The sequence below is a fragment of the Lactuca saligna genome, chromosome 7, assembly GCF_052625555.1.
Source record: "Lactuca saligna cultivar CGN05327 chromosome 7, ASM5262555v1, whole genome shotgun sequence".
In the NCBI taxonomy this organism is placed as follows: Eukaryota; Viridiplantae; Streptophyta; class Magnoliopsida; order Asterales; family Asteraceae; genus Lactuca; species Lactuca saligna.
Window position 1 is genome coordinate 172,909,262 of NC_136423.1, and position 72,089 is coordinate 172,981,350.

Sequence of the window (72,089 nt, forward strand, 5' to 3'; positions counted from 1 at the left end):
GCTTCGATCTATGGGCTAATGGGACCTCCTTTTGTCTATATCTGGAGTCTCAACTCCTTGATAAGCTCCATTGACTCTGGAACCACAAGATAAGGGGGAAAAGCCCTAAAACCCTTTAGAAATATATCTATCAAAAGATATACAAAACGTGGTTGCTTTTTACCTCCAAACTGAATCTAACGTATAGAAATATTTGATCCAAAAGCCTCTTCTCGTTCCAAAGCTTGATACTCTTCACTCTTCTTCCAATTGTGCACTAAAACAACCAAAGTTAGCTCCCCCCCTCTCTCTCTCATAAATGAATACACACGATTAGGGTTTCTCACAGTGGGTTAGAATGATAAGGGTGGCAGAAATGACGGATTAATGTCCTTTAAATAGGACACAAACCCTGAAAATTAGGATTTTCTCACCCAACTCCTACTCGTCGAGTCAGGGTCCTCCGACTCGTTGAGTAAACTCTAAAATCCTGCGGCCATTACAGTCTCTTCTTGGCAAGTTGGTGCCCCCAACTCGTCGAGTTTACCTACCAAAATGAATGAATAATAATTAAATAATATACCTCTCTTGGGATGTTACATTATCGCCACAACTTAGAACTTACATTTTGAAGTAATGTGGAATAGCAATGACTATGATTTAGGAGGTGTACTTGGTCAAAGTGTTGATAAGCTTTTTCAACCCATCTACTACGCAAGCAAGACATTAAACCCGACCCAAGAAAATTACACTACTACTGAAAACGATGTTTTGGCCATGGTGTATACCTTTGACAAGGATGAGAAGGGGATGGAAAATATAACAACCGACCATCTGTCAAGATTGGAAAATCCAGAGAGGGAGGAGATAGACAACAAGGGCATTGTGGATAACTTTTCTGAACAGTATTTGATGATGATTGCAGGGGAAGAACCTTGGTATGCCGACATTGCAAACTTCGTTGCAAACAAATTTCTTCTAAAAGGGTTCACTCACCAGCATAGGAAAAGGCTCTTCTGAGAAATCAAATAATATTTCTAGGATGAGCCATATCTTTTTAGAAGTTGTGTAGACGGGATTATTAGAATATGCATGTTTAGAAGGGTTGTTCATGACATATTAGAGCATTGTCACAATGGTCCAGCAGGAGGACATCATGGGGATCAGTACACAACTAAGAAGGTGTTCTACATAGGTTTTTATTGGTCAACAATCTTCAAGGTTGCTACCACCTATGTGAGAGAGTGTGACTCCTGCCAAAGGTTATGGAACATATACAAAGCAACATCCAAGCATGTGAGGTGTTTGATTTGTGGGGAATAGATTTTATAGGACCATTCCCATCATTTGGAGGGTATAAGTATATCCTTGTGGTAGTTGATTAAGCTTCCAGGTGGTTAGAAGCGCATGTATTACCCACCAATGATCACGGGTAGTTGTAAAGCTCTTGGAGAGCCTAAAGCATTGATAAGTGATAGAGGAACCCATTTTGATAATGATCAACTAGTAAAAATGCTACAAAACATTGTGTACACCGTAGGTTTGCAACACCATATCATCCTCAAATGAATAGGCAAACCGAAATCACGAATAGGGATTTCAAGAAAATTTTGGAAATGTTGGTGGGTAGTAATAGAAAATATTTGGCGGACAAAATGTATAATGCACTTTGGGCATTCCATACCTCAATCAAGACACCCATTAGGACTACGCCTCATAGGTTATTTAATAGGAAGAACCAAGTGAATTGCTCGCCATTCAGGTCTTGTAAATGAATGCCATGGAGGAATTAAGAAACGTGTTATACACAACCTCGTTGATTTACATGTATAAGGCAAACAATGGGCATGATGTAAGGCTGAAAGGAAACAAAGAATTTGAAGTCAGTCAAATATTTCTCCTTTATAACTCAAGGTTGAAACTTTTTCCTAGAAAGTGGCTCACACGATGGTTCGGGCCATTTCAAAATCAAGCAAGTGTAACCTTATGAAGTGATTGAGCTATGTAACAAAGATGGGTTAAGGTTTAAGGTCAATGGACACCGAGTAAAGCATTGTGATGAAGGAATGCCAAATGAAAATAGGATTGAATAAGGCATGGATTTGGACGAAATCGGTACACGTAGAGTGGGAAGGAATCTGGCCTAATACTCTTAAAAAAGAAGCGCGTGCAGGAGGCAACCCGTCATTTGAGTTTGCTTTTCTTTTCTTTTTCCTTTCTTTCCATTTTTGTAATTTATTTTCTTTATTTGATAGTGTCTTGTTAAGGATTTTTAATCATAGTCTTCAAATAATTCAAATGTTGTTTGAGGGAAAGAAAGGATTAAGTGTGGGGTGTGGTAAAACCTTTGGTGAGAAACATAAAAAAATGTTCTGAATACCCAACAAGGCTTGTATGAGCTATTCACACGTCGTGTTTTGGTAAGTTTTTACGATTTTTCTCTGAAACCTATTGCAACATGGCATGCTGGCTCCCCAACATGGTGTTTTGACTTTTCAGTTACCGAAAATATAACAACTTTAAACTCAATCAAAAAGGGATTCTAACCCTAAAAGGGAAAAATCGTTCATTTTTCACCCACCACCACAAGAACACGCCGAATGTTCCCATAAGAACATCAATCTCTACTCCTTTGTTCCTATTTTGATTTCCACACAAAAAGGTAAGATTTTTAATCACTAAAATCTATTAAAGTTAAGGTTTTTTTGGGTTTTGTGTTTGATTTGGATGATAAACCAGATATTTTTTAACTTTGAATAAATTTATAGGGTTCCAAGTTTTTTTATAATGAGTTGTTTCAATCGGGTATTCTTGTGATAAGTGCATATTATATTGTTCTAAACAAACCCCTGAACTTGTTTGATGATTATTTGGTCGTACGGGTTCAATCCAAAACCTTTTTCTTGATGTGTTCTTGATGTGTTCTTTTGTGTGGTTTGTTTTTTTAGAAAAAGATGAGTAGGGGACAAGGATATTTTCCTTGGTATAACTTTTTGGAGGTTGTCTCTATAAGTGTTCTAACATAATGGAGAAGTAAACTCGATAAGCTGAAGAAGAAGTAATTCAACATCGCCAATGAAGTAAACTAGGTTTTGCTTGAAGAGGTTGGGTTGGGTGAGGCTATGAACCTGTATCTCACCAAGATTGTTATGAATAAGGGGGTGAGAATAACATGCACCTGTTGGAGGAGGAGTTTTTTAATTGCAAGAACTGGTTTATAAAGAGCTTTGCTTGGAATTTTATTCCACTGTTCAGTTCAGTGGGGGTGATGGTGCCTTTGATACAAATAGTCGAACTTTTTTTTTTCTGGGAGGAGAGCGTATTGTTTTTCAACATTCCATATTCTTTGGCTAAATTCTTGGCGGAGGATAGAAACGGGTCACCTATTTGTGGTGATCAAAAAACTTGATTAGTATACTTAATGCACTATATTTTTATTTATAATTCCTACTTTATCGCATTACAGGCAATGATTCTGATCAAGTATAGTATAGTTTTAATAAGCAAGGGTGTCGAACACAAGAGAACGATGGTGAATTAATTTAGAATGATTGACTAAAAGGTTATAAAAACATATAAGCACTAAGAAGAGTTTTATTCAAAATACTTTAAATACCACATAACATCAATCATCGATAAACTGCCTAGAAGACTAATCTCTTTAGGTACTTTGGTTTAGACAAATTACATCTTAAAATAATAGATAATTACACACATAGACTTATTTATTCATGTTCACCGATTTCTAATATTATTATCTTCATTTTCACTAATGCTAATCATTTGATTTCAACACAACTATTAATTTATTGATCAGGTGAACAAACAATTATGAAAATCAGTATTTAGTTCATATTAACCAATATTTGATCTTATTTAACCCTAACGGTCATAGGAATTAAATCATGCAGAGAATGGTCATTCTACTCATGCACATACATTAAAGTTCAGTACTTAACTCCTAACCCTAGGTTTTGGTCAAAACAATAGTGGACAACTTTGATTCAAATCAACACAGTGAGATGGTAATCTAAACTCTATCAATTCAGCAATAAGGAATAAGTAACAATCTCTAACACATATGGATCTTGCAATAAAATGTGACAAAAGAAATTAAACACGAATAACCAATCAAAGCTAATCCATAAAATCAAGGTTTCATTCAATCATAAACACAAAGCAAAGGGTTTTAACACCCAAATCAAAAAAGCAAATGCATATAGAATCACATTTGAACACTAATATTGATTAGAACAATGAGCAACACGATTACCGACATGAATATGCTCTCCAATCCTTCATATGTTCGCTCCTGTCAGCTTAACGGTCTTTTAGCCGCCTTCTAGACCCTAAAAACAACTCCTTAAGGGTTTATAATCGAAGGAATCGATATAGATTTTGAGATATTTCATTTGGGATGATTTTTGGCTCTATTTGTAGGCTGCAGCGTCAACACGACATGTTTGGACACCAAAATAGCGTGTTCTTCATTAAAATCTCATATTCTCCAAGTTAGCGTCAATATTTGCGAAACTTTTATTCAACACGTTGTGTTTGTGATAAACATGGTGTGTTCGTTTGGAATCAACATTTTATTAAAACACAAAAGTCACCCAAAATTATGACTATCTTTCAGAACATTTTGGATCTCATCAATCAGAGTTATGAATCATGAGATATGTTGAATACACTTACGATGGGTCAAGTTGTCCAACGACATCCTTCTTTGTCTTCTTTTTGCTTTATCTCCCATTTTCTTGCTTCCAACACCTCGTATGCTTCCTTTTTGTCCCAAGCATGTCTTTACTACTACAAAACGTATTTCAAACATAATAAGTACCTTTTTTCTAGAATTGAACAAACTAATAATAAAAAACTCACTAAAATAACTAAAAAATAGCAAACCAAAATAACTAAAAAGGATATAACGATCTTTCGTCTTCGTCGAATCAAGCAACGAATGTTTACTAAACCCCTTACATGCAAGATGCGGTTTGTAAAAAAAAACTTCCAGGACTCGTCAGACTATTTCCTCTGTTTTCTTTTCATCATTAACTAATAAGTAGAACAAGAGTTGACCCAACTAGTGAAGAGTAGCAAGAGCCCGGTCTTCCACTTAACCACCAGGATATGTCTTACTATACTATGCCTTTTGGATTGAGTTGGAAAAATCACCAAAGTAGTAAAATAAACAAGTAAGGAGTTCCCTAATCACTTGCAATCTCGAAACCCATGCAAAAGTAAAACCAAACAATGCACATGATCATGAATTCCTGCACATATTAACATAAACCTTCTCGACAAGTGACATGATATCAACCAAAAAAATAAAACTAAAAAAATAAAAACAAATAACGAATAATCAAATAAACTAAATTAAATGAAAACCGTTCCTCAACAACGATAGCAAAAAACTTGATGTGTATATTTAATTCACTAGTTTTTTTATTTATAATTCCTAGTTTATTGCATATAAATCACACCTTCCATCCAGTGAACTCGATCGAGTATAGTATAGTTTTGATAAGCAAGGGTGTCGAATACATGGGGAACAGTGGTGAATTAATATAGAATGTTTCATTATATGTTACACAAAACACATAAGCTATAATAAGAGTTTTATTAAATGCTTTAAATACAATATAACATCAAGCATCGATAAACTGATTGTAAAACAAATCTGTTTAAGTACTTTGGATTAGAAAAATTACATCTTAAAATCATAGATAATTGTGCACACATCCTTATTTATTCATGTTCACCGATTTATAATATGATTAGGTTCATGTTTACTAATACTAATCCTTTGATTTCAACACAACTATTAATTTATTGATCAGGTCAACAAACAACCATGCAAATTAGTATTTTGTTCGTATTAAGCAAGATCTCAACTAATTCACTGATCAACAACTTCCCAACCTAGATTATAAAAATCAATCTATACAGCAAGTTGACAAATCCCTCAACAATAGATACTCGACCTGAGAGACCTAAACATCTCTTAACCTGTTCCTCAACGTTCCCAAAAGGAACCCGTGTCTACAACATGATCCTTTTCCAATAACTTCCTACCATGAAGATGACTCTTGCATTCTTGAACACAAACATTTGATGACAACTAGGTTTCAACCCCCGTGTTGACAAAGTGCTGAACCAAATTTTTTCATACCCTAACTATAAATCCCTATGATCCGTTCTTCTGAAACCCTAACATGAATAGATCGATGATCCTCTAAGCATAATATATCCAGCTCTCCCCACTTAGGGTTTGAACCATCACCAACTGACATTGAGAAAAGACTAAAACTCAAACTAAATCGCCCAGATGCATAACATCCCTAACCTTGGGGATATTTAACATAATGCAAGATGATATTCTAGACAAGGACCAAGTAAACTAAAAGAGTCTCTGAATTCCAGATGGACACCTTGGGAACTGAAGAATCATGGATGCTTCTAACATCAATAATACCAAGTAGATGCAGAAGCATAAACACAAACTTCCTATCTAGAAATAAATGGACTACTATACTCCTTGCCTACAAATCTCAACCGACAGTTAATCGCAAGAATCATTCATAAATATAAAACGCATCATTCTGAAAGTCGGGACACATCAGAGAAAACTAAATTTATCATTCCGTGTTCACTTCCTAGTCTCCTGAATTCATCCGCTATATATCCTAAGAAAGCAGACCCTTGATCTCATCTCAAAGCATGAATACCACAAGGACCCACTTGTGTGTTCCCATACTTCTATACTATCATTGAAAACTACATCAACATAGTTGGATACTAGGCCTACATCCCAACTATGAGAATCACATTTCTACTCTCTTTCTCTCTCTCTCTCTCTCTCTCTCTCTCTCTCTCTCCCTCTCCCCTTTGGATACAGAAGTTGAAAGAACATAGCCTCTACTGTAGAGGGTGACATTCTAATCCATCTTCCAATGACTTAGTCTTTGACTGTAGTCCTGGAGCTGATCATAAAAATCACATCTTTCTTGAGTCCCAAGACTCAACTAGCACTACAATCGAGCAAGGGCCTCGAGACCTGAAAATCTACTAACTCACCTAGGTTTTCACCATTTAAAGCCAAACTAGCATGGCTACTAAATCCCACAACAATTACCGGACTCATCCACGTCCTAAACAACCATAACAAAAAATCGACATATACAAAAACACTATCACGAATAATGGTACCAACCATAACATCTACCCTCAAACAGCTTCTTAAAATCCTTGTAACATCCCTCAATTCAAGTACAAATCATGTGCTTCCAATAGTACATCTCCAATACTACCTTCCACACCTATCTATACTTTCCTCAATAGTCATCCCAAATCCCCAAAGTTGCCTTCTCATAATGATACTACCAAAATCTGCTAAATAGCATACCATGCATACAATAAGACTTCCTAATCTATCCTAAGTTCCCTACCACACCTTGACATGAGCTACTAAAAAGCCACTATTAATCTCACTAACTACTTCACGAATACAAATACATGCAACAAAAATTAAATAATCTTTCGACTAAAAGACCTAACCCTACAACGGTTAGACTCAAATGACAACTGCGCAAGAACTGAATCAATTATTATAAAATTATTTAACCATTGTAGCATGTAACTTCACATATTCATTTAATAGCTAAGTCACATCAGTATAGATCCTACAAAACACAATGCGTGCACCATTCGGGCAATGAAACTGACTAGCAGTAATACACCAAAAAAATTTAGGTAGAACTCTACACATAATTCCTAATTATTAGGCCCAAGCATCTAGGACATACATATACATCCCGTATCTACTCTCTTAAAATGAATAATCCTTCCTCACACTGTCCCGCTATGAATTGTACTCACTCATGAAACTTCCACTAACCTTGCAGCCACTCGTGTATAGTAATCGTACACAACGTTGGATCCCATTGACATTTGAATACTTGATTCTTCACTAAGCCCTTCACAAAAAAGAACATGAAATATGGCTAAAGTAAATATTCTTAGGCTATAAAATCTTAGTTATGAACAACTTTGATGCACACACTAAGCAACTATAGTAATGATGTCAATTTTATCTAGAATACAACAGATTCTCCTAGGCTATCAGGTGTTTCACATAAGACAATTCTATTATGCAATTCCTTAGAAACCCCAGGATACAAAATAGCATGCAATTTTATCAAAATCGTCATAATCAAATAATAGTATGGGTATCTTGGGGTACAACTTCCTACTTAGGCTTGTCGTACAGATGTCATCCTTCTTTTGTTACCTTTGTAAAGACTTTTTGAAAACAATTTTAACTCATTTTGGGTTGAATACCTGCATGAGACATACATGTCTACAAAACATGAACTTTTATGTTAGTTTTGGTGTATGAAACCCTTCCGGAATTAAGGGTGTAAAATCCAAAAAATCAAGGTAAATACTTTCATTTTTGAAACAAATTCAAAATCTTGAGTGTTTAGATAACATAGTTTGTTAAAGTATTTAACATGAATCAGGGTATCCCACAATCATAATCTCATAAAAATATAGGATAATATAAAAAATGAAACCTTCGCCTTACCCCAGACCCAATCAGTCATCAGACTAGAATCCCTAGGCACAATAATTCATCAGACTAGAATGCCAATATGCAGTGGGTCCAACTAGTCATCAAAATGTAATACCCTCTGGTCTACAACCATCGGGATGTGTTACCTCTAGCTCAATCAGTAAGTAGAATGGAATGCCTCAGTTCAATTAGTCATCGGACTGGACTGCTAATATGCAACGGGTCCAATCAGACATTGTATTAGAATACTAATGCCCAATCAGTCATTGTAACGGAATGCCTCAGTTTGTTAGCTTACATACCTAACACTAAAGTCTCAATCAACAACCACTCTATGTCAACATAAGTAATAGATAAATATAAACATATAACTAGCAAGTATATGTAATCATAAAGATAAACCAATATTACAGATCGCTACCAGATAGAAACATACTCTACACAAGGATACATAACCTAATCTAGTGGCTCGACATTGGTGCCTTCGACCCTCAAGTACAATAAAGAAAACTCTCCTTACAGTTCAAAATATATTTGAATAGATTACTGCTCGAAATCCAACTCTATAGGTCACCAATAAAAAATGGACCCAAATCTCAAACTAATATTCAAATTACACAAAAAACTCAGAGTTCAAAATTGGTCAAAGGTCAAAGTAAAAAAGTCAAAGGTTCAACACAAGCTGAGTACGCCTAGCATACTCAGTTACTATGCTTAGCATAGTAGATCCTTGACTAGATTATGGGGCCTTTACCCAGCACGCTCAACGCATAACCTGGTACACCCAACATACTCAACCTGATTCATATTTTTTTCCTTAATTGTTCATTCCATTAAGACATTACTTCCAAATTTCATATGTAGTACCAAATATGAATCTAAGTCATAAAGTTTCCAGCATTATGACATTCCATGGCTAGAAAAGGTCCAAAAGCTAAAATCCTCACTTAATAATCCATTAAGACATCATAACTCTTGAATGGAGGAGATAAAAGGACCAAGATCACATATTTATGGTTTTTAATAGCTCCATAAGGGATAAAACTTTCCAAATTTATTCATTAGGATGGTTTAAATAACGAAGATCTAGTCTTCAAGTCTCAAAGGGACCAAAAATTCATCTTTCCTAACTTAATACATTATGTCCAAGTTTCAAACCTTTAATTCTTAATCAATATGATGTTTAGATGGATAATGTTTCCAACTTTATCCATAATAAGGTCACCAACTTTCAAGACCCAAACTTTATGCCCTAGTGTGACCAAAAAGTGACAAATATCAAAATTAACAAGTTATAAGAAATTATGAGCAAGTTTGAAGCTTTTTACTCACAATGTTTTAGAAATGAAGTAATCTTATTAGATATATGCTTTAATCCTTCTTTGATACACTTTTCCATAACCTTGTTCTTCTAGATCCCTCCTTCTAATGGAGAAATAAGCTCATAAATGATGCCAATGCTCAAAATAGGTGATAGGAGGCTAGGGTTTCGAGTTAGAGGCTCAAGAGGGTCGAGGATCATGATTGGATGGAATCATAATGGGTTAGAGACCTTAAACACGGCTTAAACCAAGAAAATAGGGCTTTTACTCTATATCGGTACGCTCAATGTAGCAAAATTTATACCTAGCATAACGCCTTAAAAACACGACTTACTCAGCTCAGTGCGCCCAACATACTCATAGTGTACATCCAACATATTTCCATACTCCCTTTGCCTAACTTCAAACATACATAACTTATTTATTTAAAATCCATTTTTGGCGTTCTTTATATGTAAAGAATGGTATTGAAGACCCCCAACAATCCGATCTAATTACTTCTAACTTAAAGCATACCAAACTAAAATCGATTATCTAAAAAATAAGTCTGAAACATCACATTATCTGTCTTACTCTTTGATACTAAAACATAAAACAAGGTATTGGATCACATAACTAATATTATAAACATTTAATAGGGTTTAAACCCTATTTCCTTGAAGCCTAAGGCCTTTAATTGATCCACTTATTTTCTACAATACCGAAATAAGAATTTTTTCTTGAAACAGGATGTTGCAAATGGGCTAAGGACTTTTTGGAATAAGTGTTTAATTGGTTAATCCATGTCTTGTTAAGCCTTTTTCAACATAAGGTTTTAGATTTTGACCATTTGGCTGGCCTTAGTTGATAAAGGTTGAAACATTATCATTATAGACCATGTTTCAAAACAAATTTGAGCTTTGAAGTTATTAGGATCGAAGAAAAAAACTTAACCCATTATGTTGCTTGAATCCCAACACCTATGACATGACCTTTGATAGTCACGGCATGATGAATGGTTAAAACCCGACTTTCTCGATGAATAAGGGCCATGGCATGGCCATGGATGGCAACTGTGTGGCGATCGACTAAAGTTAACGTTCGTTATTGACTTTTGACATGGGTTTACTTTTGGCTAACTCCTAGTTTTTGAAGAAGAGCTAAGGGATTATCTGGTATACTATCTTGAAATAAAACTTATGGATTGACCCCCAAGTATGCTTGGGTTGAAAGAAACCCTAGTGCTGAGCCCATTAATCCATGTTCGGTTTGAAACACACCCATGGCTAGGCACAAGGAGAGGCCCATATTTATATGTTTCCTGAAAGTACACCGGCCTAATTATATGTATGGTATGTGGTAATTTGAGGAACTCACTAAGCATAGTGCTTCTAATTTTACATTTTAGGTTTCAAGTACTTCCGACACAAAAGGGAAGGGCCCAACATCCCCCTCATGATTCTGAATTTATGATTATATTTGCATTGATAATATTTGATATTGAGTATCCTGGTTGATTTTGAGACATCCGATGTATGGTAGTAATGATTTATAAAATGACAAAATTTTCACTGTTTTTGGGATGTTACAGGTTTCTATAAGACCCTTGGTTTGTGGGATTCAATCAAACTTTCAAGTGTGCCAGAACTCAAATTGAGGAATTGATAATCCATTCAAAATAAAACTGAATTTCCTAAAAAGATTTTTACAAAGGAGAAAATGGGTGCGATGCGTGCAATAAACGGAGCTCAAGTAAGTGGTTCCTAAAGTATTCGTACCCATGTGTGACGATTATTAGGCCTGGTATGATAATTGCATGCTAGAGTAGCGCTAAGGATACCTTTAGGAATCAGATGTTAGAATTTCTTGAATTGTCTGATGCCTGATAGCCTAAGAGGACTGTATTTTATGTGTTCAATAAGATTGATGTCGGCTCAGTTAATTGCTAAGTGTATGCTTTAAAACATGAATATGATTAGGCTCATATAGCCCTAGAATGATTGATTTAGCCTTATTTCTTGTTCCTTGTTTTCTTGTGCACTAATGTTAGAATAATTTATAGCTTACATGTTGTAACAACGTAAATTTTCAAAACAATTTTTCATTTTTAAAACATACATTTACTAATAAAATAATGTTAAAACATAATGTATCAAATGTGATCATCACAAAACATATCCCGGAATCTCAAAACATAAACTCCACGAGTGTGTACAGATCATGCCAACGCCTTCCCGCGATCATTACTAGAACCTGAAACAAATAACACAACAACTTTAAGAATAAATGCTTAGTGAGTTCCCCAAAATACCACATACAACACATACGCCACTCAAGGCCACAGTACGACCCTCCGGTCGATGTGTCTCAGCGGGACCGTCCAGTCCCGTAGCTCGTTGGACCCTCTGGTCCGGTCATAGCTCGTTGGCCCTTCGGTCCGGTCTATATCGTTGGACCCTCCGGTCCGGTCTACACAATTCATAGCATACATATATCAAAGCACATAATCTCAAACATACACATGGCGCACAAGACCCTCCGTTGTACACTTAGATACCAATCTAGGTAATGTATAGTGAGAAGAATCACCTCGGATATCTCAGATAACCTCGCACACGTATACACTAATCTAGCCTCCACCTAAACACATAAACAATTATCTCAAATCAATAAAGGCTCTCCCGGCTAGACTAGCCTCTTCAGTGTTCTCTAAAAAGGCTAAAAGACCATTTTACCCTTCAAATGGTCCACAAGTCCAACTGTTGACCAATCCATAAAATTCAACAAAAGTCAACGGTCAAACTTTGACCAAACTCGTCGAGTGCACTCATGCGACTCGGCAAGTCCATGCATGTCTTCTTCACCCCTGATCCTCACTCGACTAGCTGTGTCAACCCTTCACTCAACAGGTTATCACAGGTCACGAATCGCAGGGCAACCCGACTCGACTCATCGAGTCCACTTACGGACTCAACGAGTTCCTCCCATGATAAAACTCAAACAACCTTCTGAGGTCAGATCTGCTTCTCCAACTAGAAGATCTAACCTTCTAGCAATCGAAAGTCACATATAGGTGCAAATTTTACGTTCGTGCAACGCATATAAGACAAAAAATGGAAAATGGAAATCTACTCTCAAGACTCACATGAAATAACATAAAGCTGGAAGTTTGGGAGCTTTTGGACTTCTCAAGGTCCAAATCTATCAGCTACACCCATTGGGACATCATATGCTTCAAGATCTAACTCAAAATGGTGCAAAGGAAACCCTAGATCCAAGGAATCTATCAAATACACGAAATAGGAAGGAACTTGTACCTCAAAACGTGAATCTTAGTGTGAGCAGCACATATCCAAGCTCCACAATCGATCTAGCTTGGATTTTCCCACTCCTTCTTGCAAGGTCACACCAAAGGATGAAGAATTAGCCTCCAAATTGCTCTTTAAGCTCACTTTGCTCTCTAGGGTTTCCATAGGGCAGTAGTGGTCGCAAATGAAGGCCATCGGGGCCTTTAAATTGGGCTCAGGCACTGAGATTTAGGGTTTCACTTTATAGCACGGACTCGACGAGTCCACGCATCGACTCGTGAAGTCCGATCATTAATCCAATCAAGAATTTGCGATCCTACTTGGCGAGTCTGAGCGTCAACTCACCAAGTCCCTCCACAAAACTCAAAATATATAATTAAAACAAGATACCTGGAAATACGAATGTTACAATTCTCCCCCACTAGAATCAGACTTCACGCTCGAAGTCTCATTTTACAAACAGCTCTGGATGTTGCTTCCGCATCTTCGCCTCCGGCTCCCAATTCAGCTCGGACCCTTGTCGATGATGCCACTGAACCTGAACTAGTGGCACTTCCTTGTTTCTCATAACCTTGATCTTCCGATCCACCACCGCGAGTGGCCTCTCAACATAATTCAGGCTCGCGCCCACCTGAATATCCTCCAATGGTACCACCGCTGACTCGTCGGCTATACACTTTCTCAACTGGGACACGTGGAAGGTATCATGAATCTGGCTCAACTCCGCAGGTAGCTCTAAGAAATATGCTACCCTGCCCACCTTAGCGGTCACCCTGAATAGACCCATCCACCAAGGCCCCAGCTTGCCCCTCGTCCTGAATCGGATCACTCCTTTCCAAGGAGATACCTTCAGGAGTACGAAATCCCACACTTGAAACTCAAGCTCAGATCGCCCCCTATCCACATAACTTTTCTGACGACTCTATGCTATCAACAACCTCTGCCTGACATGTTGTATCTACTCCGATGTCTAAAGTACTATCTCAGTGCTGCCCATCACTCGTTGTCCTACCTCTCTCTAGCAAATGGGAATCTAACACCTCCTCCCATATAACAACTCGAAGGGAGGCATACCAATACTCGAATGGTGGCTGTTGTTATAGAAAAACTTAGCCAATGGAAAGTATGTGTCCCAACTTACTCCGAAGTCCAATACACATGCTCAAAGCATGTCGTCGATCGTTTGAATCGTCTGCTCACTTTGCCCGTCAGTATGTGGGTAGTAGGCTGTACTGAGATGTAGTCTCGTACCCAACTCCTTATGGAACTTCTTCCAAAACCTGAAAGTGAAACGTACATCTTGATTTGACACAATGGAGATCGGTTCACCATACCGCGATACCACCTCCGTCACATACACCTCTGCCAACCTCTCTGCGGAAGAGCTCTCACTGATAGCAAGGAAGTGAGTGCTCTTCGTCAACCGGTCAACGATCACCCAATTTTTGTCAACACCACTCGCGGTCCTCGACAATTTGGTGATAAAATCCATAGAAACTTGTTCCCACTTCCACTGGGGAACCTCAAGTGGTTGCAACTTGCCATTCGGATGCTGGTGCTCAGCCTTAACCCTACGACAGGTCAAGCACCTCTCAACGAACCACACCACATCCCTCTTCATACAGGGCCACCAGTACTCTCTCTTCGTGTCCAAATACATCTTAGTGGCCTTGGGATGAATCGAAAACCTCGATCTATTCGCCTCCTCCATCAGAATGGTACGCGCTCCACCCGTAAAACGGTACCCAAATCCAACCCTGAAAGGTCAAAAGCCCTCGGCTATTGGTAACAAACTCAGATACCTGCCCAATCACCCACTCTCTCTTGCGGTTCTCCGCTACCACGGCCTCTGCCTGAGCATCCTGAATGGTGTCCAACACCAACGTCATAACTGTCAACCGCATACAAATATCTCGAAGCGGGGCACTCTCTACCCTATGACTCAGAGCATCAGCTATAACATTAGCTTTGATCGGGTGGTACAGGATCTCATAATCGTAATCCTTTACCACATTCAAACATCTCCTTTGGCGCATATTCAGGTTGGGCTGATCCATCAAATACTTCAAACTCTTGTGGTCCGTGTATATGGTACACCGAACCCCATACAGGTAGTGATGCCAGATCATGAGAGCAAACACCACTACCCCCAACTCCAGATCGTGGGTGGGATACCTCGTCTCATGAGGCTTCAGTTGCATCGATGCATATCCTATCACTACACCTAAACCCGATATCGATGTGTCACAGTATACCACAAAATCTTTCATTCCATCTGGGAAGCCTAACACCGAGGCTTCGCATAATCTCTAGCGAATCATCCCGAATGAGGCCTGCTGTTCTTGACCCCAATTAAAATTCATGCCTTTCCGGGTTAACCTGGTGAGAGGAAACTCAATCTTGAAGAAATCCTTGATAAATCTCCGATAATGGCCGACCAATCCCAGAAAGGTCCTGCTCTCGGTGGGGGATCTCGGCACCCCCAGCTCATCACCGCCTCAATCATGGCCGGGTCGACCAATATCCCTTTCTGGTTAACGAGGTATCCCAAGAACTGGACCTCTCACAACCAGAAATCACACTTGGAGAATTTGGAGAAAAGCCTCTCCGTCTTCAATACCCCAAAAATCTCTTTCAGATGCTCCTCATGCTGCTCTCTAGATATCGAATACACCAATATGTCATCGATGAACACAATGACTGAATGATCCAACATCGGCCTGCACACCCTGTTCATGAGATCCATGAACGTTGCCGGTGCATCGGTGAGCCCAAAAAGCATCACCACGAACTTGTAATGCCCATAACAAGTTCTGAACGCCATTTTCTGGATATCCTTATCCCGCACTCTCATCTGATGATACCCAGACCTCAAATCAATCTTGGAGAACCAAGATGCTCCCTGCAATTGATCGAATAGATCATCGATCCTAGGTAAGGGATAACGGTTCTTGACCGTCAACTTGTTCAACTCCCGGTAATCAATGGACATCCGGTGTGAACCATCCTTCTTCTTAACAAAAAGGATCGGCGCTCCCCAAGACGAGCTACTCGGTCTTATAAATCCCTTCCCCAGCAGCTCCTGAAGCTGTGAGGATAACGCCTATATCTCTGGCGGCGCAAGCCGATAGGTGCTTTGGCAATAGGCGCTGCTACCGGAACTAAATCATTGCGAAACTCCACTTACCTCTCGGGAGGCACACCCGGAAACTCATCGGGGAAAACGTCCGGAAACTATTGGTACCTCATCAACAAATCTTGACCTCTCCGCTACCACTCGTGTTTCCATCACGTAAGCCACAAACCCACTACAACACTGCTGCAGACTTTGCCTTGCCCTAGCAGCCGAACAGAATGCTGACTCAGAACGGGTACCCTCACCGTACACCGTAAGTACTCCCCCACTAGGGTCTCGTATCGTCACAAACTGTCTCGCGCAGTTTATAACATCCCTAAAATGGCTCAACCAATCACATTCCCACTATAACACAAACGTCCCCCATTGCAATCAGGACCAGATCAATCGGGAACTCAAACCGAAGATCTCAAGTACACAACCCCGAATCACCTGAACAGCATAAACCGCTCGCTCGTCAGCTATGGAAACCCGAAAATGTCGACTTAACGCCTCTCGACAAATACTGATGTGATGACTAAAAGCTAATGACACAAAGGATCGACTCGCACCCGAGTCAAATAACACCAAGGCAGGTACAGAATTCACAAGAAAAGTACCTACACATATCATAATATAAGAACAATATCTCAAACTTTAAATAAATAGAGGAAAGAATACATACCAGCAAAAATATTGGGCACTGCACGGACCTCCTCCTCTGTCAACTGGAAGGCTTTCCCGCGAGCCTTCGGTGCCTCGGCCTTTACTGGCCGGATCTCGGCAGCTCGGGCAGCAGGTGTAGATCCATGTTCTGATCCGTGCAGTAGCTGTGGGCACTCATCTTTCCGATGGCCGGTCTGGTTGCAATGAAAGAAAACTGAGAATCCCTTGGGGCAAACCCTCGCGTAATTCCCCTCCTTCCTACACTTGTAACACACTCCAACTCTACACACCCCCTCGTGAATCCTGTCGCACTTCCCACAAGTGCGGCCCTCTGGACCCCTAGACCTCGAATCAGCGGCCTTAGCCCGCATGGCTGCTGATTGCGCCTGCACCGGTCCCCTATCCCTCCTCTGAGACTCGGCCTCCTCCCTAACTTGAGTCTCCAACTCAATCTCCCTCTTCTGGGCATTTTCCTGGAGCTCAACAAATATCTGGTATGACGAGTTCGCCACGAACTCACGAATATCCCTCCTCAGAATGCTCAAGTACTGACTCATACGTGCCTGCTCGGTAGACACATGCTCAGGGGAAAACAATGCCCTCTCGTGAAACATCCTCGTAATCACTGTCACAGACACAGTTCCCTGCTTGAGGGATAAGAACTCCTGGGATAGACGTTTCCTCTCCATAGGGGGAAGATACTCATCTCAAAACATGTTGGGGTACACCTTCTTACTCAGACTTGTCGTACATATCTGATCCTTCTTTTTTTGCCTTTGAAAACACTTTTTGAAAACAATTTTAACTCATTTTGGCTTGAAGACCTGCATGAGACATACATGTCTACATAACATGAACTTTTATGTTAGTTTTGGTGTATGAAACCCTTCCGGAATTAAGGGTGTAACATCCTAAAAATCAAGGTAAATAATTTCATTTTTGAAACAAATTCAAAATCTTGAGTGTTTAGATAACATAGTTTCTAAAAGTTATTAACATGAATTAGGGTATCCCACAATCATAATCTCATAAAAATATAGGATAATCTACAAAATGAAACCTTCGCCTTACCCCAGACCCAATCAACCATTAGACAATAATCCCTAGGCCTAATCATTCATCAGACTAGAATGCCAATATGCAGTGGGTCCAACCAGTCATCAAACTGTAATACCCTCTAGTCTACAACCATCGGGGTGTATTACCTCTAGCTCAATCAGTAAGTAGAATGGAATGCCTCAGTTAAATTAGTCATTGGACTGGACTGCTAATATGCAACGGGTCCAATCAGTCATTGGATTAGAATACCCAGGCTCAATCAGTCATTCTAACGGAATGCCTCAGTTTGTTAGCTTACATACATAACACTAAACTCTCAATCAACAACCAATCTATGTCGACATAAGTAATAGATAAATATAAACATATAACTAGCAGGTATAGGTAATCATAAAGATAAACCAATATTACAGATCGCTACCATATAGAAACATACTCTACACAAGGATACATAACCTAATCTAGTGGCTCGGCATTGGTGCCTTCGACCCTCAAGTACAATAAAGAAAACTCACCTTACAGTTCAAAATATATCTGAATAGATTACTGCTCTAAATCCAACTCTATAGGTCACCTATAAAAAATGGACCGAAATCTCAAACTAATATTCAAAAGACTCTGAGTTCAAACTTGGTCAAAGGTCAAAGTAAAAAAGTCAAAGGGTCAACACAAGTTGAGTACGCCTAGCATACTCAGTTACTATGCTTAGCATAGTAGATCCTTGACTAGATTATGGGGCCTTTACCCCGTACGCTCAACGCATCACCTGGTACACCCAACATACTCAACATGATTCATATTTTTTTCATTAATTGTTCATTGCATTAAGACATTAATTCCAAAGTTCATATGTAGTACCAAATATGAATCTAACTCATAAACTTTCCAACTTTATGACATTCCATGGCTAGAAAAGGTCCAAAAGCTAAAATCCTCACTTAATAATCCATTAAGACATCATAACTCTTGCATGGAGGGGATAAAAGGACCAAGATCACATATTTGTGGTTTTTAATAGCTCCATAAGGGATAAAATTTTGCAACTTTATTCATTAGGATGGTTTAAATAACAAAGATCTAGTCTTCAAGTGTCAAAGGGACAATGAATGCATATTTCGTAACTTAATCCATTATGTCCAAGGTTCATACCTTTAAATCTGAATCAATATGATGTTTAGATGGATAATGTTTCCAAATTTATCCACAATAAGGTCACAAACTTTCAAGACCAAAACTTTATGCCCTAAAGTGACCAAAAACTGACAAATATGAAAATTAACAAGATATAAGAAATTATGAGCAAGTTAGAACTTTTTTACTCACAACGGTTTAGAAATGAAGTAATCTTATTCGATATATGCTTTAATCCTTCTTTTATACACTTTGCCATAACCTTGTTCTTCCAGATCCCTCCTTCTAATGGAGAAATATGCTTATAAATGATGCCAATGCTCAAAATAGGTGAGAGGAGGCTAGGGTTTCGAGTTAGAGGCTCAAGAGGGTCGAGGCTCATGATTAGATGGAATCATAATGGGTTAGAGACCTTAAACAGGGCTTAAACCAAGAAAATAGGGCTTTTACTCTATAGCGGTACACCCAATGTACCAAAAGTTATACCTAGCATAATGCCCTAAAAACACGGCTTACTCAGCTCAGTACGCCCAACATACTCATAGTGTACATCCAACATATTTCCATACTCCCTTTGCCTAACTTCAAACATCCATAACTTCTTTGTTTAAAATTCATTTTTGGCGTTCTTTATATGTAAAGAATGGTATTGAATACCCCCATCAATCCAATCTAAATACTTGTAACTTAAAGCATACCAAACTAAAATCGATTTTCTGAAAAATAAGTCTGAAACATCATATTATCCATTTTACTCATTGATTCTAAAACATAAACGAAGGGATTGGATCACAAAACTAATATTATAAGCATTTAATAAGGACTATACCCTATTTTCTTGAAGCCTAGGGATTTTAATTGATCCACTTATTTTCTACAATACTGAAATAAGAAATTTTTCTCGAAACAGGATGTTGCAAATGGGCTAAGGACTTTTTGGAATAAGTGTTTAATTGGTTAATCCATGTCTTGTTAAGCCTTTTTCGAGATAGGGTTTTAGATTTTGACCATTTGGGTGGCCTTAGTTGATAAAGGTTGAAACATTATCATTCTTGACCATGTTTCAGAACAAATTTGAGCTTCGAAGTTATTAGGATCGAAGAAAACAACTTAACCCATTATGTTGTTTGAATCCCAACACCCATAACATGACCTTTGATCGTCACGGCATGACGAATTTTTAAAACCCGACTTTCTCGATGAATAAGAGCCATGGCATGGCCATGGATGGCCATTATGTGGCGATCGACTAAAGTCAACGTTCGTCATTGACTTTTGACATGGGTTTACTTTTGGCTAACTCCTAGTTTTTGAGGAAGACCTAAGGGATTATCTGTTATATTCTCTTAAAATAAAACCCATTAATTGACCCCCAAGTATGATTGGGTTGAAAGAAACCCTAGTTCTGAGCCCATTAATCCATGTTTGGTTTGAAACATACCCATGGCTAGGCACAAGGCTGTGCCCATAATTATATGTTGCCTTAAAGTACACCGGTCTAATTATATGTATGGTATGTGGTAATTTGAGGAACTCAATAAGCATTGTGCTTCCAATTTTACGTTTAAGGTTTCAAGTACTTCCGATACAAAAGGGAAGGGCCCAACATCCCTCTCATGATTCTGAATTTATGATCATATTTGCGTTGATGATATTTGATATAGAGTATCCTGGTTGATTTTGAGACATCAGATGTATGGTAGTAATGATTTATAAAATAAAAAATTTTATCACTGTTTTTTGGATGTTACAGGTTTCTATAAGAGCCTTGGTTTGTGGGATTCGAGCAAACTTTCAAGTGTGCCAGAACTCAAACTGAGAAATTGATAATCCATTCAAAATAAAACTGAATTTCCTAAAAAGATTTTTACAAAGGAGAAAATGGGTGCGATGCATGCAATAAACGGAGCTCAAGTAAGTGGTTCCTAAAATATCCGTACCCATGTGTTATGATTATTAGGCCTGGTATGTTAACTGCATGCTAGAGTAGTGCTAAGGATACCTTTAGGAATCATATGTTAGAATTTCTTGAATTGTGTGATGCCTTATAGCCTAAGAGGATTGTATTTTATGTGTTAAATAAGAATTATGTCGGCTCAGATAATTGCTAAGTGTATGCTTTAAAACTTGAATATGATTAGGTTCATATAGCCCTAGAATGATTGATTTAGCCTTATTTCTTGTTCCTTGTTTTCTTGTGGACTTAGGGTAGAATAATTTACAACTTACATGTTCTAACAACGTAAATTTTCAAAACAATTTTTCATTTTTAAAACATACATTTACTCATAAAATAATGCCAAAACATAATGTATCAAGTGTTATCATCACAAAATATATCCAAGAATCTCAAAATGTAAACTACACGAGTGTGCACGGATCATGTCGGCGCCTTCGCACGATAATCACTAGAACCTGAAACACATAACTCAACAACTGTAAGCATAAATGCTTAGTAAGTTCCTCAAAATACCACATACAACACATACGCCACTCAAGGCCACAGTACGACCCTTCGGTCGATGTGTCTCAGCGGGACCCTCCAGTCCCGTAGCTCGTTGGACCCTCTGGTCAGGTCATAGCTCATTAGACCCTTCGGTCCGGTCTATATCGTTGGACCCCGTGGTCCGGTCTACCCAATTCATAGCATACATATATCAAAGCGCATAATCTCAAACATACACATAGCACACAAGAAACTCCGATCTACACTTAGATACCACTCCAGGTAATGTATAGTGAGAAGACTCACCTTGGATATCTCGGATAACCTCACACATATATACACTGATCTAGCCTCCTCCTAAACACGTAAACAATTATCTCAAATCAATAACGGCTCTCCAGGCTAGACTAGCGTCTTCAATGTCCTCTAAGAAGGCTAAAAGACCATTTTACCTTTCAAATGGTCCACAAGTCCAATTGTTGACCAATCCCTAAAATTCAACAAAAGTCAACGGTAAAACTTTGACCAGACTCGTCGAGTGCACTCGTGTGACTCGGCAAGTCCATGCATGTATTCTTCTCCCCTGATCCTCACTCGACTCGCTGAGTCAACCGTTCACTCAACAGGTTATCAGAGCTCACGAATTGTGGGGCAACCTGAATCGACTCGTCGAGTCCCTTTATGGACTCGACAAGTTGCTCCCATGATAACACTCAAACGCCCTTCGTAGGTCGGATCTGATTCTTCTACTAGAAGATCTAACCTTCTAGCACTCGAAAATCACGTAAAGGTTCAAACTTTACGTTCATGCCACACATATAAGGCCAAAAATAGAGAAATAACCTTTAAAATGGGGATCTACTCTCAAGACTCACATGAAACAACATAAAGCTAGAAGTTTGGGACCTTTTGGACTTCTCAAGTTCCAGATCTATCGTCTATACCCATTGGGACATCATATGCTTCAAGATCTAACTCAAAATGGTGCAAAGGAAACCCTAGATTCAAGGAATCAACCAAATACACAAAATTGGAAGGAACTTGTACCGCAAAACGTGAATCTCAGTGTGAACAACACAGATCCAAGGGGCACAATTAAACTAGCTTGGATTTTCCCACTCTTTCTTGCAAGGTCACACCAAAGGATGAAGAATTAGCCTCCAAATTGCTCTGTAAGCTCTCTTTGCTCTCTAGGGTTTTCACAGAGGAGTAGTGGCTGCAAATGAAGTCCATAAGGGACATTAAATAGGGCTCAGGTCCTGAGATTTAGGGTTTTACTTTACGGTGCAGACTCACGGAGTCCACGCATCGACTCGTCGAGTCCGATCATTAATCTAGTAAAAAATTCGTGATCCTACTCGGCGAGCCTGAGCATTAATGTAACAGTCGGATTTCCAGGTATATTATTTTATTTAATTATTTTGGAGTTTGTCGAGGAACTCGGCGAGTTGCAGCCAAGACTCGCCAAGTAGGGTCGCGGATGGTCATCCGGGATCACGTCCGGACTCGGCGAGTCCACGCTGTTTAATGAAACCCGAATCCCCCGGGTTTGGAGCCTATTTAAGGGCACTTATAGCCTCTCATTGCGGCTACCAATCCCTTGAGAGAACCCTAAGTGAGCCAAATCGTTGTGAGGAAGAAGAAGTCGCTTTTGATCCTTGTACCTTTGGTTTAGCAAGAAGGAGGTGAACAACAGCAAAGGGGAGGTGCGATTCTAGCAGTTCGAGAGTTTAAAGACTTCATTTTAAGGTAATATTTCGAACCTCCTTCAGTTTTGGTGTTGATCATTAGACTTAGGGTTTTCTAACCCCTTTGGAGAGTGATTATGTGGAGCAAATGGTCCCTCTTTGAGTTTGTGCCTTGGATCTGGACTCAAAGAGGTCCACAGACCTTAACCCTTGGAGATTTATGAATCAGTTTGGGGTTATTGGACTTAGGTTGCCATTTTGGGACTAAATCTCCTTTTGATGACTTGCTGTATTATACAAGCATCAAGTTTCGATCTTTACGTGACATTCATGCTTGGGAAGGCCAGATCTTTGATTTAGGGAAACATATCTCGCCTAAGGAGGCTAGTAGAGTTTGCGCATGGCATGAACTCGTTGAGTTGTTCGTGAGACTCGGTGAGTAGGGTTAGGGTTTCACGTAAATTGCTCAGTGAGTAGGCTCTCCGAGTTGGGGGATGACTCAGTGAGTCATAAGGGAGTTAGAGGACTGGAGTTCAAGGCGGTACTCGTTGAGTTGTTCTTGAGACTTGGCGAGTTGAGTCATGGTGGCCCCGCGATTCATGCCTAGTATGACTTGTCAAGCATAGGGAGGGACTCGGCATGCCAAGCAGGACAAAGTGTTAGAGAACATGTGTGAACTCGCCGAGTCACCAGGGTGCACTCGGTGAGTAGGGTCAAAGTGTGACCATGGACTTTTAGGGTTTGGTCAATGGAGTACTTGTGTCGAGAGGGGGGTAAATTAGCCTTTTACCCTCTTGAGTGTGCCAATGGCAGGACGAGTCTAGTTTCGAGAGTTATATATATAAGAGTATTTACTTTGTGTGAATAGGCAGAGACTAGGCAATATTTCTATCGAGTCAGAGATTTACCGAGACGCCTGAGGTGAGTCTTCTCACTATACTTTACCTAGTGTGGTAACAGAGTTATGTGATAGAGTATTTTAGAGTTATATGCCATTGTAATTGCATGTTATTTATGTGCTATGATTTACTGTGATATGTGCTACGTATGATTTAGAGTTAGGACCTTCGGGTTCACGGAGTTAGGGCAAGAGGGCCCATAGAGAGTTGGGGCTGGAGGACCCCACTGAGACACATAGACTTGAGGGTCAACAGAGTTACAGTCTCGAGTGGCTATTATGTGTTAGAGTGGTATTTTAGGGAATTCACTAAGCATTTATGCTTACATTGTTATGTATTATGTGTTTTAGGTACCAGTGATGATCGCGGGAAGGTGCCGACATGATTCGTGCACACGCACACCGGAGTATATATATATATATATATATATATATATATTGATCTTGGGTTTTGTACTAATACAATGTTGATACAATGTTTTATTTATGATTTTAAATGATATCTTATGGGTTACAAAGTGAAAAATTGTTGAAATTTTTTTACGGTGTTACAGTCAACTCGCCGAGTCCCTCCACAAAACTCAAAATAAATAATTAAAATCAAATACCTGGGTATCTAGATGTTACACATGCATAACGCAACCAACAATGTTGGTTGAAATTCTCAGTATTGTAGGGCGGTCGATTTGATAATTCCAAAGAGAGCCTAAGAAATGCCATAATGGGATTGGTATTTTTTGTAACGGTAGGGATGGTTTATATAGTTTTGGTAGGGTGACTTAAAGGATTCAGGATAGTTCTTGAGGAAAGTACAGATAGGTTTGGAAGGTAGTATTGGGATCGTATTACTAAAAGCATATGATACGTACTGGATGGTCCCAGAGATTATAAGGGGCTTGTAGAGTGGAAAGTCCCTTATGATTATGCAAACCATTTATATGGTTGTATATCAATTGAGTATGGTGACCACTCGAGGAGGAGCTTCTGGATTTGGTTCTTACTCTATTGTCAAACTGATAGATGAGCGGCTATACAACTTTACCGCCTAAGAGATTACTCGAGGTATCATGGAAGCCACCCATATGATTTTCGATACTATCAAGGAGGAGATTATGATGTGATTAGATGAGGCATTCAGGACCTTTTGGGTGGAAATCACTGTGGGCCAGTTAGGAGCACAAACTCCTGCATTTAGGGAGTTCAAGGTGTATGAAGCTCCAAAGTTCATTGGGGCTAAGAACCCCATTGGTAACCGTTGTTGGATTGATGAAATGGAGAATGCTTATCAGATGAGCTTCTACCCAAAGGAGGAAAAGGTGGGTTTTAAATCCTTCCTTCTTAGAGACCGAGCCCTAAATGACATGTTTGTGAGGAGGTTGGTAGTGCATTGGTATCTATGGGTCTAGTTCCCATGACATAGAAGGAGTTTGTTACAAGTTCTGACAATTATGGTGAAATAGCTAGCGATAGAATTTTAGGACCTTCACCGTACTATCGAGACTATCACGGAGATCACCACCATGCTTTGTGAGAGGCCTCTATTAATTTTGTAGTATGCTACAGATGTGGAGATGAAGAAGACAAGATACCATGACATGTTGTGGGATGATATATATAAGAGAGTTTTTGATTTTTTCAGCCTGCCAAACCCTAAATGACATGTTTGTGAGAGCCCAAGGAAGGGATATTGAGCCGGAGCTTCAGATGAAGCGTAAGCCGAAGCAGATACCTAAAACGGTAGGATATTCTAAGAGGCCCAAGACTTCTAATTCACACAGAAGAGGCCATTAGGGTCATAGTCATTGAGGGAAATACAGCAAGCCATATCGTGAGGAATGACCGACGATCGGGTCGGGTAGTTTCAAATGTGGATAGACTGGTCATATGAGTAGGAACTACCCTTGGGGTGCATTGATTTACTTTCATTGCAATCAGACTGGCTAGAAAAAGGTCGACTATCCTAGGATGACGAAAGGAGCAGTGCTTGCACTTGTACTAGCCACCTTGAGGATTACCGATGACGGCCACGGCAAGGAAAAGCCTCCTGTGGGGAAGAGCAGGGTGTTCTAGTTGACTACCAATGAGTCTCGAATGACATCGAATGTGGTTACCTATATGTGTTTTTATTATATCTATTTTTGTTTCCTTATTTATGATTATCTTTTATCTGATCATGTATAACGAATTTCTAAGTCAATGTTATGACTGCTCATGTTCTGTTTGATTTAGGTGGTACTTGATCCTTTGTATCTCTTTCTCTTATCAAGAAGTTTAGTGGTGTTCCCAGGGTTTTGGATTATCTATTGTAGGTAGCGTCATAGATTTTCAGAGACTTTGTTTTGAGGTTGTACTTGGAGCGCTACTTGGTAGATTTGGTTCCCATGCCTTTTTAGGGGAACAAGGTTATCATAGGGATTGATTGGTGGAGCCCCAATGGGGTAGTGATCGACTGTGCGCAACAGTTGGTTCGGATCAAAACCCCTGGCGGGGGAGACCTGGTGATTCAGTGCTAGAGGGCTAGGCACTACCTTTAGCAGGGTTGCGTAGGGTATGTTGCCTATGTTTTGGATACCCGAGAGGCAGGACATGCAACGATGAGTGATGTGCCAGTGGTACGAGAGTATGCAGATGTATTTCCAGAGGAGTTGCATGGGATACCTTCGGAGAGGCAAGTAGAGATCATTATCGCCCTGATCCCTGGTGCGGCTCCGATACCCAAGGCACCGTATCGATTGGCTCCTCCTGAGATGTAGGAGTTGTCTACACAGCTGCAAGAGCTGTTAGACAAGGGATTCATCATACCTAGCAGTTCACCTTAGGGAGCCCCGATTCTATTTGTGAAGAAGAAGGACGGGTCGCATCGGATGTGTATAGATTACCAGGAGCAGAATAAGGTAATGGTGAAGAACCGTTACCCACTCCCGAGGATTGATGACCACTATGACCAGCTAGAGGGATCATGTTGGTTCTACAAGATCGATCTGCATTCGGGTTATCATCAGATGAGGGTCTGAGAGGAGGATGTGCAGAAGATTGCTCTTTGGAAACAATATATGTGATGCTTTTTGGGCTCACCAATGCTCCTACTGTGTTCATGGATCTCCTGAACCACGTGTGTAGACCAATGTTGGATCAGTCTGTGATAATTTTCATCGATGACATCATGGTCTATTCCAAGACTCAAGAGCAACATGAGGAGCACTTACGGGAGGTATTGGATACTCTTAGGAGAGAGAGCTTGTATGCCATGTTCTCGAAGTGTGAGTTATGGTTGCGCGAGGTGCATTTTCTTTGGCACCTTGTCAATCTGGACAGGATTTCAATCCACCCAGACAAAATGGAGGTCGTGATGAGGTGGGAGGACCTAAAGTCTCCATATGAGATTCAGAGCATCATATGATAGGCAGGTTACTATCAGAGATTTATTCAGGACTTCTCATAACTCAATAGTTGATGTGTGTATAATCAGACTGGTGCATTCCCCTGATCCGTAGAAGTACCTGAAACACATAACTCATTACACGTTATGTAACAGCCCAAATTTTCATGTCCAAAAATTACATTTTATTTAATTAATATAATTAAACATTCCTAGAAAATATTATTGAATCATAACATCTCATAAAACTATGCATGACGTCTGAAAACCCAAATCGTAAAATAGTGATAATATTAGAGTACAATTTCAAGGAATCTCATACTGTGGAATCTAAGGTGTGTGTAAGATGTGCAGCTACCGCGCCGACTCTTTCCCCTTCGCTAAAGAGTTACCTGAAACAAAACTGAAAACTGTAAGCACGAAGCTTAGTGAGTTCCCCCACAGTGCCACATACCATACAATATACTGTCAGGCAATTATGGGGCGCCTGACTTACCCAGGTCAAACCATTCTGGGGTGTTTAACATACCCATGTTAAGCCATTATGGGGTGCTTGACGTACTCGTCGGTTTATTTCAATCGACTACCAGGGACTCTTTCACCCCCTACTACCACCACATAAACACATATCATGCTAGCATATAAACGTATCATGTAATAGTAATCCTAGGTGAATATTACAAAGACAATCACCTAACATATGACTCCTACTAGTTAGCCGGCATTGTGGCCTTAGACCCACCGCTACTGGAATGTAACTCACCTCGTAAGGCTGACTGTTGGAAAAGTGCTCGGTAACTGTCTGACTACTGCTCCAGTAATCCTTAGGCAATAATCCCCACAAAACACACAGTCAGAATCTGATATCTACTCTTAGGGTAAAATAACTATTTTACCCCTAACCAAGTCCAAGTCAAATTCACCTTCCATTTGACCTGACTCGCCGAGTTGGGCCGCCAACTCGTCGAGTCCCTAATCCTTTACCCATCCTTATCCACGTCTCTACTCGTCGAGCTTAGCAATGACTCGACGAGTTCCCCTTCTATATGAACATCGAATGAACCTTCATCCGACTCGCCGAGTTGTACAAACAACTCGTCGAATTTACCTTCATCTGATAAACCAGTCATGTCCTTGACTCGCCGAGTTGTATGAAAAACTCGTCGAGTTCATCTTCAATGTAAGGAGATTACCTTGGACTCGCCGAGTCTGTTCTAGCACTCGTTGAGTCCCATGAAATCTAGGTCTAAGGCTAAGTCCAATTCATTGGGTAACTCCCTTGGACCCTCTAAAAACCCTTTTAGCGCTCAACTGTGTTCCTTCAAAACCTAACAGAAAAGGGGAGTCTCGCCTCGGACTCGTCGAGTCCTAAGAATGACTAGTCGAGTCGAGCATGTCCAAGTCTCATTTCTCGATTTCCAGCGTACAACTCTTGACCAAAAGATAAATGTAAGCTTCTGCAATCGTTGTAGTACGTAAAGTTACAAACTTTACGTGCATGCATGGGACTTTGAGCTCAAAAGGACATAAAATAAGCTCTCATGATGCATAGGACCTTACATGGGTGAAAAAGCAGCCCCTAACTACATTGTAAATCTCTTAACGACCTAATTCTAAAGCCTCAACCCTCAACCATGCTTTCAATCATGGTTGGTCACCAAAAAATGGCTTCTGAAAGCCCTAAATCTCCCAAAAGGGATCTATCAAATAAAAGAGCAAGATAACAACTTTATACCTCCAATGAACTGTGGATGATGCACAAACTTGGGTTCCCCTGATCTCCACTTGTTTCCTCAAGTATTTCACCTTCCTCCTTATGGTCACAACTAGCAAGATCCACCAAAAATGCCTTAGTTCTTATCAAAAACAGATAGGGTTTGCTATGGGGAGTTATGGAAGCATTTGGGATGAAAGGGAGGCTGAATAAGTGGTTTAAATAGGGTGCAAACCCTCAAACTAGGGTTTTGTCTAGGCAGCGCCTACTCGCCGAGTCTGGACGCCGACTCGTCGAGTAGGTCATTAAACTTCTGCATCCAAGATGCGCCGACTCGACAATTTTGACCTCAACTCGCCGAGTCCAAGGCCAAAATGCATGGTACTTGAATGAAATACATACCAGGAACCAGGTGCTACAAGTCTCCCGCTTATTTTAGAGTTCATCCTCAAAGTCTGTTGTTCGTTCCTGAAGGAGTTCGGGATAATGCTCCATCATCTCGTCTACCGGATCCCGTATCTATTTCGAGCCCTTCCGATGTTGCCATTGCACCTTCACCAGCTCGACCTTCTTGTTCCTCAGATCCTTCGACTTTTGCATGAGGATTGCCACAGGCCACTCAATGTAGTTCTGGCTGTCATCAACCTGAATATCCTCTAGAGGCACCACTACGGAGTCGTCCACCAGGCACTACCGTATTTAGGAGATTTGGAAGGTGCTATGAATCTGACTAAGTTCGGCTGGCAGGTCCATCCAATACACCACCTTTCCCACCCGAGCTATCACCTTGAAAGGTCCAATATACTTGGGGCCGAATTTTCCCTGCTTCCTGACTCGGATGATGACTTTCCAAGGCGACACTTTCAGGAGAACCATATCCCCGACCTGGAACTCTAGGTCTAAACAACGCTTGTTGGCATAGCTTTTTTGCTGACTCTGTGCAGCCTGAAGTCTAGTCCTAACCTGATGAATCCTTTCTGTCATCTTGAGCACTACATCGGTGCTCCCCATGACCCTCTGGCCAACCTCGCCCTAGCATATCGGGGTCCAGCACTTCCTCCCGTATAACATCTCAAAGGGAGGACGATCGATACTCGTGTGGTAGCTTTTGTTTTAGTAGAACTCATCTAACGGAAGGTAAGTATCCCAACTACCACCAAAATCTAACACACACGACTGCAACATATCTTCCAGAGTCTGGATGGTCCGCTCGCTTTGGCCATCCGTCTGTGGGTGAAAGGCTGTACTGAAATACATACGAGTACCCAACTCGTTGTGGAATTTCTTCCAAAACCTGGAAGTGAACCGAACATCCTTGTCAGAAATCACGGAGACCGTCACCCCGTGTCAAGCTACCACCTCTCGAATGTAGATATCGGTCAGCTTCTCGGCCGATATGTTCTCTTGGATCGGTAAGAAATGGGCACTCTTGGTCAACTGATCCATGATGACCCATATGGAATCCACTCCCCGCGCTGTCTTGGGAAGCTTGGTGATGAAATCGATAGTAATATCTTCCCACTTCCACAGGGGAATATCCAACAGCTACATCTTTCCGTGTGGCCTCTGGTGCTCGGCCTTGACCTTCCTGCAGGTCAAGCACCGCTCCATATACCATGCTACATCCCACTTGATGCAGGTCCATCAATAATCAAGACGAAGATCCCTATACATCTTCGTCACCCCAAGATGAATGGAGAATCGGGATTTGTGCGCCTCCTCAATCAGAACATGGTGAACCCCTCCATGGTATGGAACCCACACCCTGTGGTGTAGTGTCAATAATCCCATGCTATCATAGTCGAAAAAGGAAACCTGACCCACTATACGTTCACTCTTCCGATGTTCCTCCTTCATAGCCTCCTGCTGGGCCTCTCGGATTTGCTCCAATAATGGGGTCACTACTGTTATCCGCATGCAGATATCTCTAATCGGTGTTGCCTTGTGGCTAAGCGCATCGGACACCACGTTGGCCTTCCCTGGGTGGTAAGGGATCTCACAATCATAATCCTTCACCATGTCCAACCACGGACGCTGCCTCATGTTTAGATTCGGCTAATCCATGAGATACCTCAGGCTCTTGTGGTCCGTGAAAATGGCACAATGAACCCCAAAGAGGCAATGTCGCCAAATCTTGAGGGCAAAAACAATAGCCCCTTTTTCCAAATCATGCGTCGGATAATTCACCTTGTGAGGCTTCAACTGCCTGGAAGCGTATGCAATAACGTACCCTCTCTGCATCAAAACCGTGCCCAAACCTGCAATAGACGCGTCACAGTATACCATGAAATCTTTTACGCCCTCAGGCAGGGCTAGGATTGGCGCCTCGCACAACCTTTGTCTCAGAGTCTCAAATGTGGCTTGCTGCTAGGGTCCCCAATGGAAAACTACGGCCTTCTTCGTAAGCCGAGTCAAAGGCACGGCTATCTTGGAGAAATCCTATATGAATCTTCGATAGTAGCCGACTAATCCTAGGAAACTCCGAATCTCAGATGGAGACTTCAGAACCTCCCATCTCATCATGCCCTCCACCCTGGCCGGGTCGACCAGAATCCCGTTCTGATTGACAAGGTGCCCAAGAAACCGCACCTCGCACAACCAGAACACACACTTGGAGAACTTAGCGTACAAGCTCTCCCTCCTCAGAGTATCCAAAACGTATCGTAGGTGCTCCGCATGTTGCTCCTGCGTCTTGGAGTAAAACAAGATATCATCAATAAATACTATAACGGACCGATCCAACATCGGTCCACATACGCGGTTCATTAGATCCATGAACGCGCCAGTAGCATTGGTGAGCCCGAAGGGAATCACCACGAAATCCTATGGCCATAGTGAGTCTGAAACGTAGTCTTCTACACATCCTCCTCTCTGACCCTCATCTGATGGTAACACGAGCACAAATCAATCATGGAAAACCAAGATGCTCCCTGAAGCTGGTCAAAGAGGTCGTTAATCCTCGGGAGTGGGTAACAGTTCTTCACCTTTACCTTGTTCAGCTCTCGGTAGTCAGTGCACATGCAATGTGACCTGTCCTTCTTCTTGACAAACATAATCGGGGATCCCCAAGGTGAACTACTCGGCCTAATAAATCCTTTGTCTAGAAGCTCCTGCAGTTGCGTAGAATACTCCTACATCTCGGGAGGAGTCAACCGATATGGTGCCTTGTCACACCCCGACCATCGTCGGAAACACCGGGCAGTGTAACGTCATTTCTCGTTTCATAGTTATCAACATCCTGAAAAGACATGCAATTTAAAATACGTCAACATAAAGTTGGTGAGTCCACAGGTTTTGACTCCATATAAAAATAATACATTTTCCAAGTTCAAAAGTATAATTTGAGAGTATTATTTTGAGTTTCCAACATTTAGTATATATATCCTAGGTATAATGGTTTACTTACCAAATAAGTATATACCTATAAGTTTCATATATTATAAATATAAGTGTTTGTAATTCCATACAAACTAAGTTGCTACGTATAAATCTTATTTCAATTCTATATGAGTAAAATATGATAGGTATAGTGGTCTACTTAATGTACAAGTAATATACCTACTAGATTCTTATACTTAGAGTATAAGTCTTTGGGAAACTTATACTTAACATTCATACTTGTATATTGACAAAGTATAATGCTACTAAAGTTGTGCTACCATGAGTCTGTAGCTGTGACTGTATGACTTAGTTTTATACGTTTTATTATTATTACAAGGACCAAACATTGTGGTAGTAAAAGGATTACACCTTACGGTAGTACAAGGATTACACCTTACGGTAGTAAAAGGATTACACCTTGCGGTAGTACAAGGATTACACCTTGCGGTAGTACAAGAATCACACCTTGCGGTAGTATAAGGATCACAACTTGCGATAGTACAAGGATCACACCTTGCGGTAGTACGACAACTATAATTAGAATTAAAAACAGGTTTTATCTTGACATAAAACCAATAACAAAAACATATAATATACCAAGTTTTATCTTGACATAAAACCAATAATAACAACATACTTATCAATTAACATATAGAACTTCCGAGTATAACTCTGGAACTATATCGCACACAACATATATATAGAATCCTAAGTATAACTCAAGATCTACATTAGTATACTACTATAACAATAACATGCTAAGAAGTTGATAATAGTTGTATATATCGAAATATTATTTTTAGAACAACTATATCCCAATTATTATAACTATCTACGTTGATACTGATATACTATCATATAGACATAATAATAACATATTTATAATATTTAGCATGAGTTTTCCCCAAAAATATTAGAAATTGGAGCCGTGAAACTCACCTTAATACCGTGCTTCGATAGAATCTAACTGAAAACAGTTAGCAGTTCGCGATCACTGGGCTCGGGAAGCGAAACAGCCTTCAGAAAACGAGAGAGAAAGGAAGTAGAAGGTATACTAAGTCTTGGGGTCGAAATGGCTATTTATAGGCTGATTTTGGCCCATTCACGTCGTGAATATGATAGGTTCACTTCGTGATCATGGCAAGAGTCATCCCGTAGACTTAACGCATCCTTTCTAGCCTCAAATAGTGTCCTGCAGCGTCCTCACATCATGAGAAAACCTAGCTCATGTTGTGAGCTTTTAGGTTATCGTTCCGTAGACTTCTAGATGAAAAATGACGTAGTTTGACTCCCCACGTCATGAGTTTTTAGGCACACGTCGTGAGTCCAGTTAGATTAGGGTTTCTAACACGTGTCGTGCACTCAGACAACTGTAACATCGGAAGGTCGTAACTTTTGCATACGAACTCCATTTTTGACTTTCTTTATATCCACGCGTAGGTATTTATGAGCACTACAACTCTCGTTTAGAATGAAATAGTTAATTTTAAGCCTATTTTAAATTCCTTATGTTATATATATTTTATAGTGTTCGGTTTATCATAACTTCTTCACGCGAAGCCAGATTTCGACGTTCTCTACATTTTTGGAATCGTATGGACATATACTTTGATTTATACTATAAAGTATGTATGAAACTTCATATTTATATTATATTTATCATGAAATACATAACGAGTTTACTACATTATTTCTTTTCACAAAATCACATTACATGATTGGTATAATCGCATGTGATTGTTATTGACCTATTTTGACTAGTGTTACATGCCTTGGCTATCGGAGCCGCACCAGGGACTAGGTCGATCCTGAACTCCACCTATCGCTTTAGAGGTATCCCAGGAAGCTCCTTTGGGAACACATCTTGTAGTCTCGCACCACACAAACATCACTCAACGTCGCCTTACCCGCCTCCCGGGTATCCGTGACACAGGCGACATATCTTGTGCAACCCTGCCGAAGGTAAGGCCTGGCCCTTGCTGCCGAACAGAAAGCTGGTCCTCGTTGTGCCCTCTCGCCATGAATTACCAGCTCTCCCCCACTTGGGGTCCTAATCTACACCAACTGTTGTGCGCAATCGATCACCGCCCCATTGGGGCTTAGCCAATCCATGCCGATAATAACCTTGTTCCCCCACAAAGGTATGGAAACCAAGTGTACTAGGTAATGCTTGTCGAATAATCTCAGCACACAATTTCGGAATACTGCTGATGCTCGCACCAATCGATCATCGGCAATCTTTACGTCTAAAGGGAAATCCATGATGTCCGAACACTCGGGAAACATCTTGCTAAGCGCAAGGGAAACAAAAGATCAAGTGGCACCTAAATCAAGCAAAAACTGTACTGGAATACCGTTAGCATGGGACAACCCTAAACATGCATATACAGAGCATATATCAATATCATAAACATCATATAAATAGATTAGAGGGAAAGAATCATACCCGTCACCACATTGGGTGCAGCGCGTGACTCCATGGTAGTCAACTGGAAGGCCCGACTCCTCACCACTGGAGCCTCCACCTTGCCTTGCCGGCCATTAGTAATCCGCAGGGTCGCTAGAGTTGGCGCCTTCATTGGCACTGTTGCTGCTGTCAACTGGGGACAATTGGCCTTCTTGTGGCCCCTCTGGTTGTAGTGGAAACACAACAACTCTGATGTCTGAAAAGTGGGTGCAGGGGCGGTACAATCCCAGCTGAAGTGTCTCGTCTTGCTACACTTGTAGCACCCAGATGATCCCATCTTGCGTGCTCCCTCGTGTGTCCTGCCGCATTTCTTACAGCACCTCGGTCCTGACTGGCCTTTCGGCCTACCATGTAACCCCTTGGGCTTCTTTCCAGAATCCCCAGTCACCTATCCCTTCTCTGCCTTCCTCTTACCAATGTGCTCCAGATTGATCTCTCTCTCCCTTGCCCTGGCAATCATAGAATCCAGGGTGGGACAATCTGAGAAGCTCACACGCTCTCGAATGTCGGGTCGCAGCATGTCATGGTAGCTGGTCCTCCTCATATCCTCGTCTCCTGCATACTCGGGCACCAATAAATCCCTCTTTCGAAACTTGGTGGTGATCTCCGCCACTGTCTCAGTCATCTGCCTCATGTTGTGGAACTCCCGGGCCAGTCGCTAGAGTTCCACAGCTGGTGCGAACTCGGACCTGAACCGGGGCACGAAATCTAGCCATGTCATATCCTCAATAGCCAAGGCTCCTAGAGAGTCACCAACTAAGTCCCACCAATCTCTAGCCCTATCCCTCAAACATCCCACCACAAATCGCACCTTCGGCCCCTCGGGGCAGAAGCTGGTCAACTATGCAGACTCAATGTCTATAATCCATCTTCTGGCCACAATGGGGTCCTTCACCCCATAAAAATCCAGTGCACCACTACCCCTGAAGTCCTTAAAGGACAGTGTGCGTGATCCTGACTGAGTGGTAGCCATGTCACTCCTGAATGCCTTAAGGCGATCCTCATCAGCTTGACAATCCATTCCTTGATCGACCCAAAGATAACTGGGGTCGCATCAAGGATGCCTCTAGTGATCTCGGACGGGTTGAAATCGCGTAGCCTCTCATCCACTGGTTCAGAAACTGAACCCGAACCTAATCCCTCTACTGGGTTGCCAACTGTGGGCCTTAGGCGAAGTACCACCATTCTGCAATATACAATGACAACCATTAGTGATACATATATATCTAAAGGGATCACATTCATCACGAGCTCATTCGTCTTGCCTCATCCTTCCTTGATTCAAGTACGAATCCGCTGCTTTCAGTAGTATGGGCCCATACTACCTTCCAGATCTATCCATACTTTCCTCAAGAACTGGCTTGACTCCACCCAGTCACTACTACTATTACTGATCTCTACTACTCTCTTCTTGGGCTTACCCTAAGGAAAATCTCTGACTGCACCCAAACCGGTCCTTAGCTGCTGAAGGCCTACTTGTAATGCGAATTAGGCATCACCTTAAAACCATCACATATAACAAGGCTCAGATAATCCTTCAAATAAAAGACTTGCCCCTACAATGGTTAGACTTAAACGAGAGTTGCGCAATAGGGCTAAATCCAACACTTTGAGATTATTCAACACTAATCACATATGACGCAATGCACTAACCTAATGGCTAACTCCCATCATTCAGAGTCCCATAAAGCACAAAGCAAGCAGCATTTGGACGTAGGAAAACTACTCAAGCAAACCTGTATCATAACGAGAAACTGCACTAGCATACAATGCTAAGCTCATACTATCAGGCACAAGCTAAACAAGCTATCCTACTACTGTCTACTCAATACTAGCATGCAATTCTCACAAGCTGAAAACATGTAAGGCGGGCACATAATCCATCATCCCTAGATAATTAGTCCTATTCTAGCATGTTGTTCTTTTAAAGCTGATAAACATAACATAAACGTGTATGGGTACTTCGGGGAAAACTCACTTGAGCTCGGCCAGTCGCGCACATCATACACTTCGTTCTTTCTCAAAACTCTTTTAACTTATTCTTTAGAAAAACATTTTATTGTAAAAGATTTTAATTCCTCGATTTGAGTCCAGACAACCCCGAGGGTGTGTCCGAATCCCTCAAACCAGGGCTCTGATAGCAACTTGTAACAGTCCAAATTTTCATGTCCAAAAATTTCATTTTATTTAATGAATTTAATTAAACATTCGTAGAAAATATTGTCGAATCATAACATCTCATAACACTATGCATGATGTCTAAAAACCCAAATCGTAAAAAATAGTGATAATGTTAGAGTACAATTCCAAGGAATCTCATAGTATGGAATCTGAGGTGTGTGTATGATGTGCAGCTACCACGCCGGCTCCTTCCCCTTCATTGAAGAGGTACCTGAAACAAAACTGAAAACTGTAAGCATGAAGCTTAGTGAGTCCCCCCACAGTGCCACATACCATACAATATACTCTCAGGCAATTCTGGGGCGCCTGACTTACCCAGGTCAAACCATACTGGGGTGTTTAACATACCCAGGTCAAGCCATTCTGGGGTGCTTGACGTACCCGTTGGTCTATTTCACCTTACTACCATGGACTATTTCACCCCCTACTACCACCACATAAACACATATCATGCTAGCATATAAACGTATCATGTAATAGTAATCCTAGGTGAATATTACAAAGACAATCACCTAACATACGACTCCTACTGGTGAGCCGGCATTGTGGCCTTAGACCCACCGCTACTGGAATGTATCTCACCTCGTAACGCTGACTGTTGGAAAAGTGCTCGGTAATTGCCTGACTGCTGCTATAGTAATCCTGAGGCTATAATCCCCACAAAACACTCAGTCAGAATCTGATATCTACTCTTAGGGTAAAATGACTGTTTTACCACTAACCAAGTCCAAGTCAAATTCAACTTCCAGTTGACCCGACTCGCCGAGTTGGGCCGCCAACTTGTCGAGTCCCTAATCCTTTAACCATCCTTATCCACAACTCTACTCATCAAGTTTAGCAACGACTCGACAAGTTCCCCTTCTATATGAACATCGAATGAACCTTCATCCGACTCGCCGAGTTGTACGAACAACTCGTTGAGTTTACCTTCATCTGATAAACCAGTCCTATCCTTGACTCGCCGAGTTGTATGAACAACTCGTTGAGTTTACCTTCATCTGATAAACCAGTCCTGTCCTTGACTCGCCGAGTTGTATGAACAACTCGTCGAGCTCATCTTCAACTGTAAGGAGATTGCCTTGGACTTGCCGAGTCTGTTCTAGCACTCGTCGAGTCCCATGAACTCCAGGTTTAAGGCTATGTCCAATACGTTGGGTCACTACCTTGGACCCTCTAAAAACCTTCTAGCACCCAACTAGGTTTCTTCAAACCCTAATAGGAAAAGGGAGTCTCTCCTCGGACTCACCGAGTCCTAAGAACGACTCGTCGAGTCGAGCATATCCAAGTCTCATTTCTCGATTTCCAGCGTACAACTCTTGACCAAAAGATAGATGTAAGCTCCTTCAATTATTCTAGCTCGTAAAGTTACAAACTTTACGTGCATGCATGGGACTTTGAGCTCAAAAGGACATAAAATAAGCTCTCATGATGCATGTGACCTTACATGGGTAAAAAAAGCAGCCCCTAGCTATCTTGTAACTCCCTTAATGACCTAATTTTGAAGCCTCAATCCCCAATCATGCTTGCAATCATGGTTGGTCACCTAAAAATGGCTTATAAAATCCCTAAATCTCTGAAAAAGGGATCTATCAAATGAAAGAGCAAGATAACAACTTTATACCTCCAATGAGCTGTGGATGATGCACAAACTAGGGTTCCCCTAATCTCCACTTGTTTCCTCAAGTCTTTCACCTTCCTCCTTATGGTCAAAACTAGCAAAGTCCACCAAAACTACCTTAGTTCTTCTAAAAAACGGCTAGGGCCTGCTATGGGGAGTTCTAGAAGCATTGGGGACGAAAGGGAGGCTAAATAAGTGGTTTAAATAGGAAGCAAACCCTCAAACTAGGGTTTTGTCCGGGTAGCGCCTACTTGCCGAGTACGAACGCCGATTCGTCGAGAAGGTCATTAAACTTCTGCGTCCAAGACACACCTGATGGGTTTGAGCCATAAGAACTTTCCTATGTGCACATACAAACCCTAATGCTTGGATCTAGGTTTCTCTAATTGAACATGCAATGTATCCAAGACTATGATTGATAGATCTAATGGAAAAACATTCAAATCATAACATATAAAAACAGATCTAAAGGATTACCTTAAGTTGCTTGCTTGAATCTTCTTGTCGTTGGAGCTTGGAGTCACAATTGTCACTCCTCTAATGGCTTACAAACACCAACTAGAAATAGAATGAAAATAGAGAGAGATAGAAGGGTGCGAAATCGGCCAGGGTTTCTTCAAATGCAAGAGTCCACTTTCCTCAACCCTATGGGTGTATTTATACTAGTGAGCCTCCTAGTGTTTCACCCTTAAAACCCTAATTGGATAACTTAGGCCCTAAGCAATCCAATATCCTTAATGATAAGCCTTGGACAATTTCTAGGTTCTTCAAATCGTCCACCCCTTATCCATAAGGAATCACTGCTCAAAATACAACTATCATACAATTAACAGTTTATGCCCCTTTATTCAATTAATCTCTTTAAGTCACCAAATTAATTCATAATTAATTTATGACTTATATTAATGAAATAACAATATTATTATTCCTTATATTATACTCATAATATATAAATAATATTTCTTATCTCATTATAAATCATCCTGTCAAGTTGCTATGGTGAAGGCAACCCAAAAGGACCATGCACAATCGGATCAAATATTTGTCAAATATAGTTGCAGCCTTAGACACTATCACAACAGTCTCCCACTTGGATAAGTCTAGTAACTATATATACAAGCGTAATTTGATTAGGAATCGTAACTCTCAAAGATGTTGTCAAACTCTTATCTTATCAGTCCTATCCTTTAGATAAGGGATCGTACAGTCCTCTGTTAAGATATTATGCAGACAATTCTATGGAACCAATTGTCCAGCAGTTGGTTTCTCGATCTCAGATTTATTTGACATAGAACTTAATCAAACACATCAATTTAGTTCTGACCGGGCCCGATACATAAGTCAAATCAAATCATCGAGTGGCCGAGATATTGCTTTTACCCTCTTATGATAAAAGTAACAGATAAACTTCGACTTATATGCATTTACTTATTCATTAATCAGTTATACACAACAATGCGTTTTATAACATCGATCTACTGATATCGTTTCGCATTATCAATGTACAACCAATTAACAAATAACAAACCATATATCTAGGTTTTAAGACCATATGATATTATCGTCTTGCGATCAACCTTTTCGTCAAATTCCATAAGGTGATTCCAGCAAGAGCGGGTTTTTTCCAATGCTCAAAACTAGTTCATAAGCACTCATGAACGTTGCAACAAACTTTTGCTATGTCTAATACCATTTAGACAATCTACACACCAATTCATGACAATCTTCATTCATACCTACTTCCAACATATGAACGATTGTGGATTGTTTGAATAATTCGATTATTCTAAATAAACTCAATTATTTTGGAAGTCAAAACATGCAAAGTTAAACAATAGTTAAACATTTAACATAAGACAATAACTTTACTTATAAATAATACTCCTTTATTTATTCATCAAATGTTAAATTACATTTATCTATTACAAGTTTCTAAAATTATCTAATCTAATCTAATATCATCTCTGAGTCCAATACTCCTAGCATTCTGCAAATGCTTAACCCTACTCAGTCTTTTCGTAAGCGGATCTGTTGGGTTATCTTCTGATGATATCCTCCTGACCACGAGGTTTCCTTCTTCTACTCGATGTCTAATGAAATGATATTCTTTATCAATATGACGAGATCTGCCATGATCCCTTGGTTCCTTGGTCAAGGCAACCGCTCCTTCATTATCACAAAAAAATTCCTTAGGCTCCTTTATGGTAGGCACAACTCCAAGATCACCAATGAATTTCTTCAACCATATTGCCTCCTTCGACGCTTCGCTCGCTGCAATGTACTCTGATTCACACGTTGAATCAACTACTGTTTCCTGCTTGGAACTCTTCCAAGTTACTGCTCCTCCATTAAGGGTAAACACTTAGCCTGACTGCGAACGGCAGTTGTCCCTGTCGGTCTGAAAGCTGGCATCACTATACCCTCGCACCTTCATGTCATCACTCCCCCTGAGGACTAAAAACCATTCCTTGGTCCTCCGAAGGTACTTAAGGATATTCTTGACCGCAATCCAATGGGCTCTGCCAGGGTTCCCTTGATATCTACTAACCATGCTCAAAGCAAAGGCTACAGCAGGGCGAGTACAAGTCATATCATACATGATTGAGCCAACGGCAAAAGCATATGGTACTCAGCTCATTTATGCTATTTCGGCTCCGGTACCAGGACTTTAAGTCTTACTCAACTTGGCATTACTTTGTATCGGTAATTCTCCCTTCTTCGAATTTTCCATACTAAAACATTTTAGTAATTTATCTAAATAAGTGTTCTGACTAAGTCCTATTAGTCTCTTACTTCGTTCTCTCACTATCCTTATACCCAAGATATAGGAAGCCTCTCCGAGGTCCTTCTAGCGAAGCACTTCCCGAGCCAGGACTTAACCTCCTTCAGTGTCGGGATGTCGTTTCCTATGAGCAGTATATCATCGACATATAAAACGAGAAAGCTAACTACACTCCCACTGGCCTTGACATATACACGAGACTCATCTTCGCTTCGTACAAATCCAAACTCTTTGACTTTCTCATCAAAGCAAAGATTCCATTCGCGAGACGCTTGCTTAAGTCCATAAATGGACTTCTCAAGCTTACACACTCTATTGGATGCTTCGGATCAATAAAAGCCTCTGGCTGAGCCATGTAAACATCCTCAGCCAACTTCCCGTTAAGGAAAGCGGTCTTGACATCTATTTGCCAAATCTCATAATCATGAAATGCGCAATAGCTAACATCACCCTAATAGACTTTACCTTCGCAACTGGTGAGAAGGTCTCACCATAGTCAACTCCGGGAGTTTGAGTAAAACCCTTCGCAACCAATCACGCCTTATATGTGTGTACATTCCCATCCATGTCGGTCTTCTTCTTGAAGATCCATTTGCACCCTACGGTCTTACGTCCGGGCACATTATCAACCAAATTCCAAACTTGGTTGTCATACATGGATTGTATCTCGCTGTCCATTGCCTCTTTCCATTTTGCTAACTCCGGGCCTGCCATGCCTTCCTTATAGCTATTAGGTTCATCTAGATTTATTAGTATACCATCACTAATATACGTGTCCCCTTCGGTAGTAATATGAAAACCATAAAACTGGGGTTGAACTCTAACTCTTTCGGAACGTCTAAGAGGTAAGGACTGGTCAATATGTTCAACCGTAGTTTCCACTTCGGTTTGAGCGCCAGCGGTAGAGGTTCCTTCATCAATCGGAAAACCCCCCTCCTCGCAACGAATACAACATTATCACTCGGTCTACAGAAGAGATATCCAAAGGATTTATGCGGGTAGCCGACGAAAATACATCGCTCACTACGAGGTTCGAGCTTGTCGTGAGTATCTCGTCTTACGAAAGCCTCGCAACCCTAAACCTTGATATGTGCTAACGAGGGAGCTTTCCCTGTCCACATCTCGTGAGGTGTTTTGGCAACCTTCTTAGTAGGGACTCGGTTAAGGATATGGGCGGCAGTCTCTAAGGTATACCCCCAGAATGAGATAGGTAGTGAAGCATGATTCATCATAGAACAAACCATGTCTAACAAGGTTCGATTACGCCTTTCTGCCACACCATTCAACTGTGGTGTCCTAGGTGGCGTCAATTGTGAAACTATTCCACATTCTTTGATATAGTCGTGGAATTCAAGACTTAGGTACTCTCCTCCTCGATCGGATCGAAGCATCTTGATTTTCCTGCCCAATTGATTCTCCACTTCATGTTTGAATTCTTTGAACTTTTCAAATGCTTCTGAATTTTGCTTGATTAAGTAAATATACCCATATTTACTATAATCATATGTGAAAGTCACATAAAAGCGGTTCCCATCCTTTGTGGTAGATCTAAAGGGTCCACATACATCGGTATGTATTAGGTCCAATATACCCTCACCCCTTTCACATGTGCCAGTGAAGGGCGACTTGGTCATCTTTCCAAGTAAACAAGATTCGCATATGTCATCTTCCCTAAGGTCGAATGACTCCAACACTCCATCCTTTTGGAGTTAGGCTACGCACTTCTTGTTGACATGTCCAAGACGACAATGCCACAAGGATGTTCTATCCAAACTATTGGAAGAATCCATGCATAAGACATCATTTCCTAGGTTATCTACAATCATAATAGTTTCATAAATTCCATTACACGGCATTGCTTCAAAATATAAGACACCATTTAGATAAGCATAAATTGAACCATTCTCATTATTAAAAGAAAATCTAAATTCTTGTCTAAAAAAACCATGAAACGAAATGATGTTTTTTGCTATATCTGGCGAGTAGCAACAATTATTTAAATCTAAACTTAATCCATTACTAAGAACTAAAGAATATACTCTAATCTTGGTCACAGGCAACGATCTTCTGTTCCCCATGATTAGATTTATTCTTCCACGCTCCACATCCCTAATTCTTCTTAGTCCCTGCAATTCATAACAAATGTGGTAACCACACCCGGTATCAAGGACCCAAGAAATAGCATGAGATGAATCATTAGATTTAATTGTGTAAATACCTACGAAAGATGGCTTGATCTTTCCTTCCCTGATGGCTTGCAGGTTTTTTGGGTAGCTTCTCTTCCAATGCCCTATTTTGTGGCAATGGTGGCACTCTGCCTCCTTTGGGTTAGGGTTGCGCTTAGCAGGATCAACTTTGGTCCCACTAGAAGAGGAACCATCTCGGGACTTTCCCTTGCGGTAGCTCTTAGATGGAGCCTTCCTCTTCTTGCCCCTTCCCTGCCCGATAGCCAAAACAGGAGCAGCGTGTGGATTGGGAGTTGGTGCAACAGACTTGTCCTTGAGGTTGCTCTCAGCAACCCTTAGAGGACCTTGGAGTTTGCTTAGGGTGACCTCCTCCTTGTTTATGTGGTAGGTCATCCTAAATTGGTTGTAACACGGAGGAAAGGAATGAAGTACCATGTCGATAGCCAAATCTTCCCCAAAGTCGACATTCAGCTTGTGAAGACGATCGACATACCTTTGCATCTTTTGCAAGTGTACGGTTAGAGAATCTCCATGTCCCATTTTAGCAGAGATCATGTTAGTGAAGATCTCGTAACGTTCTTGGCTCTCTTTTTGATGGTATCTCTCCAATAAGTCTTGATATATTTCGTATGGATACATGTCCTCATAGGACTTTTGGAATTCGGAGTTCATTGTAGCTATCATGATGCAATGAACCTTCGTGGCATCACGTTCATGAGTCTCAAAAGCAGTCATTTCAGCCGGAGTAGCAACTTCTGGATTGATCTTCTTGAGCTTCTCATCAAGGACATACTCCTTGTCCTCGTAGCGAGCAATCATGCGAATGTATCTTATCCATTCGCTAAAGTTCGTTCCATCGAAAGTCACCTTTTGGCAAAGGCTCATCAATGTGAATGAGCTAGCAGCAGCGTTGTTCGCGTTTGACATCTACAAATAGAAAGGACAAAGATTGATTAGAATTTGAATCCCTAATTATCACCCAATAAGAAAATTAGGGCTAGGATCCAACAACATTATTTACATACTAGAAAAAAGATGCCGTAATCCAACATGCAAACAATTTGAAGGTAAGTGAATGACGATTCAACAATTCTCCACCATGAAAACATAACCTTAAGTTCTAAATGTATTGAGAATTCCTATTTTTCGATGAGATTCATTGAACTTTTCAATGACATGTTTAAATCTCGATATGCCCCTCTCGTTTGTGACTGGGATGCCGAGGATCATAAAGTGGGTGTGAATAACCATGCAAATCTACACGGTGCCTTCATTGTAAAAATCACCTATTCGATCTGCCGGTAAACCATACACACTCCACCGAATTATGATAAACAATGAATCACCCTTTGCCACCTATGCTTAGAACCAATTAGTGTGCCGGTAAACCACACACACTCCGCTAACTTCTTAGCAAGCGTGCAAAGTGTAATTTCATGGGATTGCATCAATTCATTTTTCCTAAAGTAACTAGGATTGGGAATTTGAAAAACATGTAGTTACTTTGTATTTAATATTATACTTTTAACGAGGAGATAGAGTTGCCCTATCCTACTCGTTCGGCTAACGACCCTCCACCGATCAAGCAAGCGGTGGGTGTGAGTGTACACCCATTAAACGCCATTTTATAGGCAGCAACCTTGTACCCACCTTATAGATCGGCTACGTGAATGAGGCCTACTAACAGTAAGACTAGCATTTTAATTATACATATATATATATATATATATATATATATATATATATATATATATATTAAGCTTGTAATCATATAGAGTATAGGGTTGAATTTTAAACTTGTAAAATTCTAGGTTTTGAAATTTAAATTGACTAAATTAAACTTTTAATCACAAAACTTAAATTTCAAAAACTTGAGGACAAGTTTTAAACTTTTCAAAACATAAAGGATCAAATAACAAATAATTTAAATCAACCATTTAATCTCATAATTATCCATATTTGATTTATTTAAATGTTTCTTGCAAAACAGTTTACCAATTTAATTAAAATAATCAATTAATATCATATAAGGAAATTATTATTCAATTAATTGGTAAATATCTTGAATTAGGTCAAGGATATACTCAATATATGTTAAAATCGGATTTATATTGACCCATTAAGATAAATGCAAGTTTCCATAAGAAAAACAGCAAAAATCCTGAAACTAGGTCCTTCTTACGCTCGTACTCGCCGAGTACCACAGTGGACTCGCCGAGTTGAGGCCTACTCGCTGAGTTCACTATGGAACTCGCCGAGTATTGGGTTATGAGCATTCTAACACTCCTAAGTGTACATGCAACCCTAAATACCTTGGATCTATGTTTTCTCTATTATACATGCAAATATGAATATCCAAGGTATTATCCTAAACTAGCATACAAAACTATCAATATAACAAGATAGAATACATACCTCTTTGATGGTGCTTGTCTTCATGAAGATTGAGTGCCTAGTGCCCCAAGTGTGACACCTCAAATGGTTTACAATCATCAAAACACTTAGAATAACTTAGAGAGAATTCTACACTTCATGAAATCGGCTAGCCTCTCTAGAATAATACTAGTCTCTCTAGTGGCCGATTTTCCTCAAGAATAAGATGCTTATATAGTTATACAATTAGGGTAAACCCTAATTGTCATGACTTTCCATTTCCTTGGATCCATGGGTTCAAATACACCATGGAGCATCCATGGAGCATCATATGGGTTTTGGCCCAACTAGATAATCCATGGAGCATTAGCCCACTATACAAGTATGGATTATTTACACAATCAACCCATATATATTTAATTAGTCTTCTTTTGATCACTCAATTAATCCTAGATTAATTCATGATCAATACTAATTAAATAATCTCATTATTCTTATTATTAATATACTAGAACTTATAATATATTAATAACCATAAGTGTCTTATTTCTCTCATTTAGTCTATCCAAGTGCATAATGGTATGCAACCCAAATGGACCATGCCGGGTCGGGTCAAGTCTTACCAATTATAGTTATGGACTTAGACATTAATCCAACAATCTCCCACTTGGATAAGTCTAAAACTATTATTGCGTATGACTTCAGGAACCAACTGGCAATCGTAGCTCTCAAAAGCTTCTGTCGAACTCTGATCTTGTAGATGAACTCTGATCTTGTCAATGACTTGTTCATTAGATAAGGGATCATATATTCCTCCATTCTAGATATCATATGGACTGAGACATGGATTATAATCATTCTCTCTGTCCATTTGTTGTTTCCCGATTTCCGATTTATGACGACTGACTAATTGAACAAATCAAATGAGTCCTGGCCCGGCCGAGCACTTCCATTTGTCATCATCAAATCATCGAGGGGCCCACAGATATCGCTTTTATCCCGAAGGTAAAAGGAATGGATAAACTTCAACTCATATGGCTTGTTCTACTACTTGTTGAATCATACACAAAGGCATGTTTTATAGCACCGAGTTACCAAATGCGGTTTCGTGCAATCAATGTACAACCAACTCATAGTAACAACTCATATCTCTAGGTTTGAAGAATATAAGATATTATCGTCTCATGATCACTCGTGATAAAATCCATGAAGTGATTCCAATGAGCGCGGGTTGAATCCAATACTCAGAACTTATGAGCACTCATGAGTGTTGTAGCCCTTTGTCCAACACCTTAGACCTCTACAAGCCAACCCATGACAGTCTTAATTCATATCTACTTCCAACATATGACCGACTGTGGATGGTTTGAATAACTTAGTCATTCCGGAAGAATAACCTAGTTTATTCGGGAAGTCAAAACATGCAAAGTGAAACACAATAATAATTGAATCCAATATGGTATCAAAACCTATGAACATAAATAAAACACCTTTTATTTATCACCATATGATTACACATTATTTATTGTATACTGTTTCAGCTATCAACTTTATTCTTGAATTTAAAACAATAGTTGTCCCATGCTCCAAGCATGTACACTATGTTTTTTTTAAACACTAGTCATGCCACACACCAAGTATGCATAGTATGTTTGTCTATGATCTTTACTTTGTGAACTAGATCAATTGAACATAACTTCAATGATTCTCTTGTCACACTCCCAAATCCTTACTGCAAATGCAAGAATTCCAAATTCATGCCATTTACTGAAATCTGTTAGATTCTAAACTTATATGCATTGTTCCTCTTGTAACGATTATGCACAAATTCACAAAGACTCGACAACAATCATTAGAGAGTATTCCAGTGGAGATCAACTCCTTGGAAACATCCTTCTTGCATTATGTTTCCTTAATCTTACACATATTGAAATTTCTGACTTTGAAACATTTCCAGATTCATTTTGACTATCACTTCTGAACAAGAGTTGCCTCCTTACAGATTATGTCAATATGGTCCTTCCAGAATTATCACTATACTTCCAATTATCCTTGAGCAACCAATCTTTGGTAAACCTTAGATTGTCCTTGACAATTGTTTAATCCTTTTAGTCATATCCAGTTCTAAACCTTTTCCCTTCTTAATGCCCCAGGCATTTGGAAACTTTTAGAAAGGATAAATATAGCACATGTAATCGATCCTATATCCGAAGCATATGGGACACGATTCATGATGTCTCACATAAAGACTAAACCAGTCTTTTGCTATAACATTTCCATTTCTATTTGCCAAGTTCTCATAATTCAGATTATGAAAAGGGATGCCGTAATCATAATCGAATTTTAGAACGCAAATAATGGACTCATATACAGAATTTCCTTATGTTGATCCATTCCAACATGAAATTCATATATATATCCTTGACTAAATGATTAAAACCTCACGATCTAAGCTTATAGATTTGAGATGAAGTATAATTTCCTCTCCCTTAATTATAGCAAAACAACTTTTTCCCAATTGAAACCTTTTGTTTTCTATAATTAACATTGCTAACTTGCAATACTTATCATAATTATCATGCTCCCACTAACATGATGATTATTAGCATAACACTTATGCTCCCACTAGCTTTGACATGTACTCAGAAATCAGCTGGACTTCTAGAAATCAATACTTTATTGACTTTCTTACTAAAGTTCAGATTTCTGATAATAGATTGTTTTGATAGAACTTTATCAAAATCATACACCTTCCCTTAGATAGCACACTTGTGTGTCTAAACAATTATGAAGAGGGATGCCGTAATCATAATGGTTAGACCTTTTTGCCACTTCTCACAAGTCCAGGTTAGTGTGCCGGTAAACCACACACGCTCCACTAACGACTTTGAGAATGCAAATACCATAATTGCTATCTAGCTAAAATCTACTTAGTGAAAGTGTTTCCTCACCATCATTTTCATGAATCGGAGAGAAACCTTATGACACTTAGATTTAATGGTGTATGAGTTCTTATCCATGTGAATTGTCAAAACCATAGTCACAAGACAAGGATAATGACAAATCCAAACCTTATGGATTGAACTCAATCTTAATTTCTTGCCACCTGGCAGCTCAAGGGCCTGCCATTGCTTCCAAGTTGTTGTGCAACACATTGAGAACTCTAAGAACTCATATGCAAAGCCAACTTTAACTGGAATGGGCGCAGAATATGTCAACACGATAGGTTATAAACCTCAAGTTGTGTGTTAGTGAGGAACTTCAGGTTTCATTCTTGATTAGTTCTTGAGACTTTCAAGACCTTTAAGACTCCCACTGTCCTCTTGACCTATAAGACTCCCTTGTCAAACATCCAAGAGATAGTGTGGATTCTAACCAAGACAAACACTTCACATAGTTTGCCTAAGTTGGTCTTTGTTTTATCCAAAACATCACAACTTACCAACTTCAAATGAACAAGAGTAGGACACTTTTACTCTTACATTTGACACGTGTTTTAAACCTTCTTAAAGACATGTCACTCAAATTACAATCTTGGAGTATGACTCTAAGACTTGTATTGGAACGAAGTATGACTCATCTTCTTGATTTAACCATTTCAACAATTCAAGATCCCTTCTTCTTAGTCATAAGAATGCACTAAGACTTCCTTAGAGAACTAATTTTGATATGGTTTCTTAATCATTAAGATGATCACAAAACTGATACTAAAGTACTCTCCCATCTTTTCAGATTTGAGAAACTTTTATCCTTCTGCCTAATTTGATTCTTCTTATCCGCTCTGCCATGCATTGGAACCTTTTCCAAAGTCTCAGAGTTACACTTATGCTTGCAAGTATAATCATATTTACTGAGCTTTAGTAAACTATGACGAATAGCATTATATATTTTGTGGTGGACTTAATCAGTGCACATGACTATGTACTCGATCCCTTAGTCCATTACTTGACTCACACATCCATGTGAATAAGTAATTAGTCTTAATTTTTCCAATACTTGAAAGTTCTCATTCATCATGCTATACAACTTGCACGATTCCATGTTCCGGTCCAATTGAGACTTGGTGATGAGAATCTTTCCTTTATTTGATAAATTTAGACATTACCACAAATGAAAGAATCAATTTCATACTTCCACTCTTGCTATTAATGGAATCATATAAGCAACAATTTTTCCTCAAATGCCATTGTAAGGATATTTTAAAATAACTAAAATCAAAAATTTTCTTTTATTTTAAAACTATGCGGAAAAACTTATCCTTACAATCCATATGAAAACTTGTTGTTATCTATTCCTAAGCAATATCTCATAACTCCTAAGAAGTAGCTCAAGAATCCAATTTTCAAACTACGCAATAGAAATCCATCTATGCGATCAGATTCAGCGTATTCTTTCTTTAAGTTCCTTTACTTTTCTTTGATTCTTAAAACATTACCATGTGACCCAGTCACATCATGTATCAGGAATCTCAAAATAGAAACTTAACAGAGTTAGATTAGTGGACTTTACCTGAAGTAGAGTCACCCTTATTGACTTTAACATCCTTAGGTAAATTTGGTAGCTTCGCAACTAATGACCCTTCCTTTGGCAATATAAACATATGGACCCTTTGATAATGGTACACGGGACTATCACAGACTTAGGTTTTCTCTTTACCATTTATTCAACCGAGTTGACTATGGCCGATCCCTTTCCATTGGGAAGAGAATGCTTTTCTGGATTTCTTGTGTCACTATTGTCAATGTCCATAAAGTTTTAGGAAGTTGATCTTAGCAAATAGATAAGATCATTAAGGGTCTTGTCATAGTCTGTTTCATAGATGTCCCAAAGGAACTCACCATGTGACTTAGAAAGTAGTTGAGCCACTAACTTTCTCAAGACTTTGACACCCTTCTCTCCCGGCTTGTCAATATGTGACTACATCTCCAAGATGTGATCACACCTAGACCTTGCATTGCCAATAGGGCTTGAGTGACCTTAAACTTTTCAAGAACTTGTGGGTTAGGGAGAATAGTTGGAGGAGGAGAAAGAAGTATGATTTCCATTGGAATATCATCTTCATTTAGGAAAGCTAGTTTCAGGAGATTTGGGAAGATCATAAATGTCTAAACCAGACATGTTTTGGGAGGTATTCAAGATAGTTGATCTTAAAGTCCTTAATATGACACCCAATATGAAATATTAAGGCTAGGACCCAACAAACTATTTTATAACTTAGAAGAGGTATGCCGTAATCCAAGCTATAAAACAATTTGAAGGTAGGTGAATGACGATTCACCAATTTCCACCAAGATAAACGAAATGTATTATTAGGTTTTAATTGGATTTGAAACTCCTAGATCTTTTGAGATTCATTGAACTGTTCAATGGCATGTTTCAATCTCGAGTGTGCTCTTCAGGTTTTGTGACTGGGATGCCGAGGATCACAAAACAAGGTGTGAAGTAACCATGCAAATTACTTGGTACCCTTAAGTGTTTATCCCTCAATCGATGTGCCGGTTAACCACACACGCTCCATCGATACTATGATAAACATTAAGTTACCCTTTGCCTACCTTGTTAAATACGAGTTAGTGTGCCGGTTAACCACACACGCTCCACTAACCGACTTAAACAAAGTGTAGAGTGTAATTTCATGGATTAGCACCTTATTCACATTTTCCTAAGTAACTAAGATTGGGTATTTATAAAAAGGTTTAGTTACTTAGTATTTATCATTAATACTTTTAATGAAGGGAGAATTATAGTCCTGTCAAACCCATTCGGCTAACGACCCTCCACCAGTCAAGCAAGCGGTGGGTGAGAGTGGACACCCATTAAGTTGTCATTTTATAGGCAACAACCTTATACCCACCTTATAGATCGGCTTCGTGAATGAGGCGTACTGGCGGTAAGACCGACTTTACTCTTATACATATATATATTATTAACTTATAATATTATAAAGTATAAAGGTTGAATTTTAACTTTTAAAATTCTAAGGGCTAACATGGAATTAAAGTATTCATATGAGAAAACTTTACAAATTCTAAGGGCAAGTTTTGAAACTATTCAAAACTAATTAATTCCATAACTTATGTATTTAAAGTAGTTTTAATCCAAAAACTCTTCAAGTTCCATAACTTATAGAAGACTTTAAACTAATAAAAGAATTAATTTTTTTTCTTTATTTTTATAACTTATGGAATTAGTTAAGGTTACATTATTTTTTTTTATTTATTTAATGAAGAGACTCTTGGTCCTCCATAACTTGAGGACAAATTATGGAGTCATAACTCCAATTAATTAGAACTAGACTCTTCATTTTTGTAACCTTTGCCAATTTTATGAGTTTTATGAGTCTTTAATGTGACTCTTCATGTAACTTGAGGACAAGTTACACAAACACATTTTATACTCAACTCTTAGATTAATTTGGATTGAAAACAACTATTTCACTCAACTTTTCTATTAATCTAAGCAACTCATAAGAACAAGATAATTCAAATCAAACTTTTTCATGTAATTAGTCTAACCTTTAAACTAATACAAAACATGAATCTATTGACAATTATCTTTGAAAATGGATTAGCATGAACATTACCACATTAAAAAACAAGTTTATAAGTTCAAAAACAACTTAGGGTAATGTTCCTAGTCCATTTCTAGCCAAAAACCTCGAAGATATGCTGTCTGGGGTCCAACTCATCGAGTGCATGAACAAAACTCGGCGAGTTGGATGCATTTTGCCTTGGACTCGTCGAGTTCCTTTGTGGACTCGGTGAGTCTGCTGGGTAGACAGCAACAAAACTCGATTTTTCAGCTTCTATTGCAAGTATAACAAGAAAACAAGCCTAGGCTCTGATACCACTGTTGGGTTATGAGCATTCTAACACTCCTAAGTGTACATGCAACCCTAAATACCTTGGATCTATGTTTTCTCTATTATACATGCAAATATGAATATCCAAGGTATTATCCTAAACTAGCATACAAAACTATCAATATAACAAGATAGAATACATACCTCTTTGATGGTGCTTGTCTTCATGAAGCTTGAGTGCCTAGTGCCCCAAGTGTGACACCTCAAATGGTTCACAATCATCAAAACACTTAGAATAACTTAGAGAGAATTCTACACTTCATGAAATCGGCTAGCCCTCTCTAGAATAATACTAGTCTCTCTAGTGGCTGATTTTCCTCAAGAATAAGATGCTTATATAGTTATACAATTAGGGTAAACCCTAATTGTCATGACTTTCCATTTCCTTGGATCCATGGGTTCAAATACACCATGGAGCATCCATGGAGCATCATATGGGTTTTGGCCCAACTAGATAATCCATGTAGCATTAGCCCACTATACAAGTATGGATGATTTACACAATCAACCCATATATATTTAATTAGTCTTCTTTTGATCACTCAATTAATCCTAGATTAATTCATGATCAATACTAATTAAATAATCTCATTATTCTTATTATTAATATACTAGAACTTATAATATATTAATAACCATAAGTGTCTTATTTCTCTCATTTAGTCTATCCAAGTGCATGATGGTATGCAACCCAAATGGACCATGCCGGGTCGGGTCAAGTCTTACCAATTATAGTTATGGACTTATACATTAATCCAACACCGAGTTCATCAGGCAGAAGGACAAAAATCGAATTTTGCAATTAACAAGCAATCAACCAATGCATCAATTCAATAGAAACCAATCAAGGCTCTGATACCATTGATGGTTTGAGCCATAAGAACTTTCCTATGTGCACATACAAACCCTAATGTATGGATCTAGGTTTCTCTAATTGAACATGCAATGTGATGAGATTAAACCAACCTTTAATCTATAAAGATCGATTAGATCTTGAACAAGTATGTAAATATAAAACTGAATGAACGCAATAATAAGAACAAGTCAAGATTGAATCAAACGTGTCGAATGATTAAACAAAATCCTCAGAAGAGCTCTATTAAGAACATCAACTGTAGAGGATTGGAAGGTTACAAGAACGATTAAAGAAACCTGTTATCTTCTGGATGAATCGCTATTTCGCAGATCTCTAAAAACCTTAACCTAATATGCATGAAAGCGTAAACTTATATACAAAACATAAAAGGTTCACGGCTGGACAGGCCCAAACCGGAATACAAAATAACTTATGCTATCGAGCCCAAAAATACGCAATCTTCAAAATAAACTTCAGCCCAACAATCTCCCCCTTTGCGTCAATTTGGAGCAAGACCTTCACTAGTTACTTGGGCTAGCAGCTGAAGTAGGTACCTTCTTTTTCACGGTGCTAAACAGACATTTGGTGATGGAGAGAATGGTCTGTCTAAACCGGATGTACCAATTAATCATATCTTCAAAGTACTTGATGTCATCAGCCAAGTTCTCTTTACACCTTTTGATAATGAATAACACATGCTCCAAACAAGTTGTGGTGTAAAGATGCTTGTCAGCTAAAGCGAAGAGACATTTCTGTCCTTCCGCTCTAGTGAACACAACCGAGTTGCGTCTCGGGTCGATCCTGCCCAATAGCATTTGGTTGAGATCACTGGCCGATCCCACAGGAGCAATCTTTGGTTTCTTCTTGAAGACTGTGGCGACCTCCTGATCCATTAGGGCAACCTCCATGATGTAGCAGGCTAACATCCTTTTGACATGGTCTAGAATGGGACCATATTCGGCTTCATTAGTCAAAAGGATATTATACAGGACAATCCAATCATGAGGATTTAGATTCGGTAGATCTGCCAGGGAGATAATATGAGTAGTTCTTGCAGATCCCCGAATCAACTTGAACCGAACATTTATAAAACGACCTTCGGTATAAGGTTTCAGCACCCGAACGTTTACAATCTTCTGGGTGCTCCAAGTAAGGTATTGTGGACGAGCAGCCGCCAGATAGAAGTCAATGAGCTCCCTGTCAAGCTCAGCATTCGGGTGAGGGACTTCAAATATGTTTGAGAAGATGTGGAAGATGAACGCCTTTCGAGTCAGCGGCATATCGAACTGCGAATCGACAGTGTTGTTGCAGTCGAACGAGATAACCGGCTCGATCCATAAAATGGTAGGAGTTTCAATGGCCTCTTTAATCAATCGTTCCCTGGTCCAGGCAGGGAAGAGAGTCTTTCGGCTCTCAAGGAGATCGTGGGCTTCTTTTTGTTTGCGTTCGGCTTCTTCAGCTTCTCGCGCCACATGACTGGCATCTTCGTCAACCTTGCGACTGTTCTTTCTTTTTAAAATGTCAGCAATGGTCTCCTTGTCTCCTTCTTCATCTTCTTCCTCAGCTATGTTTTTGCCTTTGTTCTTCACACCCGAGCCTAAGGCTTGACCAGTCGGAGATGGTTCGGTCGTGTGAGTAGCTTTGGAGGAAGGAGGTGGTTTCGATCCTGACTTCTCATCTCCCCCTTGTTTCGGAATGGACACGAAACTAGGTAGCCCTTCGACTTTGTTGAGAAGATCGATGGCCGGAGAGAGTTTTTCAGTAAGTGAACGCCTCACCGAAAAGTTTAAGATGGGATCGTGTGCTTCCAGAATGTTGGATATAGCGGCGTGGACATCCGAAACACACGTCTTGATCACCTCTCTTTCGGATCGAAGATCTTCCAGTTGTTGTTGGGAGTGGGAGAGTTGAGTTGTATTGACCTCAAGGGCGGTTGTTTTGGTTGCCAGATCGTCCATCAATGAACGCTCGGTTGCAAGATCTTCTTGTAGCTTGGCGAGGCGAGCATCAATGGAGGCACGAAGGGCCGAGTTGTCGTCGCTTATGTTTTGGCGAAGAGTAGCGAACGAAGGCAACTCCGATGAGACAAAGTTGGCCAATTGTTGAACAATTGGTTCCAAAGATGTCTTGGTGGCATTGGCACTTTCCTGCAAGGACTTCAGCACGGTAGAAGCGTCAGAAAATAGTTTATCGACTTTTTCGTTCACTGTCTCACAAGCTCAAGTGGATGCATCAATTGCAGCAGTTGCTGAAGCCACCGAATCATGTTGAGCCCTAGAGAAGGCATCAACAATTTTCTGAAGGGAATCTTCAGAAAGAGAGGACTGCTGGTTGGAAGAGGAGGCGAGAAGTAGGTCAATCTTCTCATTGAGCTCTTTGAGATGCTTCTTTGTTACTAGAGCATCATCCTCCTCGTCACTCTGAACCTGAAACAGACTATAGTAGACTGAATCAAAGATCATATTTTCACCACCAAGATAAGGGTTTTCACCCTCAGAGGCATTTTCAGGAGAGGAAGGGGGTGGTGAAGTTGGGGGTGTTGTGGGTTTGGAAGGATCAGGTTGAGTGGGTGTTGGTATAATTTTGGGTGGTGGTTGAGTATGGGTAGTTTCGGTTGTATGGGTTTTGGTTTGAGGTGGTTTGGTTACGTGAGGTGATTCGGTTGTAGTTGTAAAGATTGGTGGAGGTGAAGGAACTGGGGAATTGGGAAGTGCCATTTCTGGGGTAGGGGAACGAGGTGGTGTGTTGCCTTGTTGAGGAGATTCGGCTCCTTCAGAGCCGTCAGAACCCGAACTCTCACCCTCAGAGTCACTTGAAGAAAAGGGAATAATAAGCTTTCGCTTCGGTTGAGTCTTCCTCCTCTTTGGCTGGGGGGATTGTGCAGCTTTCGTTTGTTTCCTCTTTTTGGGAGAAGGTCCCTTTGGAGCTTTGGACGCATGCTTCCTTTTTTACGCCTTTTTGCCCCTGCTCACCGGTTTGTCTGCATCGTAAATTGACCTGAGCATATCCGGTGTCAGTTCCCTTGGACCAGATGCCCTTAGCTCCTTGATCTTCCGAATCAACCTGCTGTCAGAGGGCACGTTGCCATACATTGACTCCGGGATGGAGACAATGAAGGAAAACTTCGATGCATCTGAGACGATGATCTTCTTGGTATGGAAAGTACCAACAGAAGACATCGATGCACCATCAGCAGTAGGAACATCAAATCTATCCATGGCCCATTTTGTAATCAGGATCCAGAAGCAGGCCAACGACACCTCAGAGTGTCGGGATGATGAGGAGAGACTTTGAATAAGTTGTTGCCATAGGACAAACCCATAGTCCAGGTTAAGCCCATTATAGACCCTGTACATTATGGTTAGGAAAAGACGACTTGCACCGTCTGATCCTGAGCTTCTTTCCGACAAGCCCTTGAAGAGGACTATAAATAGGCCATTCCACTGTGGCGGCAGGCATGACTTTTTGAATTTAGCAACAGAGGTAAGAACTTCTGTGTATCCCATGTTGTAAAACATGTTATACAGATGACCAATCTGAATCGACTCCGGATGAACTCTTGAAGGGTCAATAGCAAACCCTAGCAAGGTGCAGAAACGTTGGCGAGAGACTGAGGTTTTGTGTTCTGCAATCTCGAAAAACACCCGGTCGACGGCCTTGTCGTAGTATGCAGTCGCGTAGACCTGCGATAGGGCCACCATCGGCACAGATTCGATTCTGGAGAGAGCCGGAACAAGTTGGGAATACTTCAAACACTCTATGACTGGCGACATATAGGAGTCGTATGCCAGTGGGTTAAGATCAATGACCAGACATTGTTGTGGGCGAATGGGAAGGATCTGTGAGGTAGCATGAACAGAAGAGGAATCAGCCATTTTTGCAGGTATGAAGAAGATGATGAACAGGAAACTGTTTGGGAGTATTTGCGCTCTGGAAATTTTGAAGGTGGTAAAGAGGTAAAAGGTGGTGTAGTGGGCTATTTATAGTGGGTGATAGGAGAGAGAAAAATCGTTTCAAATCTCTTATGGAAATTTGAACCGGGTTGTTGAGTGATAGATGGATGACAGTTGGGGCGTGCGATGATCACGTAGGAGAGAGAGTGTCAGGTTCCTAGGATCACGCCGCCCAACAAGCGCCCGTTTCATATGGACAAGCCGTTACTATTTCCACACGCGCATTTAATGCCACAGGACAAGAGAGAACTTAAGGTTTAAAAGTGGATTCCCGTTAAATTACGATCAACCATTTATTAAGAAATGTTGAAAGGCTTCTTTTAATTAGGCTAAATAAGAGTGTCTTGGAAAAAAATAAAATCGCAGTAAGAAAAATAAGAACTAGATCCCAAGGGAAGAAATGTTATGGGTTTTAACAATTTCATAGGAATCTCATAAAATTGGAGATTTGAATAGGGTACATTCGTTAATCCTTTAGTGAAAACTTGAGCAACTTAATTGGTCACCGTCAATTCATTAGGTGTTGAATTTTGGGTTTCATTTAGCTCGTAGTGACACGAGACTAAGATCATAAACACAGATGTTGTGTAACCATAAACCTCAGCGGTAATTTCTGAGAGTCTCAAGGGTTACTATGATGGAATGAGTGTAGTGGAGAAGTAAAGTGGAGATGGTGTAAGAGAACGTAGTACCTCTGCTGCGAAAATAAGGACCAAGCAGGAAACTCTTAACTCATGTGAGAAAAGAGTGAGGTAGCTCACGATTAGAATAAATGAGTTGGCCTTATTGGGAAGACAAGGTTTGTGTATACCAGGTCATGAAGGCCATTATTCAAAATCTTATGAGGCTTGAGACACATACAGCAGCATGCTTCTAGGGACACTTAGGTATTTCATCAAATTTATCCCCATAAACGAACACGAACACACAAGAAATAAAATAAAAAAAATATTTTTGGAGTTTTTGAGATTAAAAAAAAATAAGTAAGAGGAAAAGAAAAAGAATAAGACTTAAAAAAAATAAGACATAAAAAAAAACTTTGGAAAGAATATGAAAAACCGAACCCGAACGTTCAGTTGGTTTTGGTTCTTGAAAATTTTGAAAAACCGAACCCGAACCTCCGGTTGGTTTCGGTTCTAGAAAATTTTGAAAAACCGAACCCGAACCTTCGGTTGGTTTCGGTTCAATAAAATTTTGAGGAACCAAGAAATTTAGGCAAACAAGGAAAAATAATTTTAATACGAGGAAAAACAAAATTGTACAAGAAATATACAACAGTGAAAAACTACCTTTGAAGTAATGAGTGAGTCAGATAGTTGAACCGAACCCGAACGTTCGGTTGGTTTCGGTTCTTACGTTTGAGTTTGAGAGGTAGTGTGAGGAACTGACTCTGATTCCATCATACCTAGTCCTTGCAATATTTTATTGAATGATGCTTCAGGAAGAGCTTTTGTAAAGACGTCAGCCAGTTGATCAGTGGTTCTTACGAAGTGAACTTCGATGTTTCCATCTTCCACGTGATCTTTGATGAAGTGATACCTCAGTGCTATGTGTTTGGTTTTGGAGTGTTGCACTTGGTTATGATAGATCCTAATTGCACTTTCAGAGTCACAATATAGTGGGATCTTCTTCATATTGAGTCCGTAGTCTCGAAGTTGACTTTGGATCCAAATCACTTGTGATGTGCAGGATGCAGCTGCAATGTATTCCGCTTCGGCAGTGGACAATGACACACACGTTTGTTTCTTGGATTGCCAGCTAACCAACTTCCCGTCAAGGAATTGATAGCCACCAGTTGTGCTTTTACGGTCGAGTCCACATCCTCCAAGGTCAGCATCAGAATAGGCTTGAACAAAGAAGCCTGAGTTGGATGGATACCATAGACCTAAGGAGGTGGTTCGCTTGAGATAGCGTAAGATGTTCTTCACTGCAAGCATGTGAGGTTCGCGTGGGTTTGCCTGAAACCGAGCACAATAACACACATAAAACATGATATCAGGTCTGCTAGCAGTTAGATACATCAGTGAGCCAATCATTTGACGATAGAGCGTGATATCGACAGCCGGTTTGTCTAGGGATGGGGAAAGCTTGGTGCCGAATGCCATTAGGACTTTGACTTTTGTGTCTCCCATCATACCAAACTTTGCTAGGAGAGTCTTCGTGTAAGCTTCCTGATTAATAAAGATGCCTTCGGGTCCCTGTCTTATGTTTAAACCAAGGAAAAAGTTAATAGGACCCATTAAGCTCATTTCAAACTTAGTCTCCATCAGCTTTCTGAATTCAGCTGTTAAGTTGGGATTCGTGGAGCCAAAGATGATGTCATCGACATAAATTTGAACTATCATAAGGTGGTTACCTTCCTTTTTGCGAAAGAAGGTTGGGTCAACCGAACCTTGTTTAAATTTAGACATCTTTAAAAATTTTGTAAGCGTTTCATACCAGGCTCTCGGAGCTTGCTTGAGGCCGTACACAACTTTATCCAGAATATAGCAATGATTTGGATGCTTTTCGTTCACGAACCCAGGAGGTTGCTCCACGTACACAGTTTCTTCGAGTTCTCCATTGAGAAATGCACACTTGACGTCCATTTGGAAAACCTCAAAGTTCTTGTGAGCAGCATAAGCCAGAAATATTCTAACAGATTCTAGCCTAGCTACTGGAGCGAAAGTCTCTTCATAGTCTATCCCTTCCTCCTGACAGTTTCCCTTTACCACTAGACGAGCCTTGTTCCTCATAACATTACCTTCCTTGTCCATTTTGTTCCTAAAAACCCATTTGAGACCAACAACCGAAGCATCTGGAGGAGTTGGAATGAGGCGCCAGACTTTGTTCCTTTCAAATTCGTTCAGTTCGTCTTGCATTGCTTGAACCCAATCAGAGTGATCTAGGGCAGAGTTAACTGTCTTCAGTTCAACTTTTGATACGAATGACTTAAACATACAAAACTCAACGTTTGAAAATAAGGATGTCTGTTTTGCCTTCAGTTGTGATCGGGTCAGAACCTTTTCAGATACATCACCAACTATTTGAGAAATAGGATGATCTCTGGTCCATTTGATAAGAGGAGGGTAATTCGGATCAAAGGTTGGGTCTAGTTCAGCATTAATTATTTCTTCTGGCTCAGATTGGCTATCCTAACCGAGCGTCATATCATTATGTTCCCCCTCAATTGATGAGCTTTGAAAAACATGAGGTTCAGGTGTTTCTTGTGGTACTGAGCTTCCAGGTGTTGAGGCTTCTTCGGTTGATGAAGGACCTTCGGTTGAAGTTGTAGAATTTGGCTCCCCCTGGACTTGTGAGCTCGCCCCCCCCCCCTCGACATGAGAGTTTGGCTCCCCCTCAACATGAGAGCTTGGTTCCCCCTCAACATGAGAGCTTGGTTCTCCCTCGACATGAGAGCTTGGCTCCCCCTCGACAGAATCATTGTTGGATGGAGAGTCATTAGTGGTTGATTCTCCTTCATGCATTCTTCATGCAGCATCTTCGACAATCTGCTTCATATGATCAACTTTGTTGTCTGCTGCACCTGCTTCGGAGAGTGAAGCTTTCTCCGGTTCGTCAAAGAGCTCCAGAAATGTCTCGTATAAGTTGGCGACCGAGACTGTGACCTGGCCAGTTAGAGGAAAGATTTCCCCAGCGGTGTCTTCTTTAGCCTGTAGCTTCTTGACATAGCTGTCATCAAAGGTCACATAGTATGTCTCTTCAATCCTTCTCGAACGCTTGTTTAGGACCCTGTATGCCTTGGATGTGAGTGAGTAACCCAGAAAAATTCCCTCATCGGCTTTGACATCAAACTTGTTGCGGTGTTCTTTAGAATTAAAGATGAAACACCTTGAGCCGAACACATGGAAAAATTTCACATTGGGCTTTCTATTGTTTAGTATCTCATATGGAGTGAGCGTGAACCTCTTGTTGAGATAGGACCTGTTCTGTGTAAAACAAGCAGCCGAAATAGCGTCAGCCCAAAAATAAAGAGGTAAGGAAGCGAAACTTAGCATAGTTCGGGCAGCTTCACACAAAGATCGGTTTCGTCTTTCGACTATTCCGTTCTGTTGCGGGGTGTAGGGAGCTGAGAAATTGTAACTAATTCCCTTTTCTGCAAGAAACTCTTCAAACTCCCTGTTCTTGAATTCGAGACCATTGTCGCTTCTAATGTTGCGAACAACCTTCTTGAGCTGTACTTCAATTTGCTTGATAAACACTTTCAGCTTTTGAGTCTCTTCAGATTTGAGCTTTAGAAAGAACACCCGTGTAAATCGTGAAAAGTCATCAACAATAACAAGAATATACTTGCTACCACCGATGCTTTCGATAGATGAAGGACCACACAAATCGATATGAAGTAATTCGAGTGGTTCAACAACTTTTGTGTTGATTATAGATGGGTGACTTTGACGACTCTGCTTTCCCATTTCGCATGCAGCACACAAATGATCTCTGTCGAACTTGAGCAATGGAAGACCCCTAACATGACCTCCAGTGACAAGTCGGTTGATATCTTTAAAATTGAGATGAGATAATCTTCGGTGCCACAACCAGCTTTCATCGGATTGAGCTTTTGACAACAAGCATATAGCCGAATTTCCTTTGATGGGTTTAAGGTTTAAGGGAAACATTTCACCCTTTCGCTCTGACTTGAGAATCACTTTCTTTGTCTTTTTCTCTATGATTTCAGAACCTTCATCATCGAACGAGACTTTGAGACCTGTACCTCCAACAAGCTGAGATACACTAATGAGGTTGTGTTGGAGTCCTTCCACATAAGCCACCTTCCTTATAGTAAAGTCCCCATTTGTTATCATCCCGTATCCCTTTATGGTGCCGAAAGAATTATTTCCAAACTTGACGTTGCCACCATTTGCAAGAGATCTGTATTCCCTAAGCTCCTCTTTCCTCCCTGTCATGTGACGTGAGCAGCCACTATCGATATACCATTCTTCGTCGAACTGCTCGTCACTTATAACCTGCAAAAATTAGGCAGATTTAGGAACCCAAAGTTTCTTGGGTTCACGTGAGCTTTGCATGGGAACGGGAACAGTAAGAGAGACGTCAACAAGATAAGTTCGTTTTATAAGAGTTGTTTCATCTTTCTTTTTAATGGTAAAAACTTTTATTTTGTTAGGATTGGGTGTGTTCGGTTTGGACTCTGGTTTGGATTCATTGACCTTCTGCTTTCCCTTTTGTTCAGCTGACGAATGAGATTTTTGAGAACAAGAGGAATCGGTGGAAGTAGAAGAATTAGAAGAACGAGAAGAATTAGAATGAAAGGGTTTGGATTGAGAGGACTTCCTGGCTTGAGACTCTAGGTGACCCTTTTGCTTTTGATCATTGGAGGGACCGTCCTTAGAGTCTTGGTCTCTTTTGACTTCAGAACCGAACCTTTGCATTCGGTTGGAGCTGTCCTTGGAACCGAACCTTTGGTTTCGGTTGAAGTCTTTTTCAGAACCGAACCTTAGCCTTCGGTTGATATTTTCTCGTGACCCGAACCTTGGCTTTCGGTTGTTGTGACTTTCAGGCTTTCCTACAGGATTGTTTTCATACTTCAGATTCTTGTCTTGGTGTGAGAAATATGCATTCTGGGAATGCCAGAATTGTTTCCTTTCAGAAAGGTTCTTCCTGTATCTATTGTTCCTTTCTCTCTTCCTATTCCTCATCTGATTAGGTTGATGATGAACATTCGCTTTCGTTTTTGGTGTCCCCTTGGCTGGTTCCTTTTGAACTACAGGAGTATTACTTTGAGCCGAAGGAGCAGAGGGAATGTCTTCTTTTGCCGAACGATCAATCTTCTGAGGAATATCTTTTGTACCACTGGTGCATCGCTCATCGAAGTTGTCCGGCTTATTCAAGGGTTCAGGTATGTATCTTCCTTTGCTCTTCCAGGAGGTTCTTTCAGATAAACCAATGGTTTTGTTTGCATTATCTATTGGAGCTTCCCAGAAGTACTCATCGCAGCCATCAGCATTGTCTTCGTTTACAACAGCTGTGAGTTCAGCTGTTTGATGTTCGGTTACTCCTGTCACCTTGTATACTTGATTCGGAGTGGTCCTGACCTTTTGATACACAATTGCTTTCTCAACTAATACTGGGGACTTTTGATGGGACAAACGAGCGAACTCTACTGAATTTTCAGAAATAAGATTCTTGTGGTTTTCAGGTTCGTTTTTAGTAAATTCTGAGCAGTCAACCGTGTCCTCTACAGAAATTTCACTCATGTTTTCGTCCTCGTTAAGCTCAGATGCATTTTCAACATCAATTTTGTTTTCTGAGCTTACGTTGGCGTTTAAAGAGTTAAATTTTTGCATGGTTTCGGTTCTCAGTTTAAGTCTCTCGTTTTCATCCAAAAGGTTTTTAAGCATGTCCTTGTGGTCCTTGGATTTAATGAAGGACTCAATTTTGTCCAGTACATACATGTAGGTCGGATTAACATCATCAGACGATATCACACTCTCACAATTGTAGGCTTCGGCATCGATTTCATCCTCCTTAAACTCTAGGAAGGGCAAAATCATGCGATGGATCTTTTGGCCTATTTCACAATCCAAGTGAAGCTGATTAATATTAGAGTACAAACGTTTAGCAATTAAACAAAAAACATTCCGCTGTTTTAACAATTTTAAATTGTCTCTTTGCAAATAAATGTTTTCGTCTTTAACTTTAACTAATTCCGACTCCTTTAACTCGATCCACATTCTCCGCTCCTCACTTTTCGATGCCACCCTGCTTAATTGATCAGTTAGGTTAGAATTGGTGACTCGAGTTTGAGTTAAGCTACTATCTAGATGAGAAATTATTGTATTAACATTTTTTAGTTCTTTCTCATATGAGGTTGATGGTACTTTGGATGAAACAAAAACAGATTGTACCTTCTTTATCAGTTCATCGAGCTCATTGAATTGCTGGCTGAGAGGTTTGGCCGTAAAGCACATGTCCTCCTGTACCTTCGGTCCATCGCTTCCTCCATCGGTGTTGTATCCCCGCATTTGAGATACATCAGTTACCATGAAGCATCTTCCTCCACTGCTTTCCTCCTTTGCCACATAATCCTTTCCATGGGTAGGCTTCCTCACTTCATCGTCTTCTGAGTCGGTAGACCAAACTTCCGTGCTACCGAACTCGTCATCTTTAACCGAACCCTGCACAATGAGAGCATTAATAGAAGGGTTAGCGGTAGACTTCTTCTTTCTCAACTCGTCCAATCTTTTCTGCAACACAGCTTCCTCATCATTTCCATCATCTTTTTCAGCCATCTTCTTAAGGACACAGTCCTTGGCATAGTGGTTTTTCCCACCACAGTAGAAACAGCTTACTCCGGAATCGCCATCCACCTTCGGTTCCTTCTTGTGCTCCTCAGCCTTCGGTTCATTGTTCACCTTTTCAGAGCTGTAACTCCCCTGCCAGTTTCGGTTTTTGTTGCTGGGGAATCTCTTCTTTATGAACCTCTTGGGATTGGACACCATCATGGCATAATCCTCAGACGTGAGATCATATTCCTCCAAGTTGAGATCTTCATCTTCCATCACAGCTTTACTTTTAGATAGGAGGGCCAGCGAACCAAGACTAGAAACGACGTTCTTTTCTTGCACCACAATCTTTTCTTGGGACTTAAGACTACCCACCAGTTTCGCCAAAGAGTATGATTTAAACTGCTCATGGGCTTTGACTGTGGAAACTACTGCTCTCCATTCAGACCTCAATCCGTTCAAGAAAGTAACCTTCTGTTCGATAAGCTTCCTTTCAATATCGTGTTTGATCATCTTGCTGAGAAGATGATTAAAACGATCAAACGTCTGGGTCACCGTTTCTTCGGCTCCTTGCCTGAATTCTCCAAACTCAGATAAAAGCAAAGTTTGAATAGAATGTTCAAGATCCTCGTCTGTAGAGTACAGTTCACGAAGTCTATCCCAAACTTCCTTTGCTGTCGTGCATGAGCTGACCAACCTGAATGTGTCGGACTGAAGGGCGAATCTGATCAACCTTAACGCCTTAATATTGCACTGGAATTTATCCTTTTCATCTTGTGCAATATCCTTCACGTCCTTTAGCAGATCATTGTACTCCTTTTGTGTCTTGATGATTCTGGACGATGCAGAATGAGAAAACGGTCCATTGGTGATGGCTTCCCATATGAGGTACCCATTATCCTCCGATCCAATCACGTAGTCTTCAAAGTGATGCGCCCATACTTCATAGTCATGGGTGTATAAGATTGGAATCTTTGTCGTTGAACCGATGTTGTTGGAAATATTAATAAGGTTTGATTGCGTCGCGTCCATTATAATCGTAAAAACCTGTTCACAGATCAAACTTGTAATAAAGCAGATTAGGGCAAAACAATAAATATCAAGATACGTCAATAAAGAGATGACTGCTCAATAAATATTGATAATTGCGGAAAAACTCTAATGGAAATCTTTTTCACAGAAAAGATGTGTATAGATTACACAGCCTCCTGCTCTGATACCAATTGATGAGATTAAACCAACCTTTAATCTATAAAGATCGATTAGATCTTGAACAAGTATGTAAATATAAAACTGAATGAACGCAATAATAAGAACAAGTCAAGATTGAATCAAACGTGTCGAATGATTAAACAAAATCCTCAGAAGAGCTCTATTAAGAACATCAACTGTATAGGATTGGAAGGTTACAAGAACGATTAAAGAAACCTGTTATCTTCTGGATGAATCGCTATTTCGCAGATCTCTAAAAACCTTAACCTAATATGTATGCAAGCGTAAACTTATATATAAAACATAAAAGGTTCACGGCTGGACAGGCCCAAACCGGAATACAAAATAACTTATGCTATCAAGCCCAAAAAGACGCAATCTTCAAAATAAACTTCAGCCCAACACAATGTATCCAAGACTTTGATTGATAGATCTAATGGAAAAACATTCAAATCGTAACATATGAAAACAGATCTAAAGGATTACCTTAAGTTGTTTGCTTTAATCTTCTTGTCCTTGGAGCTTAGAGTCACAATTGTCACTCCTCTAATGGCTTACAAACACCAACTAGCAAGAGGATGATAATAGAGAGAGATAGAAGGGTGAGAAATCGGCCAGGGTTTCTTCAAATGCAAGAGTCCGATTTCCTCAACCCTATGGGTGTATTTATACTAGTGAGCCTCCTAGGGTTTCACCCTTAAAACCCTAATTGGAAAACTTAGGCCCTAAGCAATCCAATATCCTTAATGATAAGCCTTGGACGATTTCTAGGCTCTTCCAAACCCTAAAATCGTCCACCCCTTATCCATAAGGAATCACTGCTCAAAATACAACTATCATACAATTGACAGTTTATGCCCCTTTATTCAATTAATCTCTTTAAGTCACCAAATTAATTCATAATTAATTTATGACTTATATTAATCAAATAACAATATTATTAGTACTTATATTATACTCATAATATATAAATAATATTTCTTCTCTCATTATAAATCATCCTGTTAAGTTGCTATGGTGAAGGCAACCCAAAAGGACCATGCACAACCGGATCAAATACTTGCCAAATATAGTTGGAGCCTTAGACACTATTCCAATACCTCCGACTCGACGAGTTGTACCTCAACTCGCCGAGTCCAAGGCCAAAATGCAAGGTACTTGAATGAAATGCATACCAAGAACCAGGTGCTACACGTTAAGCACAAATCTTAGTGACTTCCCCAAAATACCATACATATCACAATAGCCACTCAAGGCTAACTCAATACAACCCTCTTGTCAATGTGTTCCAGTAGAGACTCTCCGGTCCCACTACTCGGAAGGACCCTCCGGCCCTAACTCAATAATTTCACAACAATAAGCATAAATCACAAAAACAACATGCAAAGTAACACAATAACACAATAAGCACATAAGGCATCTCCGCGACACAAGGATACCACTCATGGTAAATACAGTGAGAAGACTCACCTCGCAAGCTAGTAAATATGAGTCTCTTGCTCGGAAATCTCGAACTAGCCTCCACCTAATGCATAGGATAACTATCTCTAATTAATACTCTATTCATAATCAATTTCACTAAGGTTATTCTTTATTTCTCTTAAATTCATGGAATGGGTAAAAGACCATTTTTACCCCTCCATGGTCCCTATTACGCATGTTCGCCAACCCTAAAGTCAATGGAAGTCAAACTCTAGCCAACACTCCAAGTTTGACTTGACTTGTTGAGTGCAGTCGTGTGACTCGTCGAGTCCAGTCGAACCTTAAAAGCTTCGTGAAGGTCCATCTCGTCGAGTTAACCATTAACTCGTCGAGCTATAGCATGGTCATCTCATCTGGACAAACCCTAACCGACTCATCAAGTCGGCTCCTCAACTCGGCGAGTCCATTCGTACTTTTTTCCCATTCAGACAATTCCAAGGCAGAAAACCTTCCTAAATTCTAGATCTACACTCTTGAGGCTCGTTTATCACATAAAGCCACATGCTTTACGTCCATGCGTGGCACTTAGGGCTTGAAATGCCAAACACATACTTTACAAAGGGTTTTTCACTCAAGAGCATTATTATTGCCAAAGGAAGCAGAGGCTTTTGGAGTCTAGGGACCTCACATGATCCAGATCTGAAGTCCAAACCTCTATATGAACTCAAAACACTCGAGATTCTCATATTAGATGGATAAAATTCCCTAAACTCCCAAAATCATGAGATATATTCAACGGAATAAGAAAGGTGCAAGCTTTATACCTTTCTCAGAAGCTCTAAGGTGAAATAACCACGAATCTAGCAGCTCATTATCTTTCATTGGCTTGGAATCCTTCCTTCCTCTTCAAAAGATGCACCAAACACTTAAAGTTAGTTCAATACTCTCTCTCTCTCTCTCTCTCTCTCTCTTTCTTTTTATCTCTCCCCCTCTCTCTCTCTCTCTCTATTCTCTATGGTCGATTAGGGTTACTCTCAGTGAAGGTGGGCCGCAAATGAGCTTATAAGCCCCTTTAAATAGGCTCCCAACCTATGGATTTAGGGTTTCTCGTCACAGAGTCTACTCGGCGAGTTGGCTCCTCGGACTCGTCAAGTAGATCCTCGGACTCGTCAAGTAGATCATTAATCCACGTGGCATATCACGATCCTACTCGACGAGTTGTAGCATCAACTCGTCGAGTTGCTTAATAGTACTTCCCAAAACATAAATAAACAATATACATGGACATCTGGATGTTAAAATTCTCCCCCACTAGAATCAGACTCCGCCCTCGATGTCATGTTTCGGAAATAACTCAGGGCACTGCTCCCACATCTCGAACTCTGAATCCCAAGTCAACTCGGACCCTCTACGATGTTTCCAATGGACCTGAAGCAAGGGCACCTATTTGTTCCTCAAAACCTTCACCTTTTGATCCACAATTGCAATCAGTCTCTCAATATAATTTATGCTCGCATCCACTTGAATGTCCTCTAACGACACCACTGCCTTCTCATCGGCTACACACTTCCTCAGTTGAGACACATGGAAGGTGTTATGGATCTGACTCAACTCCGTAGGTAGCTCCAATCGGTAAGCTACCATTCCTACTATAGCGGTCACTCTGAAAGGACCAATGTATCGGGGCCCCAGCTTGCCCCGTTTTCTGAATCAGATCACCCCTTTCCAAGGGGATACTTTCTGGAGTACAAAATCTCCGACTTGGAACTCCAACTCGGATCATCTCCTGTCCGTATAACTCTTTTGGCGACTTTGGGTCATCAATAACCTCTATCTTACCTGCCGAATCTGCTTAGTTGTCTTCAGCACTATCTCAGTGCCACCCATCACTCACTACCCAACCTTTCCCCAACAGATGGGGGTCCGACATCTTCTCCCATAAAGAAGCTCAAAGGGAGGTATACAAATGCTCGAATGATAGTTATTGTTCTAAGAAAACTCAGACAAAGGAAGATAAGTGTCCCAACATTCTCCAAAATCCATAACACATGCAGGAAGCATGTCCTCAAGTGTTTGAATTGTCCGCTCGCTGTGCCCGTCGGTCTGCGGATGGTATGCAGTACTGAAGTGTAGCTGGGTACCCAACTCCTTATGAAATTCTTTATGAATCTGGAAGAAAAATGCACATCTCGATCTAACACTATGGTGGTCGACACTCCATGCCGAGCTACCACTTCCCTCACATAAATCTCAACCATTATCTCTGCAGAAGAACTCTCACTGATGGTGAGGAAATAGGCGCTCTTTGTTAGTCGGTCCACAATCACCCAAATCGCATCAACTCTGCGCGTAGGCCTCGGTAACTTAGTGCTAAAGTCCATAGAAATCTATTCTAACTTCCACTGGGGAATCTCTAAAGGCTACAATGGACCATGCGGATGTTGTTGCTCTACCTTAACCTGGCGGCAAGTCATACACCACTCGACTACGAAAGCCACATCCCTCTTCAAACACAACCACCAGTAATCCCTTTTCAGGTCCAAATACATCTTGGTGGCCCCAGGATGGATCGAGAATCTTGACCTGTGCACCTCCTCCATCAGTATACGCTAAGATCCGCCTGTATAGGGCACCCTAAATCCGCCCTTGGAAGGTCATAAGCCCACGACTTTCTATCAAAAACTCACCTGCCCAATTACCCACTCCGTCTTGCGGTTCTCTGGTCTCACACATCCTCCACCCGAGCCTCTCAAATGGTATCTAAGACTGGAGTCATCACCATCATCCACTTACACGTATCACGGATCGGAGCATCCTTGGCTATACGGCTTAGGGTGTTGGCTACCACATTAGCCTTACCCATATGATACAGGATCTCACAGTCATAGTCTTTCACCACATCCAACCATCTCCTCTGTCTCATGTTTAGGTTGGGTTGATCCATGAGGCACTTCAAGCTTTTTTTGGTCCGTAAATATGGTGCACCGAACTCCGTACAAATAATGACGCCAAATCTTGAGGGCGAACACCACCGCCCCCAACACTAAATCGTGAGTGGGATATCTCGTATCGTGATCCTTTAATTGCCTCGACACGTATGCTATCACATGCCCCCTTTGCATCAGCACTGCGCCCATCCCTGATATAGATGTATCACAGTATACCATAAAGTCCTCCACCCCCTCAAGAAGGGCTAACATCGGGGCTTCACACAACCTCTGGCGAAGTGTCTCAAATAAGATCTGCTACTTGGGACCCCAAATAAAAGTAACACCCTTCCGGGTCAACCTGGTGAGAGGGATGTCAATCTTGGAGAAATCTTTGATAAATCTCTAATAGTATCCATCCAATCCCAGAAAACTCCATATCTCTGATGGGGATCTCAGCACCTCCCATCGCATAGTTGCCTCAATCTTGGCCGGGTTGACCAATATCCCATTCTAATTAACGAGGTGTCCTAGGAGGTGGACCTCTTGTAACCAAAATTCACACTTGGAGAATTTGGCATATAGCCTCTCCGATCTCAAAATCCCAAGAATCTCTCTCACATGCTCCTCATGCTACTATCTGGATCATGAATACACCAAGATGTCATCGATGAACACGATCATCGATCGATCCAACATGGGCTTGCACACCCAGTTTATAAGATCCATGAACACTGTCGGTGCGTTGGTGAGTCCAAAAGGCATTACCACGAACTCGTAGTGCCCATAACAAGTCCTGGAGGTCGTCTTTTGGATATCCTCCTCACGGACTCTCATCTGATGATATCCCGACCTCAGATCGATCTTGGAGAACCAAGATGCCCCCCACAACTGATCGAACAAATCATCAATCCTCGGAAGTAGATAACGGTTCTTAACCGTCAATTTGTTCAACTCCCAATAATCCATGCACATCCGGAGTGAACCATCCTTTTTCTTGACAAAAAGGATCGATGCTCCCCACGGAGAACTACTTGGTATGATAACCCCCTACCCCATTAGCTCCTGAAGCTGCAAGGATAGCTCCTACATCTCTGGCATTGCAAGGCGAAAAGGTGCCATGGCAATAGGCACCGCTCCCGAAACCAAATCAATCCGGAATTCCACTTGCCTCTCAGGAGGCACACCTGGTAACTCCTTGGGAAAAACATCCAGAAACTCTCTCACTATCGGAACGTCAGTAGAAGAACTTGGTCTCTCGGTAGCAACCCGCGTATCTGACACATATGCTAGAAAACCCATACAACCCTGCTGAGGACTCTGCCTCGCACAGAGCAGAAGGCCGACCTAGATGTGGTACCCTCACCAT